Source organism: Gymnoscopelus microlampas (assembly GCF_963454915.1).
Source record: "Gymnoscopelus microlampas genome assembly, contig: SCAFFOLD_26, whole genome shotgun sequence".
NCBI lineage: Eukaryota > Metazoa > Chordata > Actinopteri > Myctophiformes > Myctophidae > Gymnoscopelus > Gymnoscopelus microlampas.
Genome location: NW_028155725.1, coordinates 107501 through 165000, shown reverse-complemented (window position 1 = coordinate 165000; position 57500 = coordinate 107501). Strand labels below are relative to the sequence as shown.

The window sequence follows — 57500 nt, the reverse complement described above, 5'->3', positions numbered from 1 at the left end:
GTCAAGGACCCCCACATTTTTATGTATCTGTCTGTGGACCCCCATCTGAAAATGTTTTGTGTCAGGGACCCCCACATTTATATATAATTGTCTATGGACCCCCATCTGAAATTGTGTTGTTCCAGGGACCCCCAGAAGAGAAGATTTATGTTAAATATATTATCACAATTATATAACTTTTTTCCAAACATTTCAATATTTTTCAAAACATATCTAAAATAGCAGATCTACAAGCTCGTAGCGCGGCATGAAGTGATGCGCTATGAACTTGTATATCTGCTATATTTAAACAGCCAACATTTAAAACATGTATAAAGTGGTTAAAATTATTTTGATGCTATATTAAACATTTTGCTGGGGACCCCCTGGAACCCCCCCAAGGACCCCTGGGGGTCCCCGGACCCCACTTTGAGAACCAATGCTATAAAGAACCATTAACCACTTTAACCCTTCATCGACCGATGTCTCCCAGAGTACTTTTACTTTTGATTCTTTAAGTACATTTTGATGCCAATACTTTTGTACTTTTACTCAAGTAAATGTTTAATGCCAGACTTTAACCCACTTTAACCCCAGTTAAATTAACTCTTATAAGACCTGAAGCCGATTCTACAAATGTCTTCTAAATCAACAGCATTCTGATAAACATATGTTTCTATATCAGTGGTGCTCAATCTTTTTCATGTCAAGGACCCCCACAATTATATGTATTTGACCGCGGACCCCCATCTCAAGATATTTTGTTCCAGGGACCCCCAGAAGCAAAGAATTTAGTTAAAAATGTCTGCTTTAAAACATATATATTCAAAGACTTGCACACATTTTTCACGATTTTTCAAAAATTTAGCAGATTTACAAGCTAATAGCACGGCACTCGGTGCCGCGCTATGAGCTTGTATATCTGCTATTTTTGAATGTGTAAAATAATGCCTTTTTCTTTTAGCTCAAATCAAAAAGTGACACAGATGCTTCAGGTCTTAAAGGGTTAACTTGTAACAGAGTATTTCTACATTGAAGTTTTGAGTTTTGACTTTTACTTAAGTAAACAAATTGAGTACTTTTTCCACCACTGCTACTAGCTCTGTGTTGTGAGCTTGTAGAGCTGCTATTTTTGATGAATGTTCACGTATTAGGACATGTCAACATTGGGATGCAGGGGTTTAACTGGTTAATGGTTCAAAGAAGGTTCTTTGAGGAATTATGTGTGGTTGTGAGCTTGTAGATCTGATTATTATCTTATATTTTTGATCTTATATTATCTGTTTAATATAGAAAATACAATAATAAAAAAAATGTTTTATGAATTAAAATCAGTTCCAGATTGCAGCTTTAATTAACCACTTGAACCCTAGTCACCCTATTCTGTAATAATAATACTAAAATAGCAGATCTTCAAGCTCACAACATGTTGCAATGCTACACGTTGTGAGCTTGTAGATCGGCTATTTTTGGTAGATTTGGTGTAGAGGGAAAAAGGAGAGAGAGAGAGAGAGAGAGAGAGAGAGACTTTCTTTAAAGCGAGAGACAAACACAAAGTGAACCAAATTAATTAATTAATTTGTGGATGGATGGAAAAAAGGGGGGAAAAAGAGTCAGCCTACTACCTGGCTCTCGACTCTCCATATATTATAGCAGTTAGTGTGTGTGTGTGTGTGTGTGTGTGTGTGTGTGTGTGTGTGTGTGTGTGTGTGTGTGTGTGTGTGTGTGTGTGTGTGTGTGTGTGTGTGTGTGTGTGTGTGTGTGTGTGTGTGTGTGTGTGTATATATAATTATAATATAATATAGAGCAGGGCTGGGCAACCTTAGGCACGGTGCCAACATTGGCACAGGTGAGGGTGATCACTGGCATAAGTGTGAGAGAGAGGTTCTTCTTTTAAAATTAAATATTCAAAATTAGTTAAATGAAGTCCCCTCACATCTATTTACAAATGACATCCTGCACTTAATTCTACATTCATTCAAACTCCTACTGTAACTCTGACTGGGGAAGAAGTCTGGGAGATAGGAGTCTAATGATCATTACATCCTGATATTATAATATATTATTAATATTAATATTTCCAAAGCAGAAGAAGAACTAATAAAGGTTGTTATTTCTAGCCAATGGACAATCAAATCAGTTGGAAATATTGAATTTTGATATGGTGTCATAGCACACTGACTATTAAGCAAATGAAAACATGGCACCTCATGTCAATACTTACATGTAGATACTTAAATAGCCAATTTTACATCGAGGTGCCCAGATGTCCCTATTGTAACCACCTATCCACCTACCCAGGCCAAGAGCAGAGAAACCCTCTGAATTCCCTGGAAGTTCTACTGAAGACTTTTCAGGACAGCCTCCAAGGAGGGAGGGGCTAATAGAGTATAAAAACAGTGTATGACACAGACAGACAGACAGACAGACAGACAGACAGATACTCACATTTTTTAAGGAGATGAGGTTCAATCCAGTGTTCTCCTCCATGATTTACACTGTAGGAAGCAGAAAAATAATGCATCAATGCCTGACTGTCTAACACTACCTGACACTATTATTACGGGGCCAGAGCTCAGCTCTGGACCTGTTTTGTTATTGGCAGTATTCTGTCACTTCTTCTTTTTCTTCTTCTGCCACTTTTCGCAGTTCTGGCTGAACCGTGCAGTCGCTTTTTACGAAACTCGGCCATATGGTAGATGGTCATGAAAAACTATCAAGAAATAATTCTCACAATCTTTCGTCCAAAGGTGGCGCTATAGCACTCAATTGAAAATGGCAACTTTGAACAGGTACAACTCATACCCTGTTTGACCTACAGCCATGAAACTTGGATACACATATGCGTCTCCTCATGCTGAACAACTTTCACCCTCTGACTTTTGACCTCTGACCTTTAGATCTCCCACCATTTTGAATTATATGAAAAACAGTCATTGGCTCCTAACTTCTGCATTTTTTCACTTATGGATATTCATGCCTCGTTTGGCCGAAAGTCGTGAAACTTGCTTACACTTGTGCCTTGACTCATGAGGAACACATCTATCGCTTTGACCAGTAAGCTCCGCCCTTAGATTGTCCGCAATTTTGAGCAGTTTGAAAAACACTTAAACCCAGGATTTTTCAGCTATTTGCGTGAAACTGTATCATCTGTGTGATCTCCTTTTTCACAGTTCCTTGTCTGTTGGTCCAATGGCGTCTCCCTTAAATGAGTGTCTCTCAAGGTCGCCAGTTCAAGCCTCATTTGGTGCAGACTTCATTTAAGTTGAATTGCAAACAACATGACTGTATCAATGAATACATGTGCAAATGGTAAAGATAACCTGAAATGCTTATTTGAGAGTACGTTTTTTCAATGTATTGGCTATCTACAATCTCAAAACTTTTCAGATAGCAACGTGTTTCTGAGCTTGTAGATCGGCTGCTTTCACTGTTTTCGGTTGCGAGGAGACATACAATTTCTCTATTGGTAAATGTTTTGTGAACCAGTGATCTTAGTGTTGGCTTGGTTCATGACAGAAGGCAAGAGTTTATGATCTCCAACAGACAACATCTACGTTGCAGCCTATTAGTCCGAAGGTTGAGAATTTGATTCCTGTTAATGGCAATAGGTTGAGATGTCCAATCAATCCATTCTGTTTCCATCTCTCTCTCTCATCAATTTATTCCGTTTCCATGTCTCTCTTCAATCTATTCCGTTTCCATGTCTCTCTCTCTCTCTCTCTCTCTCTCTCTCTCTCTCTCTCTCTCTCTCTCTCTCTCTCTCTCTCTCTTCTCTCTCTCTCTCTCTCTCTCTCTCTCTCTCTCTCTATCTCTCTCTCTCTCTCTCTCTCTCTCTCTCTCTCTCTCTCTCCAGTTTCCATGTCTATGTTGTTTTGTTTGTATAAGTCTATCATTAAACCGATCCCTAAATCAGCTAAGAATGACCCAAGGGTCCCTTTAAATTATAGGGGCATTAGCCTCATGAGTACGGTTTACAAACTATATTCAAGTATCCTGAACAGCAGGCTCTCTCATTATTTGGAGGTATCTGATGCACTGGCTGATGAGCAAAATGGATTCAGGAAGCACAGGGCCTGTATTGATCACATCTATACTGTAACCACAGTGATTAGAGCAAGAATTGAAGAGGGGAAATCTACTTATGCATGTTTTATAGACTTTCAGAAGGCTTTTTATTGGGTTAATACAGATTTGCTGTTCTTTGAACTACTCCAGAGTGGTGTTGATGGTAGATTTTACAAAGCTATTACAGCATTAAATCAGGTTCCTGTAGCATCTGTTCAAGTGAATGATTTTACTACTGGATATTACTACTGGTTTTCAACACCATTTGGATTGAAGCAGGGAGATGTTTTATCTCCCTCTTTATTCGCTATTTTTGTTAATGATCTAGTCCAGGAGATCAAAAACTCAGGCTTAGGGGTAATCTTGGATGATATTGTTGTAAACTGTTTACTTTATGCGGATGACATAGTCCTTCTGGCAGAGTCCGGAGATAATCTACAGAAGATGCTGAATATTGTTCAAGTCTGGTGCTCAAAATGGAGGCTTATGATCAACCAGAGTAAAACTCAGATCGTGCACTTTAGAAAAAAAGGTACAACAAGATCTTCTCAGATTTTCTCATTTGGTACCCTGTCTCTGGACTATACTGATGCATATAAGTACTTGGGCTTTACGCTAGATGAATTTATGTCTTATGATTTTGGAATTGGAATTTTGGCAGACTCTGCAGGTAGAGCTGTTGGGTCAATTATTAGTAAAATGAAATTCTGTAAAGATATTGGTTATTCCACATACTCACAGCTCTATGATGCATGTTAATAATGTTCCATTATTAAAGCATCCGGTGGCGCTGCCCTGCGGCGACACGGAGTAGAGCCCATCTGCATTGTTTGTCTTTTTATTTTATATTGTCTCCGTCAAGTTACTGTGTTTATGTATGTCCGCGTCTGATATACTGCACATTGCACAGAGGACGGTTTGATACTAAATTGGACAACGAAATGTCGAAGAGAGGAATGACCTGGAGGAGGATGGAGTGGCTACTCGTAGCATGGCTAATCCTGGTTAGCAGCAACTGGGCTGTGGAGTGCCTAATGTATGAGGCTACGGGTGAATGTCTGGTGTACAGCGGGACGGACCTGCTACAGCTACGGGAGGGCAAGATACCACCACCGCCGAACCTGCTAACCTGTGTCCCCAGGTAACTGATGCGGCAGGAGTTACTGCGGCAACCCGGACGGGCCAGGAGAAGAGGAAGGAAAGGCGGCGTCAGACAGCGGGCTAGGAGAGCGGCTAAGCTGCCGCTACCAGCCATACTGCTGTGCAATGCCCGGTCGCTAAGGAGGAAAATGGGCGAACTACGGACACAACTTAAGGTCAGCTATGAATACCGTGAATCGGGGCTATTAGTGTTCACAGAAACATGGTTCCATGAGGGGGTATCAGATAGCCTCGTAGAAATTGAAGGATTTACGCTAATACGGTCTGACAGAGGGGCGGCTAGCTCTGGAAAGCAAACAGGGGGAGGCCTCAGTGTTTACATCAGAGACAACTGGTGCAGTAACGTCGCAATCAGGGACAACAACTGCAATACCGACCTCGAACTGTTATGCATCACACTACGACCATACTACCTACCTAGGGAGATTTCTAACATCTTTGTATGTGTCGTGTATGTCCCACCAGATGCTAATGCCACCAGAGCAGCCAGTCGGATTGCGGACTGTGTGCACCGGCACCTCCAGGACAAGCCTGATGCAACCATGCTTGTTTTGGGGGACCTGAACCATTGCAAGCTGGAGACATTCCTGCCGGGATTCGAACAGTATGTGAAATGCAAAACAAGGAAGGATAAAATCCTAGACAAATATTATGGGAACATAAAGGGGGCCTATGTAGCGAGGGCCAGGCCTCCACTAGGTACCACCGATGACAAAAATGTACGCATGTCCGACCATAACACTGTCCATCTTATTCCGAAATACCGATCTGTATTCAAATCCAGTAAGCCGGTTAAGAAGACAGTGCATATGTGGTCTACAGACGTCACTGAGGAGCTGAAAGGATGCTTCCTGTGTACTGACTGGGACACTTTCTTTGAGGATGCAGATATTGAAACGGCTACGGAGGCTATTACAGCCTATATTTCTTTTTGTGTTGATTTAATTGTGCCACAGAAAACTATAACGAAATATCCGAATAATAAACCGTATCTAACGAAGGAGATCAAAGAGTGTATTCGGAGGAAAAATGTGGCCTTCAGATCGGGGAACACAGCAGCCCTGAAAGCTGCACAAAAGGAGCTGAGCATTGAAATGAGCGTGGCAAGGAGGAAATTCAGAGAGCGCGCAGAACAAGACTTGGCCAATTTAAACACAAAAAGACTCTGGGACTCCATTAGGGAGATGACCAATATGAAATCAGAAAGGAAGCCTGTATTTGCTCTAGATGAGGGGGCTAGAGCTAATGAGCTCAATGATTTTTTTATGAGGTTCGAATGTGATACTTCCCAGGGTTGTCAGGATGTTATAAAAGGTCTGAACTGTGATGCTATTAATGACAGGATGGTGATAGATCAGGATACAGTGTGTAGAGTGTTCAAGAACATACAGACTAATAAAGCAACGGGACCAAACGGAATGCATGCTTCCCTTTTAAAAACCTGTGCTGAGGAATTAGCCCCAGCGTGGCACAAGCTTTTCCAACTCTCCTTAGACTCACATAAAGTGCCTGAACTTTGGAAAAAGTCAGTGATTGTCCCTATCCCTAAAAAAGCAAGCCCAACTGAGAATAATGACTATAGACCTGTGGCTATAACATCAAATCTAGTAAAAACACTGGAGAGGATTCTTACTGAGGAACTCCGCAAGGAGGTAGGACCTCGTCTAGACCAGTACCAATTTGCTTACTCTAAGAACCGCAGTACATGCGATGCAATCTCTACATTAGCCCATTTCACTCTGAAACACTTGGAGAACAAACTAGCATATGCCAGATTACTTTTTATTGATTTTAGTTCAATACAATACATCCAGATATTCTGTTACGTAAGCTAGCTCAGTTGGACGTGAACCCTTCTATAATAAAGTGGTACTTCTCTTTCCTCTCGGAGAGACCACAGAGGGTGAGATTTAACTCAGTGCTCTCAGAGGAGACACTATGCAGTACAGGGGTGCCCCAAGGAACAGTTAGTTCCTCCCTTCTGTTTACATTGTACACTGATGACTGTGTCAGCTCAAATCTGAATCAGTTTGTTTTAAAGTTCTCAGAGGACACTGTGATTATTAGTCTGCTCAAGAGCAACAGTGACATCGTCAGTCACACATCAGGTGTTGACAAATTCACAGAGTGGTGGGATCAACACCATCTGAAAATAAATGTAAGCAAAACACAGGAGATCCTAGTGGACCCCAGGTCCATAGGGGACCACAGCATGATCGCTATTCACAACCATAACATAGAACAAGTCTCCTCATACAAGTACCTAGGAGTACAGATTGACAAGGATCTGAGCTGGCATACACATGTTACAACTGTGTGTTCAAAGATACACCAGCGTCTACACTTCCTTCGAAGGCTTAGACTCTTCGGAGTCAGTCGAAATATTATGTTGACTTTTTATAGGGCCAGTATTGAGTCCATCTTAAGATACGGAATATCCAGTTGGTTCGGAAACCTGACGGTTGTGTACAAATCACAAATTACAAGACTAGTGAATATGGCGGGGAAGATTATGGGGATGTCTACCCCCCGATCAGGACCCAGGTCATCTTTGAGCAAGCAGTAATAAGGCAGGCCCAGAATACTATGTCTGATCCCTTACATGTACTGAACCTAGAGTATGATCTACTACCATCGGGTAGAAGGTATAGGACGCCAAGGTGGGAATATAATCAATATAAATATTCTTTCATTCCTATGTCAATCCAAATACTGAATCTAAGACTACAAAGAAGACTTTGAAATGTCTAGACGCACCTCGTTAAGGGAATATGTGCAGTATATCTTGTCTATGTGTTTACTGTTGTATTGTTGTTTTTTGTATTCTTTTCTTTGATCTGTTGAATGTTATATGTATGCAGTGGGGCTCTAACTCCAAGACAAATTTCTCTCTCGAGAAACAAAATAAAATGAACCTTGAACCTTGATGTGTTTGTCCTATTCTTGTTTATGCAGCTGGTGTTTGGGGTTTTAAGGATGTCAAAAAAGTAAATTCTATCCAGAATAGAGCCATAAGGTGTTTCCTTGGGGTACATGCATTTGCCCTTCTCTTGCAATCCAGGGAGATATGGGTTGGGAACCGATGGAGATTAGGCAAAAGGGAGAAGTGATACGGTTGTGGAACCGTCTCATTAATGTGCCAGAGGGTAGGCTAACAAAAAAGGTCTTCAACTGGGCCAAGGCTCACAATGACCCCTGGATAAAGGCAGTTTTTTCTATTCTCAGAGAGGCAGATTTGGCTTATATCTTTCATAATATGCTTCGTTGTAACATTAACCTGTTGAAAGAAAAACTAATTTGTAATTGCAAAGAGAAATAGTCAAACAAAATATGGTCTAAGCGAAAACTTAGATTAGATGTCCAGATTAAGCAGTGTTTTGGTACTGAGTCCTATGTCAAATCCTTTTTAACCAGAAACCAGCGGTCATTGTGTGCTCAGCTGAGAGCTGGTATCCTGCCTCTTGCTATTGAGGGTGTGCCAGAAGAGAATAGAATATGCAATGTATGTGACCTGAAAGATGTCGAAAATGAATTCCATTTTATGTTTTCATTGTACTCTGTATGACGATTTGAGGGTTCCTTTATTTGATGTAATGCAAAGACAAAAACCTGATCTATTCTGGCAAGATGATGATGGCCAAAAGTTGGAGTCGTTGTTTAATTATGAGGTATATAAGACGGCACATTTTGTTTCTAGTGCCTGGAGTAGAAGACAATCTCATCTCTTCAAATAGGTTCTTGTCCGGTCCTCTGTTAAGATGTGAGGTAACAGGCCCAATGTTGTATTTTAAGTTGTATTTATGTAATCTGCCATGGGCAGGAAGCTTGAGTGTTTTAGTTTGTTGTTTGTTTGTTTATTGTTTTGAATTATTATGTTGGTTCATCATTTGTTAAATTAAATGCTAGTGTCCTGTATGTCCATATGGGCTGGGCTTCCTTTGGAAGCATGACACTTTAATAAAGAAAAAATCAAATCAAATCAAATCAGAACACAGTCCATGTCTACTCACTCGACAGTCTCCAATCCAACAGATAGCATTTCCTGGCCAGAGTCTCCTGTATGGTTGCAGTTCAGCTCCAGGTGTTTCAGGTAGGAAGGATTGAGTTTCAAAGCTGAAACCAGAGAAGAACAGCCCTCCTCTGTGACCCCACAGCCTGACAACCTGCAGAGAAATAAAGACTTTAACAAACTGAACTTGATGTTCAAGTACAGATCCACACAAAAATAAACCACATTATTTACCTCAGGGTCTGCAGTTGACAAAGTGGACTCTTCAGTCCATCTGAAAGCTTCTTCAGTCCTGCATCCTTAAAGTTGTTGAAGCTGAGGCACAATTCTCTTAGGGAGGGAATAAAGCTGAGAGCTGAGGCCAGGATCTCACAGCATCTCTCTGACAACCAGCAATGAGTCAATCTAAAGGAAGCATAAAACACAACATGTCTGATTGTGTGCTATAGTACATTTAGCACACATTTAGTTTCACTCTCACACACCGACAACAAGGGCTTGGGTGAGTGAGGTGAGTGAGTGAGTGAGTGAGTGCCCATGCTAAGAATGCAGTGTGCCATCCGAGTCGGCAATAGGTTGTCAAATTTTTCAAAATCACACATAGCCTATGCAGGACATTGCATGAAGCAAAACAAGCATTTGCATCTCCCTAACACGAACAGTTTCCTCTTTCCAAAGAAGTATTATCATATTGATATTTGCATTCTTCATTCTGATCTTCTTAGATATTAAAATATCATCCAAAGTCTAGTGTAATCAGAGATGTTCAAGTTTTAAATGTATCTCAGTATGCCTGTACATACTGTAGTCACTATACCCAATCATCAAACGTGTTCACACTCCTCAAATGATTAAAATACATACTAAAACATAACTTATCAAACTAATTATGGTAAATTAATCTGACCTAAGTTTCTCCAGTTTACAATGTGGACTCTTCAGTGCAGCACACAGTCGCTCCAGATCTGAATCGTCCAAGGCGTTGTCACTGAGATCTAGTTCTCTCAAATGGGAAGGATTAGAGCTGAGAGCTGAAGCCACAACTTCAATGTGTGTCTTGTCGAGTCCACAGCCAACAAGTCTGTACAAAAAGATTGAATGCAAAATCAGAGATTATGACAATGAATTAGACCATGTTCACTGTCAAGGAAGATAACTAAGAGGCATTCTACCTAGTTATCCATTCATTAACATAAAGTAAGAACAGGAAACCAGAGAACAGAGTGAAACTTGCATGATGTATTAAGTAACTGTGTGTGTGTGTGTGTGTGTGTGTGTGTGTGTGTGTGTGTGTGTGTGTGTGTGTGTGTGTGTGTGTGTGTGTGTGTGTGTGTGTGTGTGTGTGTGTGTGTGTGTGTGTGTGTGTGTGTGTGTGAGTAAACCTAAGTAATGTCCATGTTCATTGTTAAAAGTCCATTCTCTCTACACCCCTTTACGAATGGTATGATCCAGTTCTCATTGGTGTTATGGTCTGTTACGTTACAAATAGCTAAAGAGGACTCTTGTGAATAGTACAGAGTTTTCCTGTTGTTCTGGTTGGTACCATGTTCTCTGTACCCTGTGTGTGTGTGTGTGTGTGCGTGTGTGTGTGTGTGTGCGTGCGTGCGTGCGTGCGTGCGTGCGTGCGTGCGTGCGTGCGTGCGTGCGTGCGTGCGTGCGTGCGTGCGTGCGTGTGTGTGTGTGTGTGTGTGTGTGTGTGTGTGTGTGTGTGTGCGTGCATATCAATGTAGTACCAGAATAGATACAGTTCAATATTAGTACTACTAGTAATACTGACTATAATTTGTACAGCCACATCTCTTGTGGTTGACTTACTAGCAGTGGTGTAATTTGTATAGGGTTGCTGTATGGGTTCTCATAACCCATACACGGTACTTCCACACAAGGGGGCCCCCCAGGAGGGGATTAATTAATTGATTTAAGTTTAATTAATTTGTTTTTGATTAACATAAAAATAGACGCCCATATCACAGTAAAGGCATCTGCTATTATATTTATTTTTTTTAATTTCCAATATATTATGTAGCCTATAGTTTTATATCCCCATAATATTATTTACATTATTTCCGCAATTCTCATTGACGAGAAGATTCCGGTGGTAATCAGAACACTCTCCCCAAAACACACTCGCCCCTATTCGTTTCGCGGACAGACCGCCACATTAGACCCGGGGCGAGCGTGTTTTGGGAAAAGCGTTCTTGTATTCCATTCCAGCCACCATGCGTCTATCTGGAATAGATTAACAAACAACCTCCTGTTGCTCCCAAGCTGGGGATCAGTTTGACCAAAACCAAAGGTGTTTAAGAGGAGGTGGAGACTATGTTGCGGCCGTCGGAGACCAAAGGATTTAGCTGTAGCAGCATCAGTCATTCTTGATGACAGGACCACTGGAACAGGCACTACGACCAGGTAGGGTCCAAGTGTTTCCAATTGGTCTGTACCTAACCCTATCCTTCAGATCCAAAGTAGACTTACTAGGTAAATTGTTTGCGACCAAAAGACCATGTATTATGCAAGTACATAATGAAGTTGACCAAAGTTTCTCAGCTGCATTTAAAATACATTTTCGTTATTATATTTAGCCTTTAAATGTCTTAATGGCCTTATACAGATCAAATTGTTAATGTGAACAGTTGTGGCTGTTTCTGAGTGTTTCCTTAATTTTAGACTAGTATAGGCTATCTTAGTTGGTTACTGTAAATGTTGTTTAAACCAGTGAAATTGGTGCATGTGATGCATCCATATCAAGGGCCCTTATGATACAAAAGCCCACAGCAAATAAAGTCGGTCTACGCCACTGCTTACCAGGAAACCACGAGAGATGTGAATCAGTTGTTGTATGTGATATAGCATTTGTGTAGAGTTGATGTTGGTTACCACCATATTTACATATTTTCATTATATATCAGTGGATATTGTTCTGATTAAACTGAAACACCATTTGTTTTTTTTTTACATATATTTTGACTAGAGGTTTGGACCGCTTTGCGGCCCTCACATCTAGACCAGATTAGCTCTAAGGAACGATGCTGTGGCTACAATGTTAAGATGTAGTGGGAAATGTAGTTTCATATTAACCGTGCAATATGTAAGTACATTGAAGGCGGGGAAAGAAGACTATATTATAGCCAGAGCTCTGATCAACAGTCGGTGGCAAGTTTCGGGCCAAATGGAGTGTTTGTGTGTTGAGCAACCCCAAACACATTTTGGAGGTCATTCCAATTAAAGTAGTAGGATAACTAGGACCTAGTAAGAACAGTGTTGTGCGTGCTTTGTGATCTTATAGATTGTTACTTATAGATCAGCTAGTATGACATGTCATAATATGGTATCACACGGCAAAAACAGCTGACGTTAACACTTGAGCCCTTGTTCAAACGTTGTCATTTTGTAACAACGACTCATGAAATAGGGCTCAAGTGGTCAGGAGTATTTTATGGTGTTCTATTGTGGGAGGAGGGGGAGATGGTGTGACTTATTATCCCATTTGTTTATTTGTTTCTTTGTATTTCTGTAGTTTGTTACCAACGAACTATAATGGGAAAAATATGTTTTGTGTTCTGAAAAGACAAAAAACACTAACTGAGCCTTTTTGCAGTTCCTCACAGCTGGGACCAGTGTGTGTCGCCCATTCTTTGATGTGTTGTATTTCTGCAGGTCCAACACCTCGAGAACCTCCTCTGACATCTGCAGCAATCTGACCAGAGCTGAACATTGGATCTCAGAGAGTTTCTTTCCTGATTCCAGGTACTGTTGGATCCCCTGACTTACTGAGTGGGCCTTCATCTCCATCAAACATTGAAAGATGTTGATACACCTGTCAGGAGAGCCACTGCAGGGATCCATCCTCTTCAGGTTGGCGATGGCTTTCTGGATCTCCTCTGGACTGTTCACTATCTGACCCAAAAGGCCTCCTAACCCGCTTTGGTTGGACTCCAGTGAGATTCCATGAAGGAAACGGACAAAGAGGTCCAGGTGGCCACTTTCACTCTGCAGGGCTTCTTCAATTGCAGCTTTCAAGAAGTCAGACAGGGAACTGTTGCTGTTGAAATCATCATTGTTCAGGAATGCCTTCAGTACCTCCATGTTCTTCTGTGTGAAACAGTCCAACAGGTAGACTGCAGCCAGAAACTCCTGGATGCTCAGATGAACAAAGCAGTAGACTGTTTTCTGGGAGAATTTACTGTCTTGTTTGAAGATCTCTGTGCACAGTCCTGAGTCCACTGGACCCTCTTTAATATCAAGGTGACATCTGTTCAGGTCTTCTTTGTAGAAAATGAGGCGGCCTTTCAGCAGATGTTCAAACGCCAGCCTGCCCAGCTTCAGAAGAACTGCTTTATCAGCCTCTGTGAGTTCCTGTATATTCTCATCCTGCTTTAGCCACTTCATCTTTGTCTGGACAAAGATGAAGTGGCTGTAAATCTCAGCCAGGGTCTTGGGAAGCTCTCCTCTCTCATCTGTCTTCAACTTGTGCTGCAGAACGTCGGCAATGATTGAACAGAAGACTGGGGTGTCACACATGATAAGGAGGTTCTTTGATGCTTTGACGTGTGAGATGATTCTGCTGGCCTGCTTTTCATCTCCGATTCTCTTCGTGATGTACTTCTCCTTCATTTCATCAGTGAATCCTTTCACCTCTATTACCATGTCAACGAAGCGTTCAGGGATCTGTTTGGCTGCTGCAGGGCGTGTGGTTATCCAGATTTGAGCACAGGGAAGCAGTCTCCCTTTGATGAGGTTGACCAGCAGAACCTCCAGTGATGCGGCCTGGGACAAGTCCTTAGAGCATTCATGGTGGGTTTTGAAGTCTAAGGTCATGTGGCTTTCATCGAATCCATCCAGGACAAACTGAACTTTGCAGGGACTCTTGTCGTAATTTGCCTCTCCTGACGTCTGCAGCTTGGTGAAGATGTCATTAAGGGCTTCTTCTGAGATGCATTCATATGTGGGGTTGCATTCATGAATTAGCTGAGCCAAACTAAACTTTCGGCCCTGCAGCAAATTGAGTTGGCGGAATTGGAGCACGAATGTGAGATGGGGATCTTGATCTTTTTTCTTTGCCCAGTCAGAGACATACTTGTGTACGAGAAAGGTTTTGCCAACTCCTGCTTCGCCAATCGACATAACTGTTCTCATGCGTTTGTTTTGTCCAGAAGGGTGTGTAAAGATTTCACTGAGTTGGATCTCCTGCCCTGTCTTCCTCTCCATCTGTGCAACCTCAGGTGACCTGCTGATCTCTGTGTCATCCACACGTGCGATTTTGAGACGTGTGTAACATTCTTCAAAATCCTTCTTATCCGCCCTTTGGACTGTCCCGTCAGGTACACATGCAAATGGGTCCTCTACTTTTGTTTTAAGCTCGTTTTGGTATTGTGTAATAGGACGTGTATCTTTTTGTGTTTTCACCAGGAAATCTGTAAGGAACAAAACAATTCCTTTAGATATTGAACAAAATGTTTTCACTTGACATTTTTATTACTATTTTTTTGTCCAGATCTTTTATACTTTACTTTGTTTACTTTACTTTACATTACTTTACTTTACTCCAGCTGTTTTGTACAAACCTGAGGACCCATGTTATCCCAAGATGATCTGACATGTCTGATGCAACAATGCTACATGCTACCATTATCAGAAACATGTTAACTGTTATACAATGTAATTTAATGAGTGTAAGTGTAATGTAAGTTTAATGTCCAATGAAAACTAAGTCAAACAAAACAAAAAATGTATTGTTCGAAGAAAGTTACTTGGCTAAAATATACATCTATATAATAGTAGGAATGACCCATCATTACATTATAAACAGCACTGACCTGAGACAGAAGCAGCTGTTCCTTTGGGTTGTGCTGCACTGGGCTGAGCGTTCCTGTTGTGAAATTCATATTTTTCTTTACTGACTATACTGCATATACAGTAAATCTAACATCCTATATAAACACAAACCAAAAATTGTCAGTAACTTAATTATCATATTCATAGATTATAACTAAGACTTATTTTGTCTCTTGAAGATCACCTAATGCAAAGTTAACACCACAGTGACACACATAAGATTAACTATATGAAAATATTGGGTAAACAATTCTAATTAATATTGTAAGACTTATGAATGTACTGGCATTAAAGTGAATCTCTTGGAAATAGAAAGAGGATAAATGAGAATGACACATGATAGTGAAAGCATCATGGCCTGAAAAGGTACATTGTCCTGTACTAATACAATGTTTGGCCTAAATAGGAACATAAATGAGTATTACTTACAGCTCATCAAGAAGACCCTTCTCATTTGCTTCAAGCCCTTTGTAGAAAATGTCTTTGGCTCTTCTGCTGTTAAGGAGATTGTATAGCTCCCTCATCTTATCCTGAGGGGTGATATTGCCCATCACATTATTGTAGCCCTCCTGGATGATAACACGCTCCTGAAGGAGCAGATCCAGGATGGGTTTGACCATGGACACTCTCTGAACCAGGCCAAGCCGGTGTTCATCGACAAAGTGATTATCTGAAGATAAGTGGAATGAAAATGTAGTTCTTGGTGATACGCTGGGCCAAACCCATTTAAACACGTTTCTGAACATTCTACATTTTAAAATGCAAAGACTTTCCATTCCTCTGTTAATGGAATATCAATCTGGGAACCCATCGTCAAATAAAAAGGAAAAACAGCGCCCTCTGCTGTTTTTCACATTTCCATTTGACTCTGGGACCCATGCTCAAGGACACCGGGGTTTTGGTCTGTCCTCAGCCCTCCACTTTCGGTGGTTTTCATTCCCACTAACAATATTTCTCCACGGAACACTAACACCATTTCTCCCAAAGAACATGGATCCTTTTGGTTATAAGCCCACTTGTTTCTATGATGAAAGAGCAAGTTAAAATGTTACTAACTTTCCGTGGTTTTGTCGGCTTGGAGGACGCTATTGTTAAATGAGTTTTGGTTTGTTTCCAGTGGGAAATGAGCGCGGAGATGTAAATCCCGCCCACTACATTTGATTGGGTAAAATGCGGCCTGCTTCCTGATCCGCCCACTTGTATCTACTGTGCATGGGTTTTCAACACGCCTCCAGACAGATTCAAGCGCAGCAATGAATCTGTTCTTGAGAGATTAATGGAATATTAGCAAATGTTTGTATACACCTATGTCTGTTTTGGGGGGAATTTAAATGGCTCATCAATCATTGGATTAGCCAACAATCCTTCCAGTATAAAAATATATGGATGGAAAGTGATCATGTGAATGGAATGTTAGATCTGTTTCATTATGATGTATGTGACCCTGTTTTAACTTAGTACTGTATATGAAGCACTTAAAGGAATACTACAGACTACAGGTAAAGAATGTGAACAGCTCATAGCACATCTATTCATAGTGTCAGCTTACCTTTAGCTTTAGAGACTCCTGTACTTGTTGACGTTGGAGTTGACATTGGTGGGTCAGTGTCTGTAGCTTCATGCTGGTCTGATGTTACAACTATTGTTGAGTTAGAAAAGACAACAGACTTGTATAAGAAACCTGGTATTACATGACAGTAACTGATATTAAGTTAATTGCATTTGTGTGTCTCAAATGCAGTGCACAAGGTTTTTTCTGGAACCTGCCTGCTGCACTCTGTGAAATATAGAAGGTGTTCCGTCACCTCAAATGCAGATAATACATTTTTATTTAGCTTTCACATTTCCCCTCCATTTCCCTTCCAGTTATTGAAAAGGACCATGGATGAAAAGAAACTGACTTGGGTTTGTAAATCGCCTCAATAACCATTATTATTCGCTGTTAAAAATGGTTGCCCGTGAGTCGGATGGTCTGACTCCTACTCCTACACTCACTACATTAGTGGCAGAGGCTCTGCAAATAAGGCAGAGGCTGCAGTAAATAAAACAATGTTCAAATTAAATTAAAACACACATGTGAGCAAACTAACTGTTAAGATGAGTCACTTACCTAGCTCAATGCATTGATGAAGGACTTTTTCTTTATAAAATGTTTTTAGCCAGAAAAGTGAAAGTATACTGTGTAAATATAGGCTTGTAGCTCACATGTAGTGTATGGTGAAGCCTTTCTTAAAGGAGTCCCCGGTAGGAGACTTGAGTTGTCTCCTACCGGTCATCAAATTATTGGCTCAGGAAAGCGACAAAAATTAAAAAATCTCCATGAATTCAAGGCTTCATTAGGTGAGTAATTGATAGAAAATAAGTATTTTTTTGGGTGAACTACTCCTTTAATGAACTAAGCACCTATTGTCTACAATATTAAATCCCTAGCTTTATATTTCACATTTATAATCAATCTAAAGTACCTAGGCCTACACAAAGTCAGTCAGGCTAAACACGTACTCACATTGGCCCCGATTCGCTAAGCAATTTACGACCATATTTTGATCGTACCGGCATTCAATCTGCCCGTTCTCAAGTCAGCCCCAGAGGCGTCGTTAGAATGCTTTATTCTTCATGCAAAATAAATGACTAAACTAGATGATAAACAGTGACAAACCTCAAATTAAATAGTATATGCCCAACATTTGTCAACACATATATATAAAAAAGAAAAAATATGTCAAACGATGTATTGCTTGTAGCCGATGCATAATAGACCATATGTAAAGACATGATGCAGATTCCACCACTCCCCCCCCCCCCCCCCCCGCCAGGCTATCAGTTGTATTTAGAGCTGATTTATTAGGTCCCTCAGAGTATTTTCCAGTGTCGCCCTAGGCTGCCCTAACGCGTCTGATATCTGGTCTAGAGGAGCGGGTTCAAAATCTCCCAAGAAAAATACTGCGGGATCCCATTGGCAGGGCCAGGTTAACTTAAGAATGGGCCCTAGGCTAAGCCCGATTTTTGGGGTGCCCCCACCTCGCTACATAATGTAAAATATATGGTGCTTATCCGCTTGCCCCAAATATTAACTAGGTGTCCGGAGTATTTGTGTAATGTATTAGTCCATATTCTTCAATAAAGAAGTGTTTTAATCCCGCCTGTGACCGAACGCCATTTCCCCGCTCGTTTACTTCCTGTTTACATTGAGTGTAATTCCGGCTTGCACCGGATGCGCTCCCTCACTACCGCCCATTGGGAAATTCCGACAGAATCGGCCATAGACAGGATTAAAACACTTCTTTATTGAAAAATATGGATTAATACATTACACAAACACACCGGACACCTAATTAACATTTGAGGCAAGTGGGTAAACACCTTATATTTAGCATTTGTACATGTTCGGAGAAATACAGGCTTTACTGGTGACATTCCAGGGCAAAATGGTGGGGTGGTCGCTGTTATGTTTATCTACTTACATAAACAGCATAATAACGACTCAAACAAGGTTAGAGAGTTTATCCATTGTTTACTTATTCAACGCGCTTATACTACAGACACGGTCCGCTAATGATGACGTAACAACCTATCTTAAAGGAACTGTAAGCTGCCAATATAATAGTAGTGCCAAGACTCAAATACATAACAATTCCTCCCTTCTATTTTTTATGTACTCTAAGTCAATCTCAACCAAACAGAAATTAAGACACCATAACAAAATATTATGAATGTGATACAGAATACAGAAACTTGACTTTGATTTTGTTTCTTTTCTTTGACAATCGGCCCAATAGTCATTGGTCCAGGGTCTTGTTGTCCATATCAGTGTTAACTATAACTGTAATAAATTCCCTTCTCTTTTGTTTTGAGTTTCACGTTACGTTCGTTTTGTTCAGGCACCCTTTTGGGCAGCTAAGTTTTCCACTTCAGTCAGGCTTTTAGGTAGCCCTGCGAGTGTTGGGGTCCTCAGTGTTTACATTGAACTCACGTTGAGACGGTCCGCAGCGTCTCACGTCCCTTTATTTGTATGAGTGCGTTCATGAAGAGTAAGTTACTAGAGTCCCAGCTGGCACGCGACGTCATTTGACGTTGTTATTTAGTTGAATTTAGGTTGCGACGTTGGTCAACCAAAATCCAACGTCAGAACAACGTCTGATATGGACGTCGTATTAACGTATTTATTTGACGTCAACTGACGTTGATATCTGGTTGATTTTAGGTTGTGTCGGTAAGTAACCAATTCTCAACGTCTGTTCAACGTATCATACTAACGTCAAACTGACGTAGAACACTGACATGCTGTTGTCGGGTATTGTGACCAAAACCCAGTGTCTGCTCAACGTTATAATGCTAACGTCCACACAATGTTACATTCTAACATCAATAAACGTAGATATCTGGTTGATTTTAGGTTGTGTTGGTAAGTAACCAATTCTTAACGTCTGTTCAACGTATCAAGCTAACGTCACACTGACGTAGAATACTGACATGCTGTTGTCGGGTTTTGTGACCAAAACCCAATGTCGTCTTAACGTTAGTATGCTAATGTCCACACAATGTTACATACTAACATCATTAAACGTAGATATCTGGTTAGTTTTAGGTTGTGTTGGTAAGTAACCAATACCTAACGTCTGTTCAACGTATTATACTAACGTCGAACTGACGTAGAATACTGACATGCTGTTGTCGGATATTGTGACCAAAATCCAATGTCTGCTCAACGTTATTATGCTAACGTCCACACAATGTTACATTCTAACATCATTAAACGTAGATATCTGGTTGATTTTAGGTTGTGTTGGTAAGTAACCAATTCTTAACGTCTGTTCAACGTATCAAGCTAACGTCACACTGACGTAGAATACTGACATGCTGTGGTCGGATATTGTGACCAAAACCCAATGTCTGCTCGACGTTATTATGCTAACGTCCACACAATGTTACATTCTAACATCATTAAACGTAGATATCTGGTTGATTTTAGGTTGTGTTGGTAAGTAACCAATTCTTAACGTCTGTTCAACGTATCAAGCTAACGTCACACTGACGTAGAATACTGACATGCTGTGGTCGGATATTGTGACCAAAACCCAATGTTTGCTCGACGTTATTATGCTAACGTCCACACAATGTTACATTCTAACATCATTAAACGTAGATATCTGGTTAGTTTTAGGTTGTGTTGGTAAGTAACCACTACCCAACATCTGTTAAACGTATTATACTAACGTCGAACTGACGTAGAATACTGACCTGCTGTTGTCGGGTATGGTGACCAAAACCCAGTGTCTGCTCAACGTTATTATGCTAACGTCGACACAATGTTACATTCTAACATCATTAAACGTAGATATCTGGTTAGCTTTAGGTTGTGTTGGTAAGTAACCAATACTCAACGTCTGTTCAACGTATTATACTAACGTCGAACTGACGTAGAATACTGACATGCTGTTGTCGGGTATGGTGACCAGAACCCAGTGTCTGCTCAACGTTATTATGCTAACGTCCACACAATGCTACATTCTAACATCATTAAACGTAGATATCTGGTTAGTTTTAGGTTGTGTTGGTAAGTAACCAATACCGAACGTCTTTTCAACGTATTATACTAACGTCGAACTGACGTAGAATACTGACATGCTGTGGTCGGGTATGTTGACCAAAACCCAGTGTCTGCTCAACGTTATTATGCTAACGTCGACACAATGTTACATTCTAACATCATTAAACGTAGATATCTGGTTAGTTTTAGGTTGTGTTGGTAAGTAACCAATTCTCAACGTCTGTTCAACGTATCATACTAACGTCGAACTGACGTGGAATACTGACATACTGTTGTCGGATATTGTGACCAAAACCCAATGTCTGCTCAACGTTATTATGCTAACGTCCACACAATGTTACATTCTAACATCAATAAACGTAGATATCTGGTTGATTTTAGGTTTTGTTGGTAAGCAACCAATTCTTAACGTCTGTTCAACGTATCAAGCTAACGTCACACTCATGTAGAAAACTGACATGCTGTGGTCGGGTTTTATGACCAAAACCCAATGTCGTCTTAACGTTAGTATGCTAATGTCCACACAATGTTACATTCTAAAATCATTAAACGTAGATATCTGGTTAGTTTTAGGTTGTGTTGGTAAGTAACCAATACTCAACGTCTGTTCAACGTAATATACTAACGTCGAACTGACGTAGAATACTGACATGCTGTTGTCGGGTATGGTGACCAGAACCCAGTGTCTGCTCAACGTTATTATGCTAACTTCCACACAATGCTACATTCTAACATCATTAAACGTAGATATCTGGTTAGTTTTAGGTTGTGTTGGTAAGTAACCAATACCCAACGTTTGTTCAACGTATTATACTAACGTCGAACTGACGTGGAATACTGACATGCTGTTGTCGGGTATGGTGACCAAAACCTAGTGTCTGCTCAACGTTATTATGCTAACGTCGACACAATTTTACATTCTAACATCATTAAACGTAGATATCTGGTTAGTTTTAGGTTGTGTTGGTATGTAACCAATACCCAACGTCTGTTTATCGTATCATACTAACGTCGAACTGACGTGGAATACTGACATGCTGTTGTCGGGTATGGTGACCAAAACCCAATGTCTGCTCAACGTTATTATGCTAACGTCCACACAATGCTACATTCTAACATCATTAAACGTAGATATCTGGTTAGTTTTAGGTTGTGTTGGTAAGTAACCAATACCCAACATCTGTTCAACGTATTATACTAACGTCGAACTGACGTAGAATACTGACATGCTGTTGTCGGGTATGGTGACCAAAACCTAGTGTCTGCTCAACGTTATTATGCTAACGTCGACACAATGTTACATTCTAACATCATTAAACGTAGATATCTGGTTCGTTTTAGGTTGTGTTGGTATGTAACCAATACCCAACGTCCGTTCATCGTATCATACTAACGTCGAACTGACGTGGAATACTGACATGCTGTTGTCGGGTATGGTGACCAAAACCCAATGTCTGCTCAACGTTATTATGCTAACGTCCACACAATGCTACATTCTAACATCATTAAACGTAGATATCTGGTTGATTTTAGGTTGTGTTGGTAAGTAACCAATACCCAACATCTGTGCAACGTATTATACTAACGTCGAACTGACGTAGAATACTGACATGCTGTTGTCGGATATTGTGACCAAAATCCAATGTCTGCTCAACGTTATTATGCTAACGTCCACACAATGTTACATTCTAACATCATTAAACGTAGATATCTGGTTAGTTTTAGGTTGTGTTCGTAAGTAACCAATACCCAACGTCTGTTCAATGTATTATACTAACGTCGAACTGACGTAGAATACTGACATGCTGTTGTCGGGTATTGTGACCAAAACCCAGTGGCTGCTCAACGTTAGTATGCTAACGTCCACACAATGTTACATTCTAACATCATTAAACGTAGATATCTGGCTAGTTTTAGGTTGTGTCGGTAAGTAACCAATACCAAACGTCTGTTTAACGTATCATACTAACGTAGAATACTGACATGCTGTTGTCGGATATTGTGACCAAAACCCAATGTCTGCTCAACGTTATTATGCTAACGTCCACACAATGTTACATTCTAACATCATTAAACGTAGATATCTGGTTAGTTTTAGGTTGTGTTGGTAAGTAACCAATACCCAATGTCTGTTCAACGTAATATACCAACGTCGAACTGACGTAGAATACTGACATGATGTTGTCGGATATTGTGACCAAAACCCAATGTCTGCTCAATGTTATTATGCTAACGTCTACACAATTTAACATTCTAACATCATTAAACGTTGATATCTGGTTAGTTTTAGGTTGTGTTGGTAAGTAACCAATACCCAACGTCTGTTCAACGTATTATACTAACTACGAACTGACGTAGAATACTGACATGCTGTTGTCGGGTATGGTGACCAAAACCCAGTGTCTGCTCAACGTTATTATGCTAACGTCGACACAATGTTACATTCTAACATCATTAAACGTAGATATCTGGTTAGTTTTAGGTTGAGTTGGTAAGTAACCAATACCCAACGTCTGTTCATCGTATCATACTAACATCGAACTGACGTGGAATACTGACATGCTGTTGTCGGGTATAGTGACCAAAACCCAATGTCTGCTCAACGTTATTATGCTAACGTCCACACAATGTTACATTCTAACATCATTAAACGTAGATATCTGGTTAGTTTTAGGTTGTGTTGGTAAGTAACCAATACCCAATGTTTGTTCAACGTATTATACTAACGTCGAACTGATGTAGAATACTGACTTGCTGTTGTCGGGTATTGTGACCAAAACACAATGTCTGCTAAACTTCAAGATCCCCTCAACATTCAAACCTCATTAGATGTAGATATTTTGCTGGGTTAATGTGGCTGTTACTTAAACAAAATCCAACACGGTCTGGCTGTAGAATAGGACAATAAGTATTGAGGGTTGTGACATAGAGTAATGATCTAGCATCTGCTTAACCTGCAAAAGTCCAACCAGATCAATTTGTAGCTGTTTCATCTGTGATCAACTATATTCTTTCAGATGAGCTACAGGGCCACCCCATGGCCCAGAAAAGTGTTTGTGCAGTTCTATAACCCTCAGCCTTTTCCAGATAACTGAATTTGACTTTCAGACAAATACCATCAAGTTGCTCCTGGGGCACATGCCAGCAGCCCACCTATAGTGAACCTGGGGCTGTATGTGAGACTGATTAGCTACAGGTTTCTTTGCTAGTGTGGATTTAGAGCCAAGGCAACATGGTTAAGGCCAGTTATACCTTTTCCCTTCTGCTTTAGCAGATGTTAGTTGTCGGTGATCAGCCAGCTGCATCTTAAAGGAATGCGACCGACAGTGAGGTAGGTAGACAGCCATGTCAACTCTTTATCGTCAATAATTTGCCCTTAGTTTGCTTCAGGAGACCTTCCTTAGTTCCAGAGGGCAAATTCAGTTTCAGCTTCACACAGCTTATGGCTGCTCAAATGTTTTATGTTGAGCGCTTGGGGTGGGTGGACTGTAGGGGTGTGTCTTGCTCAGGACACCTCGCCCCGTCCAGGGCCTTTGAGGCAAACCGGGGACCTTCTGATTATCTAACCAGTAACCTATGCTGCCCTAAATAATAAACCCATATGAAAAGAAATGCATCAATACATTAAAATGCATAGACTCCGGCCTACCTCAAAACCAGGGTCTTCCTTAGTTGTGACATATGGAGCAAGAGTGTGTGACTGTGACACCGTTTATCATCCACACCACTATGTACTGCTGGGTGGACGGACGGACGGACAGACAGACACTTTTTTTTGTTATCCTTTCAGCCTAAATGTCTGACTGTACCTCATACTGTTTAAATTTCTAATACAGCAATCAATCAATCAATCACAAAAAGTTAAATAATTGTTTGCCCTGATATGTAGTGGTGTAGAATAATAAAGTATCAAAAGATGGAAACACACAAGTGAATTTAAAAAATACAATACTAAGTATAGTACTTGATTAAATGTACTGCTTTTCATCATTGCTCATGTTTCATTGCTGTTGCAGTTCTTTAGTTTTGCATTATATTAATTGTTAATCAAATAAATGGTAGAAGGAAATATTTCACTTTTTGCATTTCAGCATGTGTCATACAGTATGACACATAATGTGTTACAATGCAAACTTACATTCCCACAAAAATACATTTCAAACTGGATTGTCAAGTGCCTCCTCCAATCACTGAGCAGTATAGCAATGTTCTGCTCTTTCATTGGACGACTTTTGGGCAGGACCACAGTTGTATAATACCAGACTGGGCGGGGCAAAAGTAACTGAATGCAGTGCTGCACAGTGCAGTTTGAATTGGAGGAAGAGAGACATGTGTGTTTGTGCATGCCATGGAGATGTTTATTTGAGCCTCCCAGGACTTCTAGAATCACAATCTTTTGCACAGGTGAGTTAATAATTAATTTCCTTCTAACTTCAAATGAAATATTTGACCGTTTGTTTAAAAAAAAAAGTTCTACATTCTGTTTATGACTGAGTGAGGTGATTCCTTCAGCTTCACATAGGCACGTGTTGCAAGTAAGTAACCAATACCCAACATTTGTTCAATGTATCATGCTAATGTCATATTGATGTAGAATAATTACATACTGTTGTCTGCTTAACGTCTTTATGCTAACGTCCACACAATGTTAAGTTGTAACATCATTAAATGTTGATTTTTTGTTGGTTTTAAGTTGTGTTGGTAAGTAACCAATACCCAACGTCTGTTCAACGTATTATGCTAACATCATATTGACATACAATACTGACATACTGTTGTCGGGTATTTTAACCAAAACCTAACGTCTGCTTAACGTCATTATGCTAACGTCAACACAATGTTACATTCTAACATCATTAAACGTTGAAATCTGGTTAGTTTTAAGTTGTGTTGGTAAGTAACCAATACCCAACATCTGTTCAACGTATCATGCTAACGTCGTACTGACGTCTACTGACATACTGTTGTCGGGTATCGTGACCAAAACACAACGTCTAAATAACGTTATTATGCTATTGTCTACACAATGTTAACTTCTAACATCATTAAACGTTGATTTTGTGTTGGTTTTAAGTTGTGTTGGTAAGTAACCAATACCCAACATCATGTTCCAGCCCATATTGAATGTAAATGTCCACAGACGTTTCGGAAGGCAGAGATAGCCTATCTGATGATCAGTTTTTTCTTCTCAATTACTATAGTTGTATGAATATGTATGTCCAAGCATAATCAACATATCAGCTGCCTTCCACAGCACATCATGTGATGGTACTGTAAAAGTAGCTGCCAGGTGTAGACAACTGTATGTGAACTTCTTATTTCTTTTTGATATGCATTGGTTTGTAAAGTAACATTATAAGTATCCACCTGGCTTCATGTACTGTATGTTATGCTTTGTGTGTGTGTGTGTGTGTGTGTGTGTGTGTGTGTGTGTGTGTGTGTGTGTGTGTGTGTGTGTGTGTGTGTGTGTGTGTGTGTGTGTGTGTGTGTGTGTGTGTGTCTTCAGCTTCCAAACACCTCGGTAACAACTGTGATCCAGAAATGGTGAGCCTCCACCAATCCGAAGTAAGTACACTATGAGGGCGTTAATTTGAGGGGTAATATGTACTTAAATTGGTTGGAATTTTAAAATGATATTGAATTAGATGATCTAGGTTTCCCACAGTGAAATTCCTGGAAATATTTTGAAATGAGTTATGTAGGCCTTGAAAAGGTTTGGAATCAATCAAATGTTTTGGGGAAATGTTTGGTTCTGCATTGTTTTTGGCTATTGATTTTGTTCATTAAAAACGTGTCCCAAAATATGTCTAACATTACTCCAACTTTAGACAACCTGTTACCCGTCTTCTGACTTGAGGCAGTCGGTGTGTGCCCGGAGGGCACCTAGCTAGAGCAGTGGTTCCCAAACTCTTAAGCTCAAGACCCGGGAGGCCCGGGACCCAAACTAGTGAAAATAGCAGATCTACAAGCTCTGCTATTTTCACTACTTATTAAGCATTTGTTTTTTAATTTAGGGAATTTCTTTGATTATTTTTATATTTTTATTTGATTAAATACATTATTTAAAAAATGCCAATTTGTGAATGTTTTAGAGCGGCTCATGCAGAACGTAGAGCGGCAAATGCAGAGCGGCAAATGGAGAACGTATTTCTGAACGCACCCCTAATGTATAATGGACGCCACATCTCAAAAAGAACAGATCTACAAGCTAATAATATTTTGCAGCGTGAGGCATTTGTTAGTTTATCTGTTGTTTTTGTCACGTGATGCCTTCACTCGAAAATAATTCACTTGATATACATTCTGCAACAGAGGCCCTCGTCTCTGCAATGTCTGGGAAGAATGTCTTCAATGTGGCTTTTGAAAGACTATATATACAAATGTCATTTTTGTTATTTAGGGCATAGCACATAGCCTCATTATTGCCTAATGAATAATAGCCTCATTATTGTGCTGTATGATTGCTATATAGGCCTGAAAATGGTATAAAATACTCTGGAAAGGTTTTGAAAATGAATTGGTAGAAATGTGTGGGAACCCTGATGATAGTTTTCTTTTTACACATTTAAACATAGGCACAGATAAACTAATAAACATTAGACTACAGTCAGCAGTGTAATGTAAAAGCAGTCTTATAGTGTTAATAATGAAAGGGTAGGGATGTGATGTTTCACTCAACCGAAGATTCGATATAATTCACCATACTGGGTTCACAATACAATTTCCTCTTGGGTTTTCTCTGAAGTAGTTGTGCCATGATGGCATGAGGCCATAGTGAGAGGAAGTCTATTGTCCTAACTAACTATCTTGTGTCAAGTATGAGATGCCTTTTAAATCAGTTTATCTTTTTCTTATTTTCATTCAATCAGGTAAACCGCTGTATAAATGAGGCATCATCTACAGTATATGAATAGTTTTGATGCGATAGCAGCAATAATTTCTAAAGAAGTATTTGTATAATTTATTCGTCATGTCCCTGGTGTGTAAAGACCTTAAGAGGTGTAACAATAGAATCATATCTTAGCTGTTCACTTAATATTGCATTTTTCTTCTTGTGATTTTTACCATACTCTCAGGTTGTCATGGTTGGAGACACAGGAGGTACTTCATTGGATGATGCACCCAGAAGAATGATGCCGTTCCTCATGTCACATGAATTGACACTCCAGTACAACCTTTGTTGACATCATGGCAAGAATAAGTCCCCGGGGCCTGCGTCTCTTTGACGTTGTATATGGTAAGTTAAACATTTTAATTGCCCGATGTAACTTTGCCTTGACCTTTCCTTTATCTTTCTCATTTTAAATGTTGTAGGGGGGAATAAATAATAATACCTCAAGTAGAAGCATGCCACAGCATACAGTTGCCCTATTTAGCCAACTTTATGCTGGTGCCAAAACAGCATAGTTGTTTTGGCTGGTGCCAAAACAAGTTTGCACCAGTAGCTGTAACTTTTACAAGGAGTGCTACACAAAATTATTATTGATATATGATTATTTTGATATACGTTGGCAATTATGCCTAAGTTCAAGAGTTTGGAATCACTGAAAATTAAGTAAGTACAGCCAATACATTGATGATAATAATAAAATAATAGTAATAATAACAATAATAAGGGTAATAATAATAATAATAACTTATACTTATTCTTCAACATTTCTGTTTATTAAATAATTCACCATGTCCAGCAATATCTTTATAGACCTTAGGCATTTTAGATGTTATATTCTCTAGATATCCAGGTCAAATTTCACCCCATATTTTCAGTAGAATTTGTCGTACTTTGAGACTGGTTTGTATGAAACTTCTCATGAACCTTACGGTATAGCTGTTCCTAACATAGGATTTAGATCAGGCAATTGTGAAGGCCATTCCATCAGAGACAGTACTCATATCTGCAAACTCAGTTCATTTCAAAAGCATAATTTCTCACTGATTCCAAACTTTTGAACATATATCTGTCAGTCAATAAAGATGTTTCATAATGTAAAAATCAAGCTAGAGTTATTAAAATAGCTTATTTCTGTCATTTATCTTTAGGGGAACTAAAGAAGAATGGAATCCCTCAACAAATTAAACAGAATGATGCAGAGGAGACTCTCCAAGTGATTTACGGGAGCTCGTGATAGAGCTGGAAACAGGACAGTAAGAGAGACAGGCGTTATAGTCTCTCTCTCTCTCTCTCTCTCTCTCTCTCTCTCTCTCTCTCTCTCTCTCTCTCAGCAGCCCAGGTGCTCATCCAGGCTCTTGTCATCTCCCGCCTGGACTACTGCAACTCCCTCCTTGCTGGTGCTCCGGCGTCTGCCATCAGACCTCTGGAGCTTGTTCAGAAAGCTGCGGCTCGTCTGGTGTTCAACCGCCCCAAGTTCTCCCACACAACTATCCTTCTCCATTCTCTGCACTGCTGTAGCAGCTCGCATTCAGTTTAAAACCCTGGTGCTAGCCTATAGGGCAGTGAAAGGAACAGCTCCCTCTTACCTCCGGGCTATGGTCAATGCCTACACCCCTGCCCGACCACTTCGGTCTGCCACCTTGGGGCGACTGATTGCCTCGTCACTCAAGGGTCTTCTGGTCGATCGACACGGTCACGACTTTTTTCTGTTCTGGCCCCACAGTGGTGGAATGAACTTCCCACTGATGTCAGGACAGCAGAGTCACTGCCCATCTTTCGCCGCAGGCTGAAAACCCACCTCTTCAAGAAACACTACCCTTCCTCTTTGCCTGGCCTACTTGTTGTTAACTAGTTGTACGAACTATTGCTGTATTGTTGTACTTTTATTGGATCTTGTTTAGTCGATACACTTTTCGTATTAGCTCATGCTCACTTGATTTTGCTATTTTGTCTCATCTGTTTAAGAAAGTAGGTAGCAGATATATTGCACTTTCACCTTAGCGCTAGGTATACTCTTGGTTGCTTGTTTTTACAGGAAATGCACTTAAGACTTCTGGTGATTAGTAGTTTCGTTCCCTACCTATGTTGAAGGCACTTATTGTAAGTCGCTTTGGATAAAAGCGTCTGCTAAATGACTGTAATGTAATGTAATGTATTTACATTGTTTTAAGTGATTGTATCTACAGGAGTTAAACTCCTGTGAGAGTTAAACACTTATTAGTGTTATTTCTCTGTCTTTTTGACGTTTTTGCCCTTGGTACATATGTTATAGACATGCCTCAAATAATGCACTTCATTGTTTTTATTGATTTGTATTGTTTAATTATTTTAAAGTTTCACAAATGGAATAATGTTTGGACAACAATATGACTAGTAATTTCTGTTTGTTTATACTACTTCTTCAAATTTGCCAATTACAAGTTTAAAAAATATTTAATAATGTTGTTTTATTAAACGTTGTCAAATAATATTGTCTGATATTGTATTTTCACCTTTGTAAAACTTGACACTGAAACAAGACGTAATTTGTTGTTGGTTGTCTGACGTCGTGATGATGAGACATTGACGTCAAAATGACGTCTGTAAGATGTCCTGTTCCCACCGCCCACTCAGTACGGGCACAGGACGTCATTTTAACGTTGATATCTTGTTGTGACAAGATATCAACATTAAAATGACATCCTGTGCCCACTGGGTAACTCTGGAGGTTGACGTCATGCTAACGATGGATTGACGTTTTATTCTCAACGTTGGTTTGACGTCAAACTCTGATGTTATTTAGACATAGAATTAACGTTGTGATCTAACGTCGGATACGAGTTGTATTTAAGTTGAAAATGAAAGTTTGATTGACGTCAAAACCCAACGTTGGTCTGATGTCAAACTCTGATGTTATTTAGACATAGAATTAACGTTGTGATCTAACGTCGGATACAAGTTGTATTTAAGTTAAATTGATTGACGTCTTAACCCAACGTTGGTTTGACGTCAAACTCCTGATGTTAGTTAGACATTGAATTAATGTTGGCCTATAACGTTGGATGACGGTTGTGGGTAAGTTGAAAATGAAAGTTTGATTGACGTCATAACCCGACGTTATTTTACGTCAAACTCTGATGTTAGTTAGACATTGAATTAATGTTTACCTCTAACGTTGGATGACTGTTGTGGGGTAGTTGGAAATTAAAGTTTGATTGACGTCATAACCCAACGTTGGTTTGACGTCAAACTCTGATGTTTGTTAGACATTGAATTAATGTTTATCCTCTAATGTTGGATGACTGTTGTGGGGTAGTTGAAAATGAAAGTTTGATTGACGTCATAACCCAACGTTGGTTTGACGTCAAACTCTGATGTTTGTTAGACATTGAATTAATGTTTACCTCTAACGTTGGATGACTGTTGTGGGGTAGTTGAAAATGAAAGTTTGATTGACGTCATAACCCAACGTTGGTTTGACGTCAAACTCTGATGTTTGTTAGACATTGAATTAATGTTTATCCTCTAACGTTGGATGACTGTTGTGGGGTAGTTGAAAATGAAAGTTTGATTGACGTCATAACCCAACGTTGGTTTGACGTCACTCTGATGACGGCCAGGACTTTCTGTTCGACGTCAAAGGTTCTCATATTCCTTTGCAGCTGACTGGGAGAACATGAACGTGTTTGCGAATGTTTGGTTTTAACAAATCTAAGCGTGACCTCAAGGGTCTTCCCAGGAACAGCATTGCAGGTGTCTGTCCTGTGGTGGAATTTGCAGTGTTCCTGTAGGCCAGAAGAAAGTTGGCTACCTTCTGTTGGAGCACTTCCTCCTTCCTACTTTCATGGACTGTTTGAAAGTTTGAATAAAACGTTCTGCCAACCCATTTGTGGCTGGGTGGTGAGGGGCCGACATGATATGTTTAATGCCATTGCTCTTGAGGAAACATTGGAACTCCTGCCCCATGAACAAGCTGGCATTGTCACTCACCAGTTGCAGGGGCAATCCTGCACGAGCAAAAAGCATTCGCAGGAGGTTTACTGTCTTAGCAGCAGTAGCTTTCTTAACTATAAAAAATTCGGGCCACTTTGAATGGGCGTCGACAATAATAAAAAACATGTGATCCAAAAACAGCCCAGCATAATGTGTGCAATGCCAGAGGGTGGAGGGCCATTCCCATGTGTGGACAGGTGCTGGCTGGGGTTGTCGCTCGGGCTGTTGACAACCTGTGCATGACTTGGCAAAGTCTTCAATTTGGCTATCCATGCCAGGCCACCATACATAACTTCTGGCAAGGCTTTTCATTTTAACTACACCAAGGTGTCCTTCATGCAATGATGCAAGCACTCTCGAACGTAGATTTGCAGGTACAACAACGCGGGACCCCCACATAATGCAACCTTGGCACACAGAGAATTGATGTTGTTTGGCGTACTCCAGAAGCTGGGCATCCCTGTGTGCTGGCCATCCATTAACTGTCAAATCATAGACCTTAGCTAGGACAGGGTCATTTCTTGTCTGTCTTTGTACCTGTGCGCTGGTAACAGGCAGGGGTTCTATCTGTGACATGTGTAGCACTACAGCAGGATCAGTAGCTTCTTCAGACTTCACTTGTGGAAGCCGGGACAGTCCATCAGCATTTCCATGGAGCTTAGTACTTTTATATTCAATTGTGTACATGTGTGCTCCTAAGAATAAAGCCCATCTCTGTATGCGTGCCACTGCCATGGCGGGAAGACCTTTTTGGGGACTAAAGATGGATACTACGGGCTGGTGATCGGTAATCAAAGTGAAACGTTGTCAACAGAGGTACTGATTCAACTTTTTCTTTTTTTTTTTATTGTAGTCATCGTGTGTAAAGGCAGTTTCTTATATTTATACATATACATAAGTATTCACTTTCTCTTGTACATATAGCCATACAAAAAATTGAAATGTTCATTTTGCATTGATGACCAACATTTTAATTTTTTTTAACAATCAAGAAACAAAAAAAAGACAAAAAATAAATAAAATATGGAATAAAAATAACATCTGGCAGCGGGCAGCTTGGGGGGGGGGCTTCACGTAATCACACACATTTAAGAACAAGTGCAGGGTCAACATTTACCAGGCAAAAAGGAAAGAAAAAAGAGAAGAAAAAGAAAGACACCTTAAATTTGTTTAGTCATTCAGCAGAAATCTGAGCGGGCTGGTCCCTCTCTGGAGGGGGAGCCCTTAAAGTTGACAACATAGTTAGGTCTCATGTTTCTTAGTCCGATTTTCATATTTTTATTAAGTATCGGCTTGGTAAATTATTTTACTGTATTAAAAACAGGAAGACAAAAACAAAACAAACAAAAAGGAGCAACATCTGCTATAATTAGGCTCACCAATCTCAATTTCAAATCCTAATTTAAGTAACCACAGGTCGACCATTTTCTTCTTTGTTTTGATGTCCCCCATCTCGCCCGTCTGTCATTAAGATTCCTCCTCAATGTTCTCTGTAGCTTCGGGTGGTGGTGTGTTTCTTCTGAAAGACTGCAGTTTCTCCTTGTTAGTCTAGGACCTGGCTAAGATATGTATGCACTTAATTTAGGAGAGAATATCTCAACTGTTCTTGGCTAATATGACCCCAGGGAACAACTTAGGAACTGTGACTAATTCTCTATCCGGGACGAAATACCCGAAAATGACCACGCCCTTTTTAAAATGACCATAACCGGTGCATTACTTCCAACATGGCTCTATCTGCTAAACCGTTGGAGCTACAGATTTACTGAGGTGCTCAAAATGTTCAAAATACTTAATATGTTTAGGGAAACATAGTAAAGTGTAACATTTCTAATTTGATATTTGACAGAAACAGCTAAAATGAACCGCTAAAAACGTATTACAGTCCAGTGCCATAGGGATATTTATGCGCAAATCAATTTAAGAGCACCGCATTTGTCCCATATGTAACCCAGCTAATGATTTAGCAAGGGCGCCCGAGCCAGCGACCTTCAGGGTCATCATAGTGGCCAAATCCAATATGGCTGCCACCTGACAAAGTTTTTGGCTATAAAGTTTGAACCACAGTTTGAGCTATGAATGCAAACTTGGTGTCTAAATCATGTTTTTTGACAATTAGAAACATGTTTGAATGCTTATCTTTCTGATGTAATCTATCTAGAGGACACTAATTTGATTATCACAAATATGGCCACTATGTTATGAAACAACCAATGTATCTTACGATGTCATTTTATTGAAACAAGAATGATTTAACAGTAGAACTAATTCCTATGATGATAGGCCTACAGCTACAGCTAATACAGTATGTTCAACAATGCTCAGCATAAAATGTAATACTATATAGTATTACTATTCTATACACCATTGACTAGTATGATATCATACAGTACTAGTCAAAGGTGTATAGAATCGTTTACATTTTACAATATATCACATTATGGTCTTGGTGTTACAACAGCAACAGCTTTACTGGCAAGATAGGTCCAGTAAGGTTCCCACTAGCCATGGAGTCCCAGTGCAACTTTTCTGATTCTAATTTGAACATATTGTTCAAATTCCATGCACCTTTGACTATTATGATAGTATTCACTTTATGCTGAGCATTGATGTGCATACTGTACTGGCTGTTGCTGTATCTTTTGGATTTTATAGTCATGTTATATTGTTTCGATAAAATTACATTGTTTTCTCCAGTTTGATCTTAACTCATTCCTACAACTACTGTATACACTCAATCTGGATGAAACTTTGTCACATAACATGTTTGGTATAGTGGCCATATTTGTAATAAGCAAGTCAGAGTGCTCTAGATGGATCCAATCCTAAATAGCATGAGCATTCCAATGTGTTTCTAATGCTCAAAAAGCATAAAGTAGACACCAAGTTTGCCAAAAAAAACAACCAAAGATTAAGGTAAGTGAAACACATTGTAAGACTAATATTTCTTTGAAATATGCAAAATAGAGGTCCAGCCACAGTCATAAAGATGAGCATTCCAACGTGTTTCTAGTTTTCAAAAAACATGATTTAGACACCAAGTTTGCTCATTTATAGCTCATCTGGTTCAAAAGCTTTAGCCAAAACCTTTTTCAGGTGGTGGCCATATTGGATTTGGCCACAATGATGACCCAGAGCGTTGCTGGCCAGATACCCTTGCTAAATCATTAGAGCAGGCCCTGGGTTACATCAATGTAGGTGCTTTTAGACTGATTCACACACAATTATTCCTCTAGCCCTGGACTCTAATGTTGGCAGTTTCTTTTGCGTTTTTTAGCTGTTCTGTCATAACATATCAAATTAGAAATGTTAGACTTTACTATGTTTCCCTAAACATAAGTATTCTGAACATTTTGTGCACCTCAGTAAATCTGTAGCTCCAACAGTTTAGCAGATAGAGCCATGTTGGAAGCAGTGCACCGGTTATGGTCATTTAAAAAAAAGGGCGTGGTCATTTTCGGGTATTTCGTCCCGGATAGACAATTAGTCACAGTTCCTAAGTTGTTCCCTGGGGTCATATTAGCCAGGAACAGTTGAGATATTCTCTCCTAAATTAAGTGCATACATATCTTAGCCAGGTCCTCTACTATGTAGTGTGTGGTCCTTGGGCGAGGTGGTCGTTTCTCGGTCCCACGTCGGGTGTTCTTCTGCCATGTCAGTAGTCAAATTCTCACCATTAGCGTCTCCGGGGTTTGAATCACGGTGACAGGGAAGCCTCTTCTCGCCATGTCCTGCGTCGCCTCCATCGCTGTATCATAGGTCTTGGTTCCCTCGTTGTAATGCACTCTTACGTGGGCGGGGTGGAAGGTTTTGAATTGTATCTTCTTATCTTTCAGTACCTTGCGTGCCTCCGTGTATTATCTGCACTTTTGGAGGATGCGTGGGGGGTGGTCATTATCCAAATTAATTCGATGATCTTGCCACGTGAATCCTTTCTTTTGCCACGCCGTTTGGAGCACCATTTCTTTAGTTTTGAAGCTAAGAAATTTGACCACAATGGATCTTGGTTGCGCGTCTGCCGGTGGTTTAGGGCCCAGGGAGCGATGTGATCTCTGGAGCTGTAGAGGCTCTGTGTCCGGCAGCTCCAAACAGACTTGTAGTAGTTTCTCCACACAAATTTGTTCATTGATGTGGCCTCGTCTTCCATCTCCTCCGGTATGCCAAACACCCGTACATTTTCGCGTCTCGAGCGACTTTGTTGGTCGAGTATATTAGCGTCGAATTGAGCTAATAGCTTTAGCATTTCCGACGTGACGTCCTCCGTGTTCTGGATTCTTTCCTCCGTCTTTGTGATTCGGTCCTCTGCTTCGTCCATTCTTTTGTTCGTTTTCTGTAGCTCCTCTTTAATGTCTTCAAGTTGCTTTTTGTTATCTCGCCTGAACTCCTGTATTTCTTTAAGGATTGTAGCCGCCATGCCTGTGTTCTCAATCTGAGCCGTGCCATCTTGGCTGTCGTGACCAGCGGAGCTGCTGTGGCTTCCTTCACCTTCGTCGTGTTTGTTCATATTTCTGTTGGGTTTTCTGTACGGGGTTATCCGCCCCTCTCTCGTTGTTTTATATAGACGTTTGAATAACAATTTCGCATTGTTGCAAGTGTTGACACACTATGGTGTGTCAACACTTCATTGGAGGTTATCAGTTGCTTTGCTGCTGTGAACACCTGTGCACACTCCTTGGTCCACCTCCATTTGGTGTCCTTTTGCAGCAGTGCATTCAGTGGGTGTAACAAAGTTGAGAGATTTGGAAAGAAGCAATGGTAGTAGTTAATTAAACCGAGAAATTAGATCTTGTGAAGGCCATGTTTGTCAATGTTGTGTCCACAGTACTCAATGGAGGCTTGGAAGAACTCACATTTCTTATTAGCTCTCAGGCCATACTCCTCCAGCCTTGTTAGAACAGCCTCTAGGTTTGCCAAATGAGTGGTAGTATCTGGGCCAGTCACAATAATGTCATCTAGGTATATGGTGTATGGTATTCCTTGCAACACCTGGTCCATGGCCCGCTGCCAAATCGCTGGGGCACTGGTAATGCCAAACACTAGTCTAATATACTGGTAAAGGCCCTTGTGCGTATTTATGGTCAGATATTTCTGTGAAGAACTCTTCCATTTCCATTTGTAGATAGGTCTGTGCAAGGTCAATCTTTGAGAAACGCTCACCGTGTGACAAGGATGCGAAAATATCATCTATACGTGGGAGTGGGTACTGCTCTGCATGTATTACAGGATTCAATGTCACTTTAAAATCCCCACAAATCCCTTCTTTCCCACAGGTACTATAGGGGACAGGACGAGCCTTATGAAATTTTGGCGTTGCATCGTTCTCAAGCTCAATCCGTCACTTGATTTGTTTTAGGGTACCGATGCCCTCTCTGAACACGTGTGCATGTTTATCCATTATCCGTGTCAGTTGCACGTCTGCACACAGATTTTCCTCCTTGGTGGCAATTTGCATGGCCTTTATATCATGCCAGTTCAGACGGATGTGCCTCAACCACCTTCGTCCGAATAATGGCACGCCTCCATACTTAAGTACATACAAGTCAAGGTTGCGACTTTGGCCCTCATATATCACTTTCACCTTCAGTTTTCCCTGTGGAGTGATCCGCTCACCTGTGTATGTTTTCAGTCTCACACTGGTGTGTTTCAGTTTCAGTTTAGGGAAATGCTCCTTGTAGTCTTGTAAAGATATGTAAGGATCCAGTATGCAGTTCCATTTTGAATGGCTCTCCATTAACTTAAGGTGTCAACCATATGACTTCATTGTCATCATCTTCTGTGGAGTATAAATCAAGACGGGACAAATTCTCTTCATTTGAATCCTCCGAGTCTGTCTCTGCTACTTCATGCACTTATTGACTGCTCTTTCCTGTTCTCTTCCCTTGTCTATCACTGTACCTTGATTTACACATTTTCTGTGTGTGTCCTCTTCTGTTGCACTGCCTGCAGTTAGGGCTAGGGTTAGAGTTTTTTCCACATCTGAAGCAGGGCTCTGTTCTCTCATACTCAGCGTTGGTTTGTTTGGAACTTGCACTGATCTTGCTTCATTGTGTTTGCCTTGTAACTCACTTGCATCCTTTGTTGCCGTTTCCATTGATATAGCTATTTCCAATGCACAAGCTAGAGTTAGTTTGTCTTCATTCAGGAGACGTTTCTGGATGCCTTCATTGTGCATCCCACACACAAATCTGTCTCTTAGAGCGTCCGATAGCCCCTCCCCAAACTGACAATGCTCTGTTAACCTACAGAGCTCTGCAATGTACTCCGATATGGTCTCAGACTGTGATTGATTCCTTGTGTGAAATCGAAAACGTTCTGCTATCAGCAATGGTGTCGGATTCAAATGCTTCTTTAGAACGTCTGTAATTTCAGCAAAGGTTTTGGCAGCTGGTTTGATGGGTGCAATGAGACTGCGGAGCAAGTTGTATGTTTAGCTCGGGGTGCTCCTTCCATTCCGACATCTCACCACTCCGACTAGTGGCTTCCGCGTGCGGTTGAGGTTAGGTATAGGGTTAGTCAACGTCGGAAAGGTGACATGTCGGAAAGGAGAAATGCACCCGTTTATATCCCATAACAGTTAGTAGCACAGCAGCTTGTCTGTCCTCTGCTATTTCGTTAGCCACACAATACTATTCAACTCTTTCCATGTAGGATATCCAATCTTCAGCTGTACTATCAAAACTGTTCACATGTCCCACAAGTCCAAGGCCATTTTTAAGTTTTTAAGCCACTTATTTTACCTTGATATGTTTATCAACAGCGCCGTTCATTGCACACTATCCACAGGTTTTTTTAATTTATTTTTTTATATATATATAGTCCGTTTGTTGCACGTTAAAAGTCTGTATAACTTTGTTGCCAGTTCTGCTATGTTTATCCACTTACATAAACAGCATAATAACGACTCAAACAAGGTTAGAGAGTTAATCCATTGTTTACTTATTCAGCGCGCTTGTACTACAGACAACGTCCGCCAATGATGACATAATAACCTCTCTTAAAGGAACAGGGAGCTGCCAATATAACAGTAGTGCCAAGACTCAAATACATAACAGTCGCTAAGACTCTCGTAGATACAAAAGTAAAGGTCAGACTCGATAAAATACATCTACGATAGTCTTGATAGTCACCGTGCTGAACAGTGTTGCCATGTCCGCTTATTATAAGCAAATTTGGGCGTATGTTTCTGTAAAGTTGGTTGTAAATATTGGTAGCTGTGGGGTGCAGTTTTTTGGGGCTTGTTTCTAAAGTGTAGTTGCTTATTTGGGCTTGCTTCACAATTGTTCAATTATTTTGATTCTCAAATATTTACATGTCATGGACCCCCAAATTAATGTAGGCTAATTTATCCCTATAACCCCCATCTGAAAATGTTTTGTGCCAGCTGGAGCCCCTTACCAGATTTGTGTTGATAGAATGTGTAAAACATCTTCCAAATATTCCACATTTTATTTCAATTTTTTTGACAATAGCAGATCTACAAGCTCACAACGCATCGCATCACAAAGCGCTGTGAGCTTGTAGATTGGATTGTAGATCGGCTATCTCCAATGTATACAGTATATCATTTCAATGTATACAGTATATATAGGTTTACTGTTCTCATATGACATATGGTTTACAGTTCTTTTGGGTTTATTTTCATAGACCTGGTTGCTTATTTCTCTCACAAAATCTGGCAACCGCTGCAGGAGTTAACTTCTCGTCCAAACTTGGATGTCGGCCGCATTGGCTTGACACTGACAGAGAACTTGAACATCATTCTGATCTGTCTGGAAGCGAGTCCCACTATTGCACGATGGATCAGCTGAACGTAATGTGTAATGTTTACAAGGTTTAACCCCACCAGCAAATAATAGACTAATAACATGGAAAGGATATTTTATAAGCCTTTTCTACTGAACATTGCTCACGTTTACCGAGGTAAATAGATGATGTTGAAATCCAGGGCATACAAGTGGAACGCTGCTATCCGATTATGGACCAGAGTTTATTGATTACTTATTGATTAAATTAGTAATTTTGAATTAATATATCACTGTCCTATCGGAATGGAGAATGGATCTTCTGGACACAGCTTTCATAAACTAGTTTTCTCATCATATGGTAAGATGTATTAGGCTGCTGTATGTGGTGTTCATGTGATCAATATACAGTAGCCTAGCCTACAGTATTATGAATTAATACCGCAGAGCGGACACTGGGGGTGCGTCTGTGCCTCTGCAGTGACATTATGGCCTCACAGCCGATTTTCATTATTACGTGACACTTTAGCTGAGATGGCCCGCTTGGCCGACACTGGCAAACAGGCTGAGGGACCTAATAATGCAGCTCTAAATGCAACTGATAGCCTAGAAAATGAATATGTAACCCCTACAGTCAAAATAGCCAGTATCGGCGTGCAACAGACCTGCCAATCGGGCTCGGCCCTATTGGCATGACTGGTAACACGTCGGACTGGCAGCATGCCCATGGTAACAACAGTTTCATCCTCTGATGGTGACTGCCTGGCATTCCTACGAGACATTATAGTACTAGTAGGTCTAGTATGAGATCACAGACCTGGTAGCTGGCTTCTGCTGGTGACCGGCCTGGTGGTAACGGGCTGCTGCTGATGACCGGCCTGGTGGTAGCTGGCTGCTGCTGATGACCGGCCTGCTGGTAACAAGACAGAGAGATACACTGACTGTGATTAGGTGTTAGAAATGACCATGAATACAGTGTCTACTCACAAGCAAACACAACACATTTTCCAATGTGGATCTACAGTACTGCTGTTTGGCTTCTCTCACGAATGGATCTTCAAAATGTGTCCTTTTCAAAAGTATTTGGTAAGATGCCTCATTATCTATTCTATATTGTAACATCTTCTCAAACTAGCCTAGGAGCAATTCTAACCCACTAATCATAAACAAGGCAAGGTACATGTTTGAGGCTCTAGATGTTATTTTCTGTTATCACATCACATCACATTGTAAGTGTTTATAAAATACCAATTCTTTCAAACCATGAGTTTAGGCAGGCATAGACTGTATTATAGATACTATTTGTTTTAGATCCTTAGATTACAATCCTTAGATTATAATGTATTATATATAGGTTGGTTTAAATGGTTGAAATAGTTCTGGTGGTTTAACCAAATGAACCCTAGTGTACCTATTCTGGGCAAACAATCCACGGAAATAGCAGCTCTACAAGCTCACAATGCATCACAACACAGCATGTTGTAGAGCGGCTATTTTGGGTGTAGAGATTTGTGTGTGTGGGGCAGGGGCACTTTTTTTTCCCTTGTAGGACTTTACAAGTGCTACAAGATATTTATTGATTTGTTTTGTTATGTGTAAGTAGGCAATTATGATATCCTCTCACATACAGTTCAAAAGCTTGGAATCAATATAATGTTCTTCACCGAGGTACAATTAATTGGATCAAGAAGTACAGACAAGACATTGATTTGAAAGATAAGAAAGAAAACCACAAAAATAACAGCTCTATTCTTCAAACTTTCTGTTAATCAAATAATCCTCCATGTGCTACAATGACCGCTTTACAGACGTTTTGCAGCTGACAGGTCAAACCAGGAAAACATTCAGTGAAGTAGCAGATCTACAAGCTCACAATGCACAACGGTGTGTTGTGAGCTTGCTTGTAGATCGCCAATTTCTGACTAAGAGATTTTGTGTTGAAGGGGAAAAAGGAGGGGCCCAAGTATAGACCCCTGGGGGATACCGGTCAACAAAGTATTATATGGTTTAAGTTTAAAGTTTAACATTTGGATATTGTTTTTCTTGCAGATGCCCAATGATTGTTTTGTCCAGGCTAAAGTCGGCTCAGATGAGATCAGCTTGAAAAAGTACATTTGTTATTTTGTTTTAGTTTTTTCAATGACAGTACATGCACATGCAAGTCTATACTGTCATAACATTTTAACCTGTTGATATGCATCATTATTAAATGCTATAACCTGGTATCAGTAATTCTGCCTAGTGCTACTTTAAAGTTTGAGTGATGATCATCTCATAACGTATATTGACATATAAGTAGTTCAATGTGTTTTGTGTGTATCTACAGACATCAGGCAGGGGTGAGAGTGGCTTAAAGTCCTTGGAACTAAACCTCAACCTTCACCTCCTCATATCGTTCAAAGTTCAAGTAGCGCACAAATTCAAAAAACTTGAGTATTGTTCAGAGTTCAAGTAGCATCACAGAAATAAGCATGTAGCCTCACCTCTGTCTAATTCATTATTAAACTATGATAATAATATAATACCCTACTGTACATACTTAGATGTTTTATAGCAGTTTTTTGGCCTTTTTCTTTACCCAACTGTTGTTTCAAAGTGCAACAACCTAAATCAAAATATTAGATGTTTCAGATTACAAAAGCAATAAACAGTCTTTCATATCTCAAAGTTTGAGTGGAGGACCAATATATCATGATGTAATGTGTATGACATTAAAGTAATTACATGTGCTGTGTGTGTTTCTACAGACTACAGGTTAATAGTGTGAACAGACCATACAGTTGAATCAGCTTATTGAAGACATCTATTCATAGTGTCAGCTCACCTTCAACTTTAGTTCTACTTGTTGATGTTGAACTTGAACTTGGTGGGTCAGCGTCTGTAGCTCCATGCTGGTCTGATGTTACAACTATTGAGTCAGAAAAGACAACATACTTATATAAGAAACCTGCTATTACTTGGCAGTAATTAACCTGATATCACATTGATTACATTAGTGTTTAGTAAGGTAATTAAGTGTTATTGCAGCAGGAAAGATAACCAGCCACTAAAATGACTACAAAGTCTCAAACGACTATATTAATGTCTGGTGTTCTTCTAACAATTGGAATGAAAATACAGTATATTGAAACACAAGAAGAATGTACTTGTGTTGGTCAAGCGAGTACATAAGTATACATGTTTCCAGAAAGTTGGAAATGTCATTTTGATCCTGATTAAAACTTTATATTTGATTGTACCTTTTGATATGTCCGTAAACCTGTCCAGTAGATCATTCCTGTGGATCTTCTTCAGGACATTCACCATGATGTGATGTGCATGACTGGGGTAGGTCCACACGATCAGACCAGCGATGGGCCTCCTGTCAATCTTCTCCAGAAGGACCTGTGGGATTGGAACGAGGCCTTCAAGGTTTTCAGGGTGTTGCAAATGAACTTTGAAATTCTCGAACTCCTTGGCTGTCAGCTTCTTCAGAGTTTTCAAGATGTGTTCCTCATGTAAATCCGTGTTTGGTTCCTGGTACAAACAGAGGATGTTAACATCTCAGCTTCATTCTCTAAAGCTTTGTTCACAATTGTACAATAATTATCTAGTCGCTTGAATGGCTTCACTTTGGTGGCTGGGTGTTGTGATGGGACAAAAGAGTTCATACATGTGTTCAAATAAACGCCTCCTCATGCAGGCTGTCAATCACTAAACATAGTATGTAAACATCACAGAGTTCTAGTTTTTAAAAGAGACACACCATGAATTAAAAAAAAAAATTGATATTTAATATCTTATGGTGTATGTCCCTCAAACCATTTTCAAAAGGTTTGAGCCTAAATCAATACTCAGATATACTCATCCCAAGTCAATTCTCTCAGGCTTATAAAGCACTTTCAGCTGCAATACCAAAACGTCCCGTTGGGCAGAGGGGTGCTACTGAGCAATTCTGTCTGTCAAAATACATGGGCAGAAAGTTTTGTGATGTAAGCAAACTTGCCATTCTGAGAATGGCCTGTTCAGACACGCCCATTCTGAAAATCTCTGAAATGAGAATGAATGACTGAATGTTAAAAAAAAAAAAAAAATTGGGGTACAAGAGACACTGGGGAGCCAAAAAAATACCCCCCCCCCCAAAAAAAAAAGTGAAATTCATGGTTTGTCTCCTTTAATCCAGCAGTTGTATGTGTGAGAATAGTAAAGATTGAGAAACTACATGTTCTATCATGACTAGATAAATCAATAATGTAACCAAGCTGTAAAAACATGACTGAGGCGAGTGATTAGCGTGCGTGCGTGGGTGCGTGCGTGGGTGGGTGCGTGCGTGGGTGCGTGCGTGTGTCCGACTAAGGAGTGGAATTATTTGTATCCAATGTATTCATTATAGTGGAGCAAGACAATGTCCTTCTCCCCGTGTGTGGTACTGATGGATACATGTAGCTTTTGTATCGCCAGGTGTGATGATAATTGAATGGTTCTCCCTCATCTCATCCACTGATGTTTAGTTAAAACTAAACAGTCACACACTGGGCCTTGATGTTACAACGTGTGTTATCCATGTCTTTCTAGGTTTATGCTGCAGGTCTCTTATATTTGAGTAATCCTCAGGGAATGTGTGTCTCTGTCAAAGATACAATTTGACAATGACGGATAGCTGGTACTAGAAGGCACTAGAAGCCTTAGTGCTTTTCTAAATAAGCTTTCATGGAAACTTTTTTGGTTTCATTGGGGCATAGAAGCTATGCATGGCATAGAACTCGAGATTAAGTACGTTGCTCATGGGCAGAGTGGCAGTTCCAAAGTCCCAGTGCCATCAAAACAATCAACAACTTGTAACTAAATCCAACTCATTGCTCTGTACCATGCACTTTTATAGTGCAAGGAATTCAGCAAGACAGCCTGATTGCATTGCTAAGGCTATGAAACACTTAAACCCTATGTGTACTTTGTTGACCAGAGTCCCCCAGTGGTCTATACTAAATCCCTTCCTTTCCCCCTTTCTATACCTTTGTTCCCCTCTACCCCAAATCTCTGCCAATCTACGCTATTTTCACCGAATTTTCATCCCAGAATAGGGGTGGTAGTCTTCCTATAGTTAAGGTTTCCTCAGAGCTTGATCACAAAACCCTTGCCCACATGGTTGAAGTACTAAACATACTTGTGCCCATCTGACTGTGCCCCGGTTTTAAAATGAGCTGTGGTCGGTCAGTCGTTGACCTATTGCTATATAGAGTGGTAAACATACCATGTGTTGTGTGTCTGTGACTCTCTTTCCCCGTCCGGGATGGCAGTTCCCCATCTTTATGTCTTCTTTGTTGCTTCTTCTATTGACAAGTGACAACAAAGTTAACAACTACAGTGCCATTCATGCTGACTATGTTTATATAAAGTATACTGCATGTCTGTGGTATAAATTTCATGGATTATTATTATTATTATTATTATTATTATTGTTTGGACCGCACCCTTCAGTTTTATTTTTACAATCGCATTAACACAATGTTTCAGTGCATTTATAGACCATCATTCTTATGATTATAATCATATTAACTCGCACCATGAGCACAATAGAGAGATATATATATTATATATGGTTAAATGAGAGATTGAGATGATCAGAGTATCTTCTATAAAATAACACATAACATAAAGTTGCATGGATTGCATGCAGAACTCACTAAGTCAAAATGTGTGTAAACTCCTCATCAATGGACAGCAAAGATCTCCTCACACCAAACAACCTTTAAGAGAGAGATGATCATGATAAATAAGTTAAATGATCACAGTAATGGAATGTTTAATGTAAAACAATGTAGAAGATAGTTTTATATTCTTACTGAGTGGAAAATGCTGCATGGCTCTGAAACCCCTTAGTAGCAACATCCTGAGAGAGAGAGAGAGAGAGAGAGAGAGAGAGAGAGAGAGAGAGAGAGAGAGAGAGAGAGAGAGAGAGAGAGAATCTTAATATTAACCACTTGAATGAATTCATTGGGTGTAAATGGAGCACCTGTGTGCAAGGAGACCAGGGTTTTTGGTCTGCCCTCAGCGCTCCACTTCCGGGGTGCGCTTATGTTTTCATTCCCACTAACAATATTTCTCCACAGAACACTAACACCACTTCTCCGAGAGAACATGGATGGTTTTGGTTATAAGCCCACTTGTTTCTATGATGAAAAAGCTAGTTAAAATGTGAATATCTTTCCGTGGTTTTGTCTGCTCCAAGGACGCTATTGTTAAATGAGTTTAGGTTTGTTTTCAGTGGGAAGCGAGAGCAGACAGTAAATCCCGGCCACTACATTTGATTGGGTAAAGCGTGGCCTGCTTCCTGATTAGGGATGGAGCTCGTTAATTTTTATTGATAATGAGCACCTTATCGAGCCTGCTTATCGAACCGAGCTTTTATCGAGCCCACTGTCGATCTTTTTCTATTATTAAGAAAAAAGACGTGAGGCGAAAAATTCTGAACAGATCCGGTATCTTTTTTTATTGGCCAGTTGTGACAGTGAGTTTGTGGCTGACCACTATCTAAAATTAAATGAAGATGACAAAAGTAAAAGATATTTTTGCCTATCATTAAAACAACCATTCATATAATGTGCAATAAGTGTTAAATGGCTTTATATTATGAATAGTACTGTAACAATTACTATAAAATCTCCATGTCTCTTCAACTTTTTATAAACAAAAAATGCATAGTTATTTTTTCTATTCTTTTTTCTTTGTTTTAACCAAAATATATCACTTGCACTACATTTTACTAGGGCCTTCAAATACAGTACTATCTAACAGATAGAAGGCAAGTGACCTTTTTACTTTTGGAAAATAATATTGAAGAAACGGTCAATGTGTGTACTGTCACTTTAAAAGCGCAATGTATACTTCATCGTACGACGGTGTCACGCACCAAACATGGCCGATCTCCAAGCTCACACTGCGTCTGTTCGCACCACGTTGTGAGCTTGTAGATCTGCCATTTTCGGCAACGATAGACTGAGGGACGGACACGCTCCGGGCAGCGCTGTTTGGCACAACTTGCAGCTATCAATACACTTTTAGACCAACATGTTTGTGCCAGCGTGGGTGATTAGATTTATTTCTTGATTGCCTATTGTTGTGATAGTTTAGACCAGTGGTTCTCAACCTGGGGGTCGCGACCTCCAGGGGGGTCGCCAAATAATTTTGGGGGGTCGCCAGATTTTTTGGTGAATTTGAAAAAAAAAAAAAAAAGGGTCTCGATAAATTCATGCCCGGGTATATAATGGACCCGGTTTTCGAGCTCCATCCCTATTCCTGATCTGAAGGCACGCCCACTTGTAGGTCGGTGCGTATACACGTTATGACGAACCCCCCCAACATATTCAAGCGGAGAGCAGAATCTGTTCTTGAGAGATTATTATTATTATTACAAGGAGGAAGAATGTTTTTCCATAAAGTGTACAGAAAGTGTTAAAGTGATGTGTTGAAGTGAGACACATCCACCAGTTCATTAAGTATACATGCTTTTCTACTCCTGACCAATTGTCAAGTTGGCGTCCACAATGGCTGACGGGAGCTTAGCATGCTTATAAGCGGGGAGGGAATATGTAAAAAAGTCAACAATTGTTCACTTGGTGACAAGTTTTAGATTTTTGGCATGCTGTGGGGCTTAAAGTTTGCAATGAATCCAATATTAGATATAATATAGATAGATAGAAGGGTATTTTTAATGGATTCTGTTACTATTGGGTATGCTAAATAACATACTAAAGCATTTGGAAAATCTAACTCCTGTATAGGCATCATTTTCAAGATGGCGGGAGCTTAAAATGCCAGGAGCTTAAAATGGGAGCTGGGAGGGAATATGTGCCTTCTTGAAAATAATACCTTTCCAGAAGTTCGATTTTCCTATTTTCTTTGTATCAGAATCAGAATCAGGTTTATTGTCACATCACAGGTTTACAAGGTAAAAAAGTGGGTGAAATTTGTTTTTGTACAACACTCCCATCGCAACGTTAAATTCCGTAGAAAGAAGAATGGGGAGAGAGAAAAAGAAGAGGGGTAGGGGTTTAAGTGGGAAGGAGATCAACAGAGAACAATAGAAGGCCAAAAACAAGTTATCTACATATTTACAAAGTACCTAAGATAAGAGACAAACTAAGGTGCCTGAGCATAGCAGCAATGTATGTATACTGTGCATGATGTACTTATAGACGCTAAGGTGCTTAGAGAGAAAAAGAGCGCAAAAAAAAAAAAAAAAAAAAAGTATGTTATTTAGCATACCCAATAGTAACAGAATCCATCGGAAAAAAATCTTCTAACGATTATTTGATTTGATTGACAAGCTACACAACCAATAGCATTCATTCCCCGGCCCTGATCTTGATTGACACGCTACTCAACCAATATTGGTCTGGTTGCATTGCGCAGGGTATGAGGCGATATAGAAAGATGGCAGATTTGAAATTCCTGAACAATCGGCTTACTTTACGCTCTGTAGAAAACAGCTTTTAGTAGGACTGCTAACCACAAAAAATGGCCAAATCGTTACGCGGCGGATAAAAGCATGACATTTGATACAGATGTCCCTTGGGTCATCCTAAAACATCCTAGAAGGGGTGCCCAAAAAAAATCTTAAATAGGAAATGAGTTATGGACAAAATTCAAAATGGCCACCTAAACTGTTGACCGTTGACTCAAAAGACACCAAAATAATCTCCAAAAAGCATAAGATTTGGCACATATGTCCCTTGGGTCATCCTAAGACATCCTAGAAGGGGTGCCCAAAGGAATCTGAAACGCGAAGTGAGTTATTGAAAATGGCCGCCTAGTGTTGTCGATTGACTCAAAAGACCACTAAAGAATCTCATAAAAGCATACAATTTGGCACACATGTCCCTTTGGTCATCCTAAGACATCCTAGAAGGGGTGCCCAAAAAAATCTTAAACAGGAAGTGAGTTATTGACAAACTTTAAAATGACCGCCTACAGTGTTATCGATTGACTCAAAAGACAACTAAAGAATCGCATAAAAGCATACAATTTGGCATACATGTCCCCTGGGTCATCCCAAGACATCCCAGAAGGGGTGCCCAAAAAAATCTTAAACAGGAAGTGAGTTATTGACAAAATTGAAAATGACCGCCTACAGTGTTGTCGATTGACTCAACAGACAACTAAAGAATCTCATAAAAGCATACATTTTGGCATACATGTCCCTTGGGTCATCCTAAGAGATCCTAGAAGGGGTGCCTGAAATGATCTGAAACAGGAAGTGAGTTATTGACTAAATTGAAAATGGCCGTGTACAGTGTTGACAGATGATGCAAAAGACACTCATAAAAAATAACCTCATAAAAGCATGAAATCTGGTACAAATGTCCCTTGGGTGATCTGAATGCATCTTAAGGGGTGCCAAAAAAAAGTTTTAATAGTTTCTCAATGGAAAAAACTCCTCCCCCACGGGCTGCACTGCTACAACATTCAAATCGAATAGTTTGCCAATCAGGCATTTGGTCCAGAAAGCTATCCAATCTCTACCATCTCCTGACAAATATGGATGGATTAAAGTCGCTGATTCGTGGACACCTTTATGGACACTCTTGCCAGAGGCTGCCAAAGTTTGTAGAGAACTCAAGTGTGGCTGCAAAGCTGAGCCCTTCTGTTCGAGAAAGTGTAGATGCCGGGATGCTAGGTTACCTTGCAGAGCATTATGCCAATGTTCTGGTATTTGCGAAATGGCACACATGAATACATGTAGTTACTAAACACTAATCACAAAAAAACAGTAATGATCAAGAATAAAATACATGAGAAGATAGAGTGTAAAACCAGCAAGAAGATGTAGAGTGCAAAATAAATAAGATGCAGAGAGTAAAATAAGAATATGCAGAATAAGATAAGATGCAGAGTAAAATAAATAAGAATATGCAGAGAGTTAGATAAATAAAGAAGATTCAAAGAGTAAAATAAAAAAATAATGCAGAAAGTAAAATAAATAAGATGATGTAGAAATGAAAACAGAAGGTACACTACAAAATACGGCAGGTTATGCTACACAGAATGCTTTGTCCATTGTTTTTTACAGTCTATGACTGCTACACAGAATGCTTTGTACATTGTTTTTTACAGTCTATGACTGCTACACAGAATGCTTTGTCCATTGTTTTTTAAAGTCTATGACTGCTACACAGAATGCTTTGTCCATTGTTTTTTACAGTCTATGACTGCTACACAGAATGCTTTGTCCATTGTTTTTTAGAGTCTGTGACTGCTACACAGAATGCTTTGTCCATTGTTTTTTACAGTCTATGACTGATACACAGATTGCTTTTTCCATTGTTTTTTACAGTCTATGACTGCTACACAGAATGGACCTGAGGTCATCCAAACAATCAACGCTCACATCTCCAGAGTCTGTGCAATGAAGCAAAACGCAGCCAGACCTGGACCAGGAGAGCCTGTGGGACGTCTTTTGAAAATAGCCGATCTACAAGCTCACGATGCGTCGCATCGTGAGCTTGTAGATCGGCTATTTTCATATGGCTGAAATGTATATAGGGCTGAAGTGGGTATGTTTTGTAATAATAATCTACAAAGTAACTAACGTTTTATTTGTAGTGGAGTAAAAGTACCAATATTGGCCTCTGAGATGTAGCCACACCCCCTTCGTGCTGAACCAGCAAGCACCAGATTAATAGCGAGGTGAACACACACATGGTCCAGGCCAGTGGTGTAAAGTAAATAAGTGCATTTACTCAAGCACTCTACTAAAGTACAATTTTGAGGTACTTTTAACTTTAGCGGAGTATTTCAAATTGTCTATACTTTCACTTCTACTCGACTACATCTCAGAGGCAAATATTGTACTTTTTCTTCACTACAATTATTTGAAAATGTTAGTTACTAGTTACTTTGCAGATATAAATGATTACATTAACATAAATTATCCACTGTAGCCCTATTTCATAACTAGGCTATTTGAAAATAGCAGATCTACAAGCTCACAAAGTGTCGCATCGTGACACGTTGTGAGCTTGTAGATCAGCTATTTTCAAACATTTTAGTACTTTTACTTTTGATACTTTAAGTACATTTTGAAACCAATACCTTTGTACTTTTACTCAAGTACATTTTGAATTCCGGACTTTTACTTGTAACAGAGCACTTCTACATTGCAGTATTGATACTTTTACTTAAGTAAAACATTTGAGTACTTTTTTCCACCACTGGTCCAGGCCAATGCTGGAATATAACACCATCATGGAACATAAATCAAAGCTTACCTGAACAGATCTTAAATTAAATAACTCAAATCATATGTGATGTAAACGGTGAGGTTCTCACATACCGTAAGCCTCCCTACGGTTTCTTACCTCACCGGCACAACAACTGAATTGTAAACTTTCCCTTGGAAAGAACTAACATGTCCTGTATATGTATACAAACAAATCTAATGAGTAAATCAAATAAATCAAATCAAATCAACACCCAACCATGAAATGTCAAAACCAAACAAGTTACACATTATGAGACAACGTTACAAATGGAAGGAGCAAAGTGCAGAAGCATTACAAAACGCTGTTAATTAAAAACAAGTGCAGTCACTACTAGACACAAGACACGTGTGTAAACCATAATAGACTGTATAAAAGAGATGCACAAAGTGACACCCCCAGACTCTAGAGACCGTAAACGAAGCCTATGTTTCAACGATTTCAAATCCGCCATCTTTAATATATACAAAAAAGCAACCGGAAATCAATCTCTAAATGGATGCCATTGGTTGAGTAGCTTGACAATCAAGAGCAGGGGCAGGGAATGAATGCTATTGGTTGTGTAGCTTGTCAATCAAATCATCCCGCCCCTCCTAGCGCATAACCTACTTTATCGTCAATTTTAAAATAAATAGGACCATAATTTACCAAAATGTATATCATGGTGATTGAAAGAAGACTTTAAACTGAGAGAGGGCGAGCGCGAAAGCCCGGCCGCGGCCGTGGCCGTGGCCGGTAGCCGGTAGCCAGTGGCCGGTGGCCGGTAGCCAGTGGCCGGTGGACGGGGACAAGTGGCCGGTGGCCGGTAGCCAATGGCCGGTGGCCGGTAGCCAGTGGCCGGTGGACACACGGTTGACACGTCCCCGCCAATGTATACATAAAAGCGTGCGCAACGACCGGGCCAACCAGGCTGTTACTTTTTTTGCAAAATAGCAAAAACAGCAAAAAAAATAATTTAGAATCATTAAAAAATGAGTGTGGGGTGTGGGGTGTGTGTGTGTGTGTGTGTGTGTGTGTGTGTGTGTGTGTGTGTGTGTGTGTGTGTGTGTGTGTGTGTGTGTGTGTGTGTGTGTGTGTGTGTATGTGTGTGTGTGTGTGTGTGTGTGTGTGTGTGTGTGTGTGTGTGTGTGTGTGTGTGAGGTTTTACTTTTTTTTACCAGCTATCACCAAAATGCAGGACTTTATTTTGGTGATGACATAATGGAGTCAAACATTAAAAGGGCCAGATCAATTTGGCAGAGGTTTGGGTTGTGTAGTTACCATGCCATGATGTAACTCCAAAGATGGACAAGAAATCAAAAATAAATACTATATGCTCCTCATTGACATTGTACGCTGAAACAGCTCTCAAAGTCACTCTTTTAGCTCATAAACAAACACAAACAACGTTGATCCAAACCTCTACCACAGTGGTCTTGCCCTTTAAGTATAGTCCTGTATTTAACATTTTTACTTGAATAAAAGTACAAAACTATTGGCAATAGAATGTATTTGAAGTACCAAGAGTAAAAGTAATCATTGTTTTCAAAATGTTCAAAAATTCTTAAAAAAAAAAGAAAATGCTTTTCTACAAGCTCACAATGCAAAGTCTTAATGCCATACTTGGTCATGCTACAGTGTCACACACAAACAACAACAGATCTACAAGCTCAAAGCGTTATTTTTTTAAACCTGCACCTGAACCCACTTTGGGGTGGATGTACTCAGTGGTGCATATACATTATTGTTGTACTATATTATATTATCATATAGTATCTTACACTATTATATTTGCTACTATTGTTATTTTTACTACTTGTACTGTATCTGTTTCTGTCTCTCCTCTCTCTCTCTCTCTCTCTCTCTCTCTCTCTCTCTCTCTCTCTCTCTCTCTCTCTCTCTCTCTCTCTCTCTCTCTCTCTCTCTCTCTCTCTCTCTCTCTCTCTCTCTCTCTTCTTTCCCCCGACCCGACACGGTCGAGGCAGAAGGCCCCTCCCACCCTAGAGTCTAGGGTCTGCCTGACGTTTCTTCCAGTTAAGAGGGAGTTTTTTGTTGTCTCAAAATGTCTTGTTCAGGATGCGATTGTTGGGTCTCTTCTCTACATGTAAAGTGTCTTGAGACAACTTGTTGTGATTTGACACTTTAATAAAATTGAATTGAATTGAAATTGGAAAGTAACTAAGTACATTTACTCTTATTGCACTTCAATACAATTTTGAGGAATGTTTACTTTACAGAAGTGTTTCCATTTTTCTATTCTTTTACTTTTACTCCATTACACCTCAGAGACAAATATTGTACTTTTACTCCATTGCTTTTCTTACAGATCTGCCGTTTTTGTTTTTGGTGGAAAATGTTTGCAAATCTTTTGAATATTTATTTTTTAAAGCGAATATTTGTTCAAATATGTTGTTCCAGGGACCCCCATCTCAACATATGTTGTTCCAGGGACCCCCATCTCAACATATGTTGTTCCAGGGACCCCCATCTCAAAATATCTTGTTCCAGGGACCCCCATCTCAAAATATCTTGTTCCAGGGACCCCATCTCAAAATATCTTGTTCCAGGGACCCCCATCTCAAAATATCTTGTTCCAGGGACCCCCATCTCAACATATATTGTTCCAGGGACCCCCCCCAAAGCAAAGGTTTGAGTTTGAAATGGTTGCTTTAAAAAATATAATACTCAAAGATTTGCACACATTTTCACATTTTTTCAAAAATAGCAGATCTACAAGCTCGTAGCTCATGCCGCGCTATGAGCTTGTAGATCTGATATTTTTGAATAGCCATAGTATAAAATAATGGTTACAGCTCAAATCTAAAATGACACAGATGCGTTCCTGGATTGAATGCGTTAACCCCTTCAGCCCTGTGGAAACTTTGGCTGTTTGAAAACATCAGATCTACAAGCTCACAACTTGTCACATGGCAATGCATTGTGAGCTTGATAAGGATAATTCCTTTTAACAGGTCGTTCATGAAAGTCCTTGCGGTCTTGTTTCCAATGAGAACCTGCAACAGCTTGTAGATCTGCTATTTTCAAAAAGCCTAGAGGGGACATTCTGTGACGTATTGTGAGCTTGTAGATCTGCTATCTACAATAGCCTTTTACACATGTTAGACATTCTGCATAACTAGTACTTTTACTTGCGGTATCGGTGCCTGGGGGCGCCATGTATACATTCTGGTGGAGGCAGGCGTCTGGTTCAGGAGAGAATTACAAAGGAGGGGGAAGGCAGGAGCCCACAAGATAAAAGTACTGAACATTGGAAATACTCCAGTAAAGTCAAAACACCTCAGAATTGTACTGAAGTACAGTACTTGAGTAAATGGTCTTAGTTACTTTACACCACTGATCTGTGCTCATCACCAGTGGTCAAACAAAGAGGAACTCTGACGTTGTTTGAGTCGAGGATAAGCTGTGAGAAGCTGAAGTTTTTGCCACAGTTCCTCAAATGTTCATATTTCAACAACGTCTCTTTAGAAACCATGTAAGGGAGAAACATTGACACTTTCTTCACACAAACACACAAACACACACACACACACACACACACACACACACACACACACACACACACACACACACACACACACACACACTGTGGCAGACAGGCTATTTAATAATAACCAATCTTGAAGCTCATAACACGTTTGTAGATCTGCCACAAAACTGCCACAAAACATGTTCAGATGGGAGTATATGGCCAAATACGTATTCATTTGAGAACCACTGGTTTAAACAACGTTAGGAAGCAAGCATCTACCAATATTACAAGCAACTTCACAGAGTAAGCAAGCCCAGAGTCACTTATGGTAAACAGACATGGCAACACTGTCAGTGAGTCTATAAGAGGGGACGTTGGAACTTTAAATAAGGCTGAAGTGGTTGATGTATGTTTTGTAATAATAATTGATGGAGTTAAACTATATATTTTGTGGACAATATTGATATGATCCATCAAATATAGATCTAACCAGACAAATTAATATAAATACATATTTTAGCCTAACTCAGCCTGGCTTCATATTTGTCATCTCACTGTCAACCTGACATGTTTTATCTATAAGTCAGGACCGTGTTGTTCAAGCTGATATCAGGGTGCCTGCTCTATTATCTGTCTGCTGTGTGCTATCTATCGGCTCCTTAACTTTTCAATCAGTAAACTTGCCTTAAGGCAGGTACACACTGCAGGATATTTGGTCCGATTATGCTGTCCACAACCTTTTTTGTCGCTCGCCGACAAAACCTCCCGATCTGACGCAGATCGGCCTTTGATCAGCGAGATAATGCTCGCTGTGTGTGAAAGAATCAGCGAGACGATCTGGCCGCGATCATCCGCTCTGCGATGGCTTTGCGAACGTTTTCAAATTTCTATCTGGTTAGATATACGGCCTTGTCGCAGACAGGAGATCAGACAGTATTATGCAGTATGAAAGGGTCTGCGAGGAGATCCACACTACAGCCAATGATAGCACATTACAGCAGCCACCGTGGCTAGGAGAGGATCATTGACTGGACCTAACCAAACAACAACAGACCCCCCCCCAATATTACCGTCCTAGTCCTGTTTTAAGTTAAACATTATAACACTGAATGAGAGAGAGCGTGAACTGTGTGTATTGTGTGTATGTGTAATATGCGTGTCTGCGTGAGCAGCGTGTCTTTCACTGTCTATTCTCGCATGCCTTTTTTGTTTGTTGTTGCCAGATTTTGCTAGAGAAATAAGCAATCAGATCTATGAAAACAAGCCCAACAAAAGCGACTATAGGGCAGGCCACATCAGCACTTTAACCCTATATACAAATAAATTGCATATTTTAAAATAGCCGATCTACAAGCTCACAACTCATCGCAGCTATTTTCAAAGAAAAATATTGAGAAAATTGTGGAATATTTTCCAAATACACACAGATCTTGTATGGGGGTCTATGGCACAACATATCTTCAGAGAGAGAGAGAGAGAGAGAGAGAGAGACAGACAGAGAGAGAGAGAGAGAGAGAGAGAGAGAGGGGGGGAGAGGGAGATATATCACGGGAGACGTCGATTGAAATTAATTGGAATAAAAACAAATAAATGTATGTATTGGGTCTGACTCTGGACAGCCTCCTAGTGATCTATCCTACAGTGTGTGGTTGGGGATAGATTGATCCCCTGGTTGGGGATCAATCTATAGGGTGAAGACCACAACGATATCTGACAGACGATTTCAATAAATAAACTCCTGCAGTGTGTAATGCTTAACGACGGTAGAACACACCACTGGTTTACGTGCTAAAAGAGTGACTTTGAGAGCTGTTTCAGCGTACAATGTAAGTCAATAAGGAGCATATTTTATTAATATTATTTTTTGATTTTATCAATTTCTAATCACTGGAGCAATTTTTTAAAATTCTTGTCCACCTTTGGATATACATCATGGCAAGGTAAATACCCAACCCAAACCTCTACCAAAGTGGTCTTGCCCTTTAAAGGTCCTGATAACCTTTATCTCTGTATGACCGGGATATGATATTATTTGTCACTAATTCACTTTGTCATCTGTCATCCTATCACAAATAAACCTGGTACATGTTCCTATGATATCAAAGGAATGACATGTTTATGGAAATCGAGAGTTGTACACATCGAGAGTTGTACTACATTACACTATACCACTATACTGTATATTATCTTAACATTCTTATATTATACCATTATATACTGTATACACATTATTGTTGTATACTATCATATACTATCTTACACTATTATATTTGCTACTATTGTTATTGTTACTACTTGTATCTCTTTCTGTCTCTCCTCTGTCTCTCCCTCTCTCTCCTCTTTCCCCCGACACGGTTGAAGCAGAAGGCCGCCAACCTAGAGCCTAGGGTCTGCCTGACGTTTATTCCAGTTAAGAGGGAGTTTAACATCGCGTCATTGCTTGAATGTCATTCCTTTATGTGGACTGGTCAAATCTTGGGGTCTTAGAACGAAACCATCTCTTCATCTTCGTTGGGGTCAGCCCTATTTTATCAGGGTTCTTTTTTAACCCTATCAATAATAAAAATCTACAAAGTAACTACAGTTACATCCCCCTTTTTCTCCACCACTCTCTGTGTGTGTCTGTCTGTCTGTCTGTCTGTCTGTCTGTCTGTCTGTCTGTCTGTCTGTCTGTCTCTGTGTGTGTGTGTGTGTGTGTGTGTGTGTGTGTGTGTGTGTGTGTGTGTGTGTGTGTGTGTGTGTGTGTGTGTGTGTGTGTGTGTCCTGAACTCTCCTCTCTCAACTAATCTTGTCACCAGTGTTAGTTTAGTTAATTATAACTATGATGACATGTGTTAGCCAACATTATGAAACCTGGAAAGGCTTAGTTTTCAAGATGGCGTCCAAGATTGCTGCCGGGTGCTATAAATGACTAGGGGGTGCAAGTGAAAAATCGTTACGCGACGGATAAAAGCATGACATTTGATACAGATGTCCCTTGGGTCATCCTAAAACATCCTAGAAGGGGTGCCCAAAGGAATCTTAAACAGGAAGTGAGTTATGGACAAAATTCAAAATGGCCACCTAAGCTGTTGACCGTTGACTCAAAAGACACCAAAAGAATCTCCAAAAAGCATAAAATTTGGCACACATGTCCCTTGGGTCATCCTAAGATATCCTAGAAGGGGTGCTCAAAATAATCTGAAACAGGAAGTCAGTTATTGACTAAATTGAAAATGGCCGCCTACAGTATGAAAGATAATGCAAGATACCAAAAGAATCTCATAAAAGCATAAAATGTGGTACAAATGTCCCTTGGATGATCTGAACGCATCCTACTAGGGGTGCCCAAAGAGGTTTTAAATAGGAAGTGACCGCCTAAAGCAGTTGACACAAAATAAAATATAAAGGGAAGTCATAAAAGTGTACCATTTGATACGTACATTGAGTGCTTCTTAATATATCCTAGAAGGGGTTACTTATTTGTTTTTTTGCTTGTTTATTAAACTTTTTAGGAAGGGACCATGTTGAAGAAATTCTAAATGGCTGTTTAAACAGTTGACCACGGCAGTCTGCATATTATGCAGACTCTATTCGACAGGTTAT

General features: G+C 40.0%; 1 protein-coding gene across 1 annotated transcript; it reads right to left on the bottom strand.

The window, feature by feature from the left end:
- Window positions 1-8632: 8632 nt before the first annotated feature.
- LOC311041310 (NACHT, LRR and PYD domains-containing protein 3-like) lies at window positions 8633-44520 on the bottom strand (the record flags this gene model as incomplete). Its single annotated transcript, XM_084086212.1, has 10 exons — window positions 44440-44520; window positions 42449-42725; window positions 42034-42117; window positions 15482-15722; window positions 15034-15086; window positions 12801-14631; window positions 10125-10298; window positions 9452-9622; window positions 9219-9371; window positions 8633-8672 (listed from the first exon to the last, which is right to left on the bottom strand). Exons 1-10 carry the CDS (start codon window positions 44491-44493, stop codon window positions 8633-8635), a joined length of 3078 nt encoding a protein of 1025 aa, XP_083942338.1. The 5' UTR covers window positions 44494-44520.
- Window positions 44521-57500: the final 12980 nt, after the last annotated feature.